Genomic DNA, 57,270 nt, shown 5'->3' with positions numbered 1-57,270 from the left:
AGAAAAATATACTCGAGTCTATTACTATGCTTATTCGCTCTCTCGTCCATACGATCGATGGTCCGACCGCTAACTAGACAAAGTACCTAGTTAAATAGGAATGTGGATATTAAAAACGATGAGTTTCAATTTAAAATAACAGCATACGTTTGTCTGAATTATAGTGTACTGGTATCACTTTTTACAGACTTGTCAATAAGACCAACTTGACTTGAACAATAAAATGTTAAAACAATGTTAATTGATTCCATATGTTCGGGAGGGATAAAAAATTATTGTTTCACCGATGGCATTGGGGAGAAAATAGAAATTTTTCATATTTCTTATAAAAATGGAATACTTAACACCATGGTTATACATTAAGAAAGACATACAACCCTGTATGTGAAAAACACACCCTTCCCCACCGACACCCCCCCCCACACACACACACACATACAATTATATGGAAGGGAAACAAGCTGAGAGAGGCGAGAGAGATCATAAATAGAATAAGTAAGAACGAGAAACGATAAAGGAATGAATCGAGATTGTGAATAGAAAATGAGAGAGAAGTAGGGGAGAGAAGTAAGAGAGGGAGAGAAGAGGAAATTATAATAGATGAGAGGGAGAGAGAGGGAGAGAAGAGTCATATAATATCGTAAATCTATAAATCTACTAGGACTTTGTGTGTTTTTTCTGAAATAAAAACAGTCCTGAACTAGGAAAGGGCCCGGGGAAAGGGTTGAGCTTTATTGCTGAGTACTTTAATCCGGGACTTTGATATCGGGGATATTCCACAACTTATACACGGAATAAATTTATAGCCATGAAAGAGGAAAACTGGGGTTGAAGAATAATTTACATTGACGAGTGTTGTAATTATGTACGGTTAAAGGTCAAGTCCACCCCAGAAAAATGTTGATTTTACAGAGAAAAATCACACTAGCTTAACACTGAGAATTTCATCAAAATTGGATGTAAAATAAGAAAGTTGTGACATTTTAAAGTTTCGTTTTATTTTTCACAAAAACGTTGATATGCACAATAGACATGCAAATGAGACAGTCGATGGTGTCCTTCACTCACCTCTTCTGTTTTTTATTGTTTGAATAATATATTTCCTTTTTTTTACAGATTTTGCAATAATGACCGACTTGCCCCATATAGTAATCAATAATGCTCATTCTACATGTTCAGGGGGTAATAAATCGTTGTTTCACTTGACAATCATGAGAAAATTAGAATATTTCATATTTCATACAATAAAATACAAAAGAAATATACGAGTAGTGATCGAGTGGATGACGCCATCAGTCTCCTCATGATGTCACTGTTTTATGAAATTTAAGCAAAACTTTAAAATGTCACAACTTTCCTATTCTACAGCCGATTTTGATAATATTTTCAGTGTTATATTTGTTAGAATTGTCTCTTTTTATTCAAATCAATATTTTGTTGGGGTGGGCTTGTCCTATCTCTTTTAATGTTTTAATTCTTTTTGGCAAGATTCCAGGTACATGCATATTTAGCTAGTCGGTATATTACTGAATTACTGAAGTATATATCGAGCTGCCGATTAGTGTGGTTTAATCAAGTGGGCCTATTAACAAAAGAAAATAAACAAGAAAAGTCAATCACCTAGCATACAATAAATAAGATGACAACCAAACAAATAAATTCACGACCCTTATGATATAATTACTTTATTTTATGTTTTAATCTTAAACAACGATCCCTTTATGGACACCATGATTGAATGAGATAATGAAATAATCTTTTTTTTTGGTATTTTTATTAACCCCGGTGGCTAATATTTATACAAGTTTGCATAATTATACCAAATCAACTCAATAAGTAATGAAACACGTCGAACAGGCGTTTACATTAATCATACCACAGTAATATGATAATCTTGCCGTATATCATATATAAATAACAAATGTTATAATAAATCCAGCATATTAAAAAAGGATTTAAGATCGATTTTAGAAAATGAAACATATTCTTATTGAACAATCAACGTTCTCTCTAAGTGTATTGGAAGAAGGTACAGATTATTGCATTAAAAATAAATTGATGTTTTGGCCTAGATAATAGATACAGTTTAGAGCATGCCTTCCATTTGCCAGTGAAACCAAACAAAACACGAGTTAACTGCTTAATGATAGATTTAATACACGCGAATGCAGATTCGGTCTTTTATGGGAGGAAATTTGTTCGAAAGCTTGTACAGTAAATGGGTCATCCGTAAAAAGTGATTGAAATTTCATCGCCGGAAAAATATGACACCCTCCCCCGAATAAAAAAATATGAAAAATAGGGTAATCACTCATTTTACGGGGTGCGCGATACAGGCAGTATGTGAAGCTTCATTGCACATGTATTTTCATTCCGCCCCCCCCCCCTGGATCCGCGCCAGCAATAATATATAATTCAATTCTCATAATATAAAGTATGTCAACCAAAATCATAATAAAATATTTGTATATCATTTCATTTCTTTTCCAATTAATATTTCAACCATGTCAGAGTAACATCAGTACTTTGATTATGAATACTGTTTAAATGTTTTACATTGTATATTATATACATTCATGGCAAAATAGTACTGTTATTACCGATAGCATTTACAGTTCACTGTAACCAAGTTATAGTAATATTCATCTACTCATATATATTCATATGCGTATTCATGCATTTCCAAAGAAATCAATAGAAAATATACATTCATTGTAATTTATAACTGAGAATAAACAAAGTGTATAACATATACGTTATTATTTTGATTCTTCGTCAAGAATTTCTAATACACAATGTGATATAAAAATAGGTATATACAAGTTTGTGGAAAAATTCTCAAATTACTAATATTGTTTAACATCAATCAATTTCTTCTTCCTCTTTCATCGTTTGAAAAATTATTTGATGCTATACTTTCATCTGGTTTTAATACATATCTCTGAGCCTATATACTTCTATACAAAAATTTTACGTGAATACAATGTCATAATTCAGAGGCGCATAAACTGGTTACAAATTTGTTTACAAGACATGTGCATGCGTCCTGCTCATGCACGATTTCAAAAGAATAATGTAAAAATTCAGTTTTCAGGTCTAAATAATACTTACATTCAGCACTTATTGTTCGCATTGTGATTTCTTATGAGATACGTAAACTGCTTATTAATTTCTACAATAATGTTCCCTTAGTCAGTTTAATACATTACCAATTTTAAATCGCTCGTATTATTCATTTAGTATACTTATTCTGTTTTTATATTACTTAAAACGAAGCTTGTACTGTTCATATTAAGCTCAGGTTGTATGTCTGCTTTTCACAATCAATATCCTAATTCATCCCTCGAATAAAGTCCTCTCAGATGAGCCAGGTGCCTCATCTGCTTGATCATTATTTCATTCGGCCTTTCAAAAACATCATGAAATCGTTCAACACTTGTGTTCTTTTTCAGACGTGTGCTCAGTAACTTGACGAGATTTCTCCCTGAAGACATTGGTGACATCAACTGGAATGAACACAAGAGCTAGCACACATCCTGATTGCCGAATCTGATCCAAAACCTATGAATGAAATTTTTTTATTATTACATTTTTGTTTTATATTAACTTTTAGTTTTATTTCAGTCTTTTAAAAAAAAAAACAGGGTAATCATTTCAGAGCCAAGCGGCCTGCTTTTCAAAAGAGCCCTGTTACATGAATATTTCATACAAATGAGAACTTATAATGTACAAAACCATACAGACAGAACTACACAAAATAACACAACACACATGTAGTTAAACTATATTAGCTAAAATAATCTAAACTGAACTAAACTAAACTACACTAAAACTTAACTAAAAATATAAAAAAAAACAAGACATGGAAAAGGAAAAGGAAACCGTGCAGCACGACATAAAGAGCTTGACTTCTATTATTATAATAAAAATGAACTAGCCAAGAATTTCCTGCATTATATTAACGACTGATTAACCTGCGTCGTTGTATAAATTTGAAAAAAAAACACACTTTCGCCCCATGTTTACAGTAGACCTATCAGGCCAGTAGCCAGGGAGGTTCCCTGAAGAAGAAAAGGTGAGGGGAGAAGAAAGATGAATTAGGGAAGGAAAGAAAAAAGTAAATGAAACAAGGGGAGGAGAACAATTTTTAAAAAGAGAAATCTTTAAAGTCATTTCACATATGTATAAAATAACAAAAAAATCGCTCGCTCTTGGCGCTCACTTGAGGAGATGAGAATCTGCTGAAGAGATTTAAATAGTGCAAGAACATTTCGTTTTTTAGGTCAATCACCTATGCACAAATTATCATGCTTCAAATCCAACAAGCGGTCTTTCATCTGTCCCTTTGTGGTAACCAGGCCTACACATTGTATATCAAAGGTTTCCAGGGCTTTGCAATCGCATTAATTGTTAGATACTAATCCTGTTCAATTGTTCATTGATTTTAGAATATAAGGTCTAAATCGCCCCCAAATTTCAGCTCGCGCTCTGCGCGCGCCTTATTTTAAAGTAACATCCAAAGGTAACATCTATTATCCTCTTCTAGTCTAGGAGCCAGGGGGCTTTATTCAGAATTTTTGGTGGGGAAGGTTTGACAAGTTTATCCGGGGTAAAATTGTGCGGTGATTCCAAAAATGCCACTCTTATTGACCGTACTCACGCCAAAAATGACCATTTTGACCACTCTTTGGAAAATGGTCCCTTAACAGACTGCTTTTGTAGCCACATGCAATTAAAAGAGTTAATCTTAAGTAGAAATGCACACAGATTCCAGATAAAGTGCTTTCATTTGCCAAAATCACAATAGCAGTGGTCATTTTGGCCATAATTTGGCCAAAAATGACAATTTTCATGATTTTTTGGCCGAAATGTATTACAAATATTGATCAGAGCTTCGACTGGATGTTTTTAGAAATCCACATTTATTTTCAAAATGTGCGCTGGATCATAACCATCAACCTCATGTAATTTATTCCATCAGTTTTTACCTATGAGGGTCATTTTGGGTACTTTAGACATAACTGACCATTCGCGCAATTTGCATTATTACATGTAACCTTCAAATAGGCAGGAAATTGAGGTCTTCAGCATGTTTTTTCTTATTCCCTTATAAATTGAGAATGCATTTAAATGTCCTTCATGTGTAAAATTTTATGCTGATTCCAAATATATCAGTCTAAATGACCCTATTTAACAGTTTAAGGTCATTTTGGCCACTTATGACCCTTAAAATGACCAATGACATCAGTTCAATTTATCCAAAAATACTTTGAACGTTACCAGAATCGTTACAAGGGCATACTGTGACACCTAACATTGGTGTATTAATCCTTGAAATTGAACATCTCAAAAGTATTTTGACCTAATGCAGTTTATTCCATCAGTTTTGACCTATGAGGGTTACTTGGCGTACTTTAGCCACAACTGACCATTTACGCAGTTTTGCATATAATAAACTGCACATAAAATGGCCAATAACATCAGTTCAATTTATCCAGAAATACTTCGAATGTTACCAGAATCTTAACAAGGCTGTGCTGTAATACCCAACACTGGTGAATGAATCCTTAAAATTGAGCATCCCCAAAGTTGACTACCTTGGTCATTTTGGCCACCTTGACCCCCCGGCCAGCCCTGCTCATTGTGTATGTTAATTCAGGTGATATCGAACATGGTGAGGAGAAATTTTGGATTGCGTTAATATTAGCATCAATTATTGTTAAATGGGGAAGTTTGAAAGCTTCTTGGTGGAAATCATTGAAATTATTCCACACAGACCATAACTATTGGACCCTGTGGTCATTTTGACCACGTTTCCCTCAATATTGACCAGTGACCATGGACCCTAGGAATCTCCAATTAGTGGAGACATCAGCTAAGAGAGAGACCTTGCATGCTTTGATGAGTCAAAAAGGGCTCAAATGCTGGTCAGTATCATTATCAGCATGAGCTACCAATAATCGGTGAAGAGTGTCATAATTGTGATAAAATCCTTTACATCGTGCATACATAAGGTTGTTTGACCATGGCACTGTGGTCATTTACATGATTTTAGCCACCATGACCACACAGTAAATGTTTATGGAAACCTCACATATGTGGGGCAGTAAATTCAGGAATGAGACACTTTAGCATCATTTACATGTTATTTTAAGACACTTTTCTAGATTAATGTAGATTAATGATTCCAAATATATTAGTCTTAATGACCATTTATGAGCTAGTGGTCATTTTGGTCGCTTTTGGTCCCGACAATGACCAATCACATTTGCATGTAACAAAGAGGATTCAAATGTTGTTGTCGCTCCGTATTGTTAATAAGATGTATTTTATCAATTATTGATTTCAATATGATATGACTAATAGCACATTATCAAAATTTTGAAACCAATTTGGCCATTTTGACTATCTATCGCATGTATGACTTTTGTAAATAAACATGACAGGAGCAATTGTGGAAATGCGTTCAATCCCTTTCGATTGGAAATATTAAAAGCTCACCTTGAGTAAAAAAAATTGTGCCAAATACCTCACCATTTGGTCATTGCGTGGTCATTGAGTAGCCATAACATCATTCCCTCATTTTTTATTTAAATTATACAGATAACTATATTCTAGAGGAATGTACTAATCCTGAACTCAAAGGTGCGTCATTACAATGCTATTGGTCAAAGTGGATTTCACGAATAGATTTAACCATGGTGCATTTTTATTACCTTTGCCATTTTGTGTAATGTTTCACAAACCTCACATTGGCATGATTGGTAAAGTTGAAAGTGGAAAACTTGCCCTAAATTGTTAAAGAGTGACCAAAATTCGGCACAGAGAATAATTTCATATAGAGAATGTATTTTATTACCCAGTACGTCTTCAAAAGAATTAAGGGTAAGTTTGCTGCTCACCAATCATGCCAATGTGAGCTTTGTGAATCACTGTACAAGAAAAAACAAAGATTGTAAAAATGAATGATAGTTAAAACTCTTTGTGAACTTCACTGTGACCTATTTTGCTTTGTAATGATTCTCAGTACAATTTGACTTTAAAGAAGGAAAATAATTCTGGCTATTTAGGAACATACAGTGATCAAAGGGGCCACAGTAGACAGTCACATGATATTTGGCACAATTTTTACTCAAGGTGAGCCTTTAATATTTCCCATGAAAAGGGATTACGCATTTCATCATGTTCATAGACCTACAATTACTGCTAAGTCAATTTTATTTCAAAATTCACACATTGGATAAACGGTCAAAGTGGCCAAAGTGGTCACATTTTGATTATGTACTATTAGTAATATCATATTGAATTAAATAATTTGTCACTGATTATGATTGATACAACAAATCTTACAAAAATATAGAGCAAGAACATTGGAATACTTTTGATACATGTAATTGTCATTGCTAATTGTAGGGACCAAAATGACCACTAAGTAGTCATTAAGACTGATATATTCTAAATCATTGTATTAATCTGGTGCAGAAAGTTTTTGTAATATGTCTTATCTAACATCATTCTTGAATTCGTTTCCATGAATTACAAAGTGGTTAATGTGCATAAAATCATGAAAATGACCAAAGTGCATGGTCAAACAACCTTATGTGTACTTGATGTAAAGGTTTTTATCACATTCATTAAACTCTTGATTATTGGTGTAGTAGCTCAAGCTGAAAATAATATTAAGCAACATTTGAGCTCTTTTTAAATCAAATAATGTGTGGTGACGAGAAATTATTGAGGAAAGGTGATCAAAATTACCACAAAGTCCAATAGTTCGGCCAATAACACTGATTTATATGAAATCCTTGCATTGATTTTCACCCCAAAGCTTTCAAATTTTTCCAATTTAACAATAATTGATGCTAATATTAACACAATCCTGAATTGTCTCCTCACTATGTTCCAGGCGCGTACGCAAGGGGGGGGGGTTTCGGGGGTTCAACCCCCCCCTTTTCGTTTCCTTTTTTTTTTTTTTTTTTTTTTGCTTGTCTCCCCAGAGGTCGGTCTGGTCAAGGAGTTATCGGGCAAGAGCCTGATAACTCCTTGGTCTGGTTACGGACAGTTCCCCTACCCAATAATGTATATGACAGCAATAATGAACAGCCTCATGTTTCCGACGAAAAACACAGAAAAAATTTCCGCTCGCTTCGCTCGCTCCATTTTATTATATCTTTTATTTCCGCATGTCGCCGACATGATCACGGTATCGCCATTAACAAGGCCATACATGATTATCATGATGTATACTTATGAATACAAGTGAACCAAGACAAAGACATACGTTTTCTTACAAAATATGTTTTACCAATATGAAAACCAAAATGACGGAAAACGCTAAAATGTCGGTTAGCTCGCTCCGCTCGCTCGTAATAATTTATGAAATTCCATAAGTATCTTGTCTCCTGTTCAAGGCCGTATTATGAGTGTTACGAATAGAAGGACATGTAGCATCGATTAATACTTGATTTACTAACAAACTATTGACAAGAAATGTATGTTTTGACGGGAAAACGTGAAAATTTCGGCTCGCTCACTCCGCTCGCTCGTTATCATTTATGAAATTTCTTGAGTTTCTAGTCTCTTGATCAAGGCCATATCATGAGACTTACGAGCAGAAGGACATGCATCATCAACTAATATGTAATCATTACCAACAAGCTATTGAGAAGAATTGTATGTTTTGACGGAAAAACGCAAACATTTCGGCTCGCTTGCTCCGCTCGCTCGTAATTATTCATGACATTTCTCAAGTTTCTAGTGTTCTGATCAAGGCCATGTCCAGGCACGTAGCCAGGGGGGCGGTCGCCCCTCAAAAAAACGTCCCCAAAAAGAAAAAAAAAGAAGGGAAAAAAGGAGAGGAGAAAAGGAAAAGGGAAGGAAGGAAAGGGAAGAAAGGTAACTTTGTGTTTTTTCTATTTATTCTTTATTTTTTTCTCAAAAGAGAAACTCCTTCACTCTTCTTGCTTTAAATTCATATATGAATTTTGCTTCCGCGCTGCGCGCGGTTAAATGACAATATTGAAGTTCTCCATTGTTCCCCCACCTTTTCTCTAACCCTGTTTTTCCACCTCAGCTATGTGCTTCTTGCCAGTTAAAGTTAAAATTGTATACATTAGGGCATGAATTTGAGTAAGGTTAGGCCGAAGTAAATGTATGAAGTTATCTTTTTTTTCAATTGATCGCGCAACTTCTGGTCTGGTCGGCTCCGAGCGGGTAAAATCTTTATATCAGTTTCTGCCGTCACCTCCATAAAGTCAGCTTCTCCCGCTTTTCAGCTCATTACTATAAACGACCATAATTTGGGGGCAAACAGGTTCCTAATTTAAAAAGAGGAAGGTATGGAATTCGTGTCGTATTAAATAAAAAAGTACAATATATTTTTTTTTATCAAATTGTATTAAACTTCATGTCATTTCCCTGTATACATTCATCTCCTGTCCTGTTTTGCGCCCTCAGTTTGAAATTTTGAATGACACTTAAGTTTCTTTATATTCAAAATGAAGCGCTTCAGGATAAGTCAAAAAAAATTAATCATCCTTTATTATATAGATAGATAATTTCAATAAATCACAGAAGTTTCAACTTTATGCGCACTATTTTCCTTGTAATGAAGTTCAATAATCTTAGAAAATCAATTGAATTAGAGACGATTGGGTATTAGAGATATCTACATTTGATGAAACGTCCGCCCTTTGAAATTTCAGAGTTTCATTGCTCATCGCGGGGAGGAATATCTTCCTCTACCAATCTTCTCCTCTGTTTTGCGAGTTAAAAATATGCACTGATGCTAAATTGTTTGTAATCAAATCTGATCTTTCCAAAGAAAGTTTCAATATATCTTTGAGAATACCCTTTTCTCGGGACCCTTTTTATGACAAGAAAAATTGATAAATCACTTTAGCTTCCGCGCTTCGCGCGGAGTTATTATCATTTTAATTTCCTCCATTGTATACCTCTTTTGTGCGTTTACAATCACTTTTGAAAACAAGGTTCAAAATCGCAATATAGTCAACCGAATTGGAGGTACTAGAGACAAGAGAAACGGCTCCTTTTCATTTTAATTTATGAAACACTAAAGCTTCGCGCTTCGCGCGGGAGGGGGAAACTCCCCCTCCCTGCACCCACCCCCTATGGAGCGCGCTTCGCGCGCTCTGTAAGTGTTGGCACGCTTCCCGTGCATTTACCGCCCCCTCCAAAATGAAATCCTGGCTACGCGGTTGGCCATATCATGAGTGCTACGATCCGAAGGACATGTAGCATCGACTATGATACCATGGACCTACCACTCTCAGTGGTAGGTCCATGATGATACCAACAAACTATTGACAAAAAGGTTATGTTTTCAACGCAAAAACGAGAACATTTCTGCTCGCTCGCGGGTCATGACCGCACTGTTACATACCCATCCCCACTTAAATGTTATTGTCTTATTTGCAGCGCTGAAAAAAAAAGAAAAAAAAATCATCACCTCCCCCCCCCCCGCTCATCACTTTTTAGAGACTGGGCGGGAAATTAAAAAAAAAAATCAGCTCGAAAACCCCCCCCCCTTTCAAAAATCCTGCGTACGCGCCTGCTATGTTCACTATAGGCTAATTTAGTATACACATTGGGCAGGGGACAATCTGGCCAAAATGACCAAGGTTGTCAAAAATATTTTTGGGACACTCAATTTAAATGATTAATACACCAGTGTTAGGTGTCACAGCACACCCTTGTAACGATTATAGTAACATTCAAAGTACTTTTGGATAAACTGAAGTATTGAACAGATGGTATTGGTCATTTGGGGCCAAAAAGTGGCCGAAATGACCATAATCTGTAGAATGGGGTCATTAAGACTGACATATTGGGAATCAGCTTGAAATTCTACACAAGAACGACATATGCATCATTCCCATTTTATAAAGGAGGAAGATAAAGCACACTGAAAACCTCAAATTCCTGCCGATTTGCACAGTTATTATGCAAAATTGCACGAATGGTCAGTTACCCAAAATGGTCAAAAGTCAAAACTAATGATATAAATTACATGAGGTCAAAATACTTTTGAAATGTTCATTTTAAAGGATTAATACACCAATGTTTGATGTCACAGCACATCCTGGTAACGATTCTGGTAACATTGAGGTATTTTGGATAAATTGAACTGATGTTATTGGTCATTTTTATGGCCATAAGTGGCCAAAATGACCATTAGGTGTTCAATAGGGTCATTAAGACTGATATATTTAGAATCAGCATAATATTCTATACAAGATGGACATTTAAATGTATTCCCATTTTATAAGGGAAGAAGATAAAACACACTGAAGACCTCAAATTTCTGCCTATGTGCGAATGGTCAGTTATGTCTAAAGTACCCAAAATGACCCTCATAGGTCAAAACTGATGGAATGAGGTCAAAACAATTTTGAGATGTTCAATTTAAAGGATTAACACACCCCAATGTTAGGTGTCGCAACACACCCTTGTAACGATTCTGGTAACGTTCGAAGTATTTGGGGGTAAAATGATCTAATGTCATTGGTCATTTTTAGGGCCATAAGTGGCCAAAATAACCATAAGTTATTGAATAGGGTCGATAAGACTGATATATTTGGAATCTGCATAAAATTCTACACAAGATGGATTTTTGAACGCATTTGCATTTTATATTGGGAAGAAGATAAAACACGCTATCAGACCTCAAATTCCTGCCTACATGTATATGTGCACTTTATTATGCAAAACTTCGTAAAGGGTCAGTTATGTATAAAGTACCCCAAATGACCCTCATAGGTCAAAACTGATGGAATAAATTACACAAGGTCAAAATACTTTGTGAGATGTTCAATTTAAAGGATTAACACACCAATGTTAGGTGTCGCAGCACACCTTGTAATGGTTCTGGTAACGTTCGAAGTATTTGGGGGTAAAATGAACTGATGTCATTGGCCATTTTAAGGGCCATAAGTGGTCAAAATTACCACAAGCTATTAAATAGGGTTATTATGAATGATATATTTGGAATCAGCATAGAATTTTACACTGGAAGGACATTTAAATGCAATCTCATTTTATCAGGGAAGAAGAAAAAACATGCTGAAGACCTCAATTTCCTGCCTATTTGAACAGTTAATAATGCAAATTGCGCGAATTTACTGCCCCATATATATGTGAGGTTTCAATAAACATTTACTGTGTGGTTATGGTGGCTAAAATCATGTAAATGACCACAGTGCCATGGTCAAAGAACCTTATGTATGCACGATGTAAAGGATTTTATCACAATTATGACACTCTTCACCGATTATTGGTAGCTCATGCTGATAATGATACTGACCAGCATTTGAGCCCTTTTTGACTCATCAAAGCATGCAAGGTCTCTCTCTTAGCTGATGTCTCCACTAATTGGAGATTCCTAGGGTCCATGGTCACTGGTCAATATTGAGGGAAACGTGGTCAAAATGACCACAGGGTCCAATAGTTATGGTCTGTGTGGAATAATTTCATTGATTTCCACCAAGAAGCTTTCAAACTTCCCCATTTAACAATAATTGATGCTAATATTAACGCAATCCAAAATTTCTCCTCACCATGTTCGATATCACCTGAATTAACATACACAATGAGCAGGGCTGGCCGGGGGGTCAAGGTGGCCAAAATGACCAAGGTAGTCAACTTTGGGGATGCTCAATTTTAAGGATTCATTCACCAGTGTTGGGTATTACAGCACAGCCTTGTTAAGATTCTGGTAACATTCGAAGTATTTCTGGATAAATTGAACTGATGTTATTGGCCATTTTATGTGCAGTTTATTATATGCAAAACTGCGTGAATGGTCAGTTGTGGCTAAAGTACGCCAAGTAACCCTCATAGGTCAAAACTGATGGAATAAACTGCATTAGGTCAAAATACTTTTGAGATGTTCAATTTCAAGGATTAATACACCAATGTTAGGTGTCACAGTATGCCCTTGTAACGATTCTGGTAACATTCAAAGTATTTTTGGATAAATTGAACTGATGTCATTGGTCATTTTAAGGGTCATAAGTGGCCAAAATGACCTTAAACTGTTAAATAGGGTCATTTAGACTGATATATTTGGAATCAGCATAAAATTTTACACATGAAGGACATTTAAATGCATTCTCATTTTATAAGGGAATAAGAAAAACATGCTGAAGACCTCAATTTCCTGCCTATTTGAAGGGTTAATAATGCAAATTGCGCGAATGGTCAGTTATGTCTAAAGTACCCAAAATGACCCTCATAGGTAAAAACTGATGGAATAAATTACATGAGGTTGATGGTTATGATCCAGCGCACATTTTGAAAATAAATGTGGATTTCTAAAAACATCCAGTCGAAGCTCTGATCAATATTTGTAACACATTTCGGCCAAAAAATCATGAAAATTGTCATTTTTGGCCAAATTATGGCCAAAATGACCACTGCTATTGTGATTTTGGCAAATGAAAGCACTTTATCTGGAATCTGTGTGCATTTCTACTTAAGATTAACTCTTTTAATTGCATGTGGCTACAAAAGCAGTCTGTTAAGGGACCATTTTCCAAAGAGTGGTCAAAATGGTCATTTTTGGCCAAAATTTGGCCAAAATGACCAAAATGGCGTGAGTACGGTCAATAAGAGTGGCATTTTTGGAATCAGCGCACAATTTTACCCCGGATAAGCTTGTCAAACCTTCCCCAACAAAAATTCTGAATAAAGCCCCCTGGCTCCTAGACTATTCATAACGATCATACATGCTAAACAGTGTTTAACATGTTCAAATCTTTACGCTCACATTATAATTTAATTATTATGATACACATTTTTGTTGACTTGACACCAGAGTGAGCGCAGAAGTTTGTGTAACTTCCAGTCAACACTTGCCCCGTTTTTCCTGTATTGCCTATGTGTTTGCATTGTATTTTTGCGCTTGGTAACTTTTGAGGTGTATTTACCAACATCATCATCATCATGATCATCACCACCACCATTATCGTTATCATCATCATTATCGACACCATCATCATCATCGTTATCATAATCATCATTACCATCACTATCATCATCATCACCATCCCCATTATCACCACCACCATCATCATTATCATTATCATCGTCATTATCACCATCATCGTTATCACCATCCCCATCATTATCTCCATCATCATCACCACCACCATCATCGTTATCATCATCATTATCACCACCACCATCTCCATCAGGTGCATACTGTAAGCAGTTAATAGTTTACGGCTTACTTCTTTTGGGGAGCTATCTAAAGCGACTGGTGACTGATTTATCTCAACTAAGCTCCAATTCACGACCATTCCACCATTGACAACACCATTTGTTTGCGACCGAGAAGGACTACCACTCTTCGCCACGAGACCACTATTATCAATTGCCGTTACCTGCAAGATGATTGTCGAATAAACAAATTATTCATTATTCATAAAAATACAACACGTATTTACGTATAATGCCGATAGAGCTTTTTAATTATTAAAATGAAACATATCTAGTTTTATCAAATAGAAAATGAGACTAAATATATTTTCGTAAATGATAAAATCAACAGAAACAGATAAATAAAAAGCGCAAAAGTTAAGGATGGAGGTTTACGAATTTAATGGTGAATGGTATCCGAAAATTTGCCAATCATAAACCACTCTCTTCGAAGCGTCGGAGTGAAGTAAAGGAAATTAAAAAAAATCTTATTAATTTAATTGAGAGTTTGACCGCTGTAAACAAAAAGAAGAAAAAGTCCTAAAAGAAAAATAGGTATGCATTATAATAAGTTTGATATTTAAAACTGTGGCTCACAAAAACCATTCATAACTACGAACGCCTTGCGAACGGTTTTAGACCATTTACTAATGCTACAGTCACAAATACCATTACTAACACCATACGAATGATTTCATAGCATTTATTGCTTTGTATAACAAGTGGCACGCCTATGGCAATCTCACTTGCATTACGCGATTCAATATAGCAGCAGTGATGACTTTGAAAACTACTATAAAATAATTATTCCAAAAAAACACGATTTAAATGATACAATACATACAATACTACGTTCATTGACACTGAATGACATTGACCTTGAACATGTGACCTAAGACTTGTCAGTGATACTTGTGATTAGCCCTATGTCTACAATTCAAAATCTCTATCCATAAACTTTGAAAGTTATGACAGCAATTTAATCATTATCTCCAACATGGTCAAAGCTTATTGACCTTAACTTTGACCTTAGCCAATTTCAATTTCAATTTTTCAATTCTATTCATTTCACTTCCATCAAACAAAAACAAATTGTATACCATATATAAACATAAGTATTTGTATCCGTTGCAAAGAAACAAAAATAATAAAACATATGTTGTGAAAAACACTTACACAATTTGGGCAACACATTGGAGGTTTTAAATAAGTATACTATTTTTCGATAGAAACTAAATTAAGATGGAAATGGAGGGACCCACTAAAATGCAATGCTTGTACAATGTGGGTCCCTCAAAAAATAGATAACACAACCAATAACAAAGTACAAATACAGACATATATAATCAAATGAGAAAAAAAATAAATGAGAGAGAAATAATACTCACAAAATAAATACGAATTTATCAAAAAATATAGTTTGTACAGGACAAAACAACCCGTCCTAAAATATATCCACCCTTCCCCACCACCCCCCCCCGAAAAAAAAAAAAAAAGGGGAGAATGCCCTGAGAAGATGGATGGGTGCTGCTGAACGTAGGTAGAACACATGTTATCGTGGACTCAAGCAAACTGGATTCAATGATGTGTATAAAAGGAGAAAAAAGTATATAAATAATGACCTGGAAAGAATATAATGCGCGAAAAATGTGATTGATGCCGTAAATAAATAAGCGGTAGGAAGGCGGATAAGCGGACAGGAGAGAAAGAGAAAATAGAGGAGAGGATATAGACACAAATAATGTATGAGGTTCAATCCCGAGTACAACTGAGAAGGAAATGGAGGGACCCACTAAAAAGCAATGCTTGTACAATGTGGGCCCCCTCAAAAAATGTGACCTGAAACTTGCATAGGATGTTCATTGATACTTGATTACTCTTGTCTCCAATTTCATGAACTAGAACAATACAATTTCAGAGTTATGATGGTAATTCAACAAATACCCCAAAGTTCATTGACCTTAAATGACCTTTGATCTTGGTCATGTGACTTGAAACTCAGGCAGGATGTTTAGTAATATTAGATCACCCTTATGGCCAAGTTTCATGAACTAGGTCTATATACTTCCTAGGTTAAGATTTGATGTTGACGCCGCCGCCGTCGCCAAAGGTGTGCCTATATAGTCTCACTCTGCTATGCAGGTGAGACAAAAATCGTTCGTACAGCATACGTAAATGTATTTGTGACCGTAGCATAACGGATCTTCTCAAGCAGGCCATACACAACCAGCTTTTCAGACCGTTCATAAGGGATAAGTTGGCACCTTAGTCGATGCTCTTGTCCAAAGTTGTTTTTTTAACGTTGTATGGAACTTGCAAATCGCTGTGCGAACGTCGTAAGAACATGGTAAAACTACGGAAGATTTTGAACGGTTAACAGACAATTCAAGAAGCTTTAAATTCTTACAGTGACCATAATAACCATCAAAACGACGAACCTAGATTCGTATGGTTCTCATACGAGCAACTCTTGGCGTTTGTAAGGCGTTCAAAATGGACTCTTAATGAGTAGGCCTACGTACACAATTTATCCAACTATTGACTTAATCTTCTTACGAATGACTTATTCTTTTTAGGAGTACCTTGAGTTGTATGTACGGCCATGATGCGACAACAGAAATTGGAAGATGATCGTAAGTCTGACGAAAGAATAACTCAAAAGGCATTTTTACAAAAAACGTACGAATTCTTGGGGCACTGTATATCTGAAAATCATTTCGTTTTTATAAGGTCTTAAGTTGTTCTTAAGATTTGAAGGCCGTAAGAATCTACGCCCAATCTACGAAACCCTATGAACTCCAGAATTCTTACGAACAGTGAGATTTGTACGACCACATCGTTCGTACGAAAAATTTTTACCGTAGCTTAAATTTATCAAATGACAGGTGCTGCAAACAGGCCTTAAATCACTAAAGGTCCAAGCTGAACATTATCACCAATTTTGACCAAGAATCAATAATATCTACAATTCTCATACTCTACTTACTTGAATAACCCTTATTAGTACTTGATCTTAAATTGATTTTAATGAACCAGACAGGTAATTATGCATCATAAAATTCTAGCCGTGATGTAAACGAGAAAAGTAAATCGACCCTTTTAAATAATATTTTAAAAAGAAATAAAGTAAATCGTCACAGAAAAGACCAACATGAAGCGGTCTTATCTGAAGAAAAAAAAATGGAACAGAAGTTAAGGAATCAAACACACAGTCACCATTTTTCATAATCATCTAAAAACTAAAAAGTATTGTTCAGTGTTTTTTATGGTAACTCTTTGAAATCACAATCCAAACTTGATAACAAGAGCTGTAGACGCAACCTCTCAAGGGCCTACCTCATTGCCTTGACTTTGGTTCCCGAATTCGAGACCCAGAGAATCGACATCTCCATTGGCTGACATGGTCACGTGACACATGATTCCATGCAGTACCCTTTTGACATGAAGCTGCACCTGTTGGTATTGAGAAATATACAATGTGTTGTTCCGTGAAACAGATTTAAACTTTACTTAACGAAGCATTGGAACACGGACATTAATCATATTACTCTTTCAGTCAGTATGATATAATTTCTGCAATTTCAGAAGATGATGGATTAAAAAGAAATCGTAGATGTTCAACACAAAATTTGTAAATCAATATGATCAGGTAATTTCAACTAGTGCGGGTGCCCTATCAAGCTTCATCACTTTTTACCTTATTTTCGTCAGTTGTTCCGAAGAGTTTGTAGCAGAATTCTATAGAGGAGACCGTTTGTTGATTTACTTTCACTATGACGTCATCGATATGCAGCGAGGAGCGCAGTTTGGTACCCGGTAGTGCAGCGATGCTAGTTTGGTGAAAACAGATTGTTTGACCCATATCATCTTTGGTAAAATACCTGCCATTTAGCCCTACCAGTCTGGTTATCGATCAAAAATATATTCTTCCTATGATACTTATGAATCTCAGAATTTAACAATACAAGAAAGATGTCATTCTTAGCCCCCAGATATAAACAATAACTGTTTATGAGCGCATACTATCTGGGTATATTCATATTATAGGGCGTTTTATTGGACGATCGACAACTAATTCTTGTAAAAAATTGTGATTTTTGTAAGATTAATGGAAGTCACTGAATTAAACTGATTCGAAAACAGTAATTTTTATAAAAGTCAGTTATGGAATATCAATCTTAACACAAATGAGGGTAAAAGAAGCTCACCAGATGCAATCAGCAATGCACACCAACTTGATAGTTTTGGGTGATAGGTCAGTTTTGTTTACAGAGACAATAACGCCATCGCGTTTAGAGAGCTCATTTCCAAAACGCCTGTATAATAGCAAAAGAAACAAAAATAAATTGTAAAACCATTGTGCTGTAGTTACTTCACAAAGATGACAAGTACCCCTCCTTCCCAGTATACGCGGAGAACTTCGCGTACAGTGATTTTAACTTAATTGCCTCAGTACTCTAAAAATTCCCCTTTTCATCAAGAAGAATCCCAATGTTCATATCAGATCAGTAGCGATCCAGGATTCTAAAATAGAAGGGTGAATATAGCAGATTCAGAAATAGAGAGGGCACAGATGGCAGTTCTCTTACATTTTAGTTACATGTACAATTGGCATTTTTTGAAGTGATAGAAGGGGCGGGCATCCCTTCATTGGGCTTATTATTTTCTTTTACTGACATTGCTATTGTTTAAAGCATTTAACCACCCATGCATGACTGTTCACATGAAAGTGTCATGTCATACTGGAAGAGGAATATTGTCTGGTCATGTTGACATACAATAATTTGCCTTTAATCAAATATATATATGGAATATGTTAACTTTTATAAGTGTCCAAGAACTTTTTTGCCGAGTGTATATATAATAGTCGAGTACATTCTTTTTAACGCACTTAATTGCCGGCTTAAAACGAACCTCGAATTTCAATTTCATTTTATTTTCCCAGCATTTTTGTCCCATTGAAGACACTGTTAGAAAAAAATTACACCGAAATAAAAAATCAAAATCGCCAAAATCCAGAACCCGAGTGATTTCGAACGCGACCCGAGTGATTACGAACCCGAGTGTTTATAATAAGCCCTTTTTTGAAAAAAAACATTTCTAGACAAAATATTTATTTCTTGATATTCAAAATGGCCGCCACAGACCTCATTATACCCTATTATGTACAATATGAATAGGGAAAATTAATTTTTCACAAAAATGATCACTAAACTGCAAGTAATTGTGATCTATGGACGAAGTTATGTGTGAAAATCATCAAATGCTAACATGGTATACCATTTATTATGTCATGTATGCCAGAATTATTGTATTTGATATTAAAAAATAGCTGCCACTGGCCATGGCAAAAAAGGCTAACAAAAATCGCAAGAGTAAGCACTAACATGCATATTATTATGAGAATCGAGTGAAATACTGACTAAAAACACAATTGCTAATGAAATATATTATTTAATATGCCATGTATGATTGTGATAAATGCTGTATTTTGATATTCAAAATGGCCGCCAAAGGCCCGGAAGAGGATCAAAGAAATCACAAGAGTGTACACTGAAATACATTTATTTGTGATGAATAAATGGGATACTGTCTAAAAAAAAATTTTAATGAAATATATCATTCAGGTTTAAAGTTTGTGTTTTATACTGACTTTCGAAATGGCCGCCATAGACATTGATTGTATTATGTACAATGACATAAATTTTCACACGAGTGAGCACCGTAAATGCACGTAATTGTGATCAATGAGTAAACTATTGTCTGAAAGCTTACTTTATAATAATAATAGCAGCGGCATATTTACCCAGGGTAGCCACTTCAGTTCCGAAAACTGTTCTCCCAGCGGACCCTGCTATTATTACCCCGGCTTTAGCACGGCTACCTTGATCGGGCGCTCGAGGAATTTCTTCCTACCGGGTACCCATTCACCTCACCTGGGTCGAGTGCAGCACAATGTGGATAAATTCGAACCCACGACCCTCTTACTTTAATAACAAGATATATCAGTTCGTCTGCCAGGTAGGTGAAAAATAATGAATTTTAGCAGGCCCCAACAGTAGGCCTATTATGTACAATGTGAATGGGGAGAAATGATTTTAACAGATTTTGGCTTTGCTTGACCAAATGGTGTTGTGTGAGTGAAATATTGTCTGAAAACATGATTACTAACGAAATATAACATATCAAAAATTTAGGTGATAAAGTTATATTTTAAAATTCAAAATGACCACCATATGCCATTTAAAAAAATTATCTGTCCTCATTCAAATTGTAATAATAAGCCAGTTCACGGTTAGCTCATGATCAACTTTTCTCAAATGACCTTTGTGATTTTTCATTAGGATAAGCACTATCATTTTCAAATGTAGATGTTGCGTAAGCTCTACCGGTAGAGTATTCAAATTCTAAGAACAAAAGGCATTGTATAGACTAGTACATCAGAGATAAAGTTTAAAGGGGAATCCAACCCAAATAAAAACTTGTTTTTAAAAGGAAAATAAAAACTTGTTTTTATAAGGAAAAGAAAAATCAGACAAGTTGATAGGTGAAAGTTTGAACAATATTGGACAAACAACAAGAAAGTTATGAATTTTTAAAAGTTGTAAATATTGGTAATCACTATACCCATGGAGACTTCAAATTGGCCGCATATGTGATGTCATAGTGATGTAAGGCAAGGACTACTCTTCCATGTACTCCAATACATATTATGGCTAAACTGTCATTTTTCCCAAAAGTTTTATTTCAAATTATATTTTTCTTTCATGAGGACATACTACAATATACAACCTGGGCTATATTTAGATTACTGCCCCAGGGGAATGGGTACTTAGGAGAAAACCACAAATCCCTGATAATAAAGTACATGGCCTATAAGAAAGTTGTCCTTGCCCCTTGTCATAATTTACTTACACAGTTGCCAATTTGAAATCTACATAGTATTAGTGATCTAAATTTTAAAGCAGCTATAACTTTCTCATTGCTTGTTTGATTTCTTTCAAACTTTCACCATTCTGTTTAGTTTATTTTTCTCCTTCCCAACATAACATTTTATGGCCAAGGCTGGATTGCCCTTTAAAAATCTGTTTTATTGTCTGCCTTTGGCACATTTGACTATTGTTTAGGCTACTATCAAATACCAGTGATTATGAAGGCTCTTTTCATTACTCTTCAGCTCGGATGTGATAAATGAATATTGTGAAAGGAATACATGAATAATCATCAAATCACAAATGCCTATGTCAGTGAATTTGAAAGCCACCTTCATGGTTTATCTCAAATGACCTTTTTCTGCTCGTGCGCAGTTTACAACCGTGAACAGGCTTATACAATAATGGCCCATGGCGGCCATTTTCTATTTCAGAATGCAGCATTTATTACCTTAAATGCACCAATAATACATCGTTAGAAACAATGGTTTTAGACAATATTTCACTCTTACATCACAATTATTTGCAATATTTATAGTCAAGCAAATCCAAATTCTGTCACAATTATATGTCCCAAATTACAATGTAGGCTACATGATACTTTTAGGACCTATGGCAGCCATTTTGAATTTTAAAGTACAGCATTCATTACCCCTATGACCAATAAGTGATGTATTTATTCCGAAATCATGTTTAAGACAATATTTTTACTCATGCATCACAGTTACATGCATTTTATGATTCTCACTAGTTGTAAAAAGTAGATTCCCATACGCAGGTTACATAATTTAGTTAGGGCTTGTATCAGCCATTTTGAATGTCAAAATACAGTATTTATCACTTACATGGCAAAAGAAATTTCATAAAAATCATGATTTCATAAAAATCATGTTTTCAAATGTTTTATCATACAACAGGATTTCATAGTCAAGTCAATCCAAATTCTTACAAAATTACATGTGTCCATTTACATTGTAGATAATACTGTTAGGGCCTATAGGGGACATTCTTTATTTCATCTCATGCATGGCAAAAGAAATGATGTTTCGCTAGAAAACACGTTTTCAGACATCATTTTACTGGGTAATCACAATTACATGCATTTAATAGTTCTTACCCTTGTGAAAATTAATTTCTCCAATCGTATTGTACCTAATGATGTATAATGGGCCTATGGCGGCCATTTTGAATGTCAAAATACAGCATTTATCACATAAATTGCACTTATATTTCGTAAAAATTGTGTTTTTAGCCAGTATTCCACTATACTGGTAATATGCATTTTAGTACTCACTCTTGTGATTTTTCTTTTGTCCCCATTAACATTATACTGTCAGGGCATTGGTGGCTTTTTGAATATTAAAATGCTTCATTTGTTACATACATGACATAACAAATGATACATTTCGTTTGCAACCATGTTTTCATCCATTATTTCACTAAAAATCACAATTACTTGCATTTAGTGCTCACTTTTGTGAAGCGTAGTTTTCCCCATTCATTTTGTACATAATATAAAATACAAAGGTCTATGGCGGCCATTTTGATTATCTAGAAAAAAAAAATCTCAAATATTGTATTTTCAGAGAGTAATTCACTCCTGCAACACAAATACATACATTTTACAACCAACATGTGGACAATTTTATGTTTTTAATGGGTAATTTGGGTAATTTGCATATTTTGGCGGCCATGTTGGATTTTGCAAATTTTTGGAAAATGCTCAAGGTTACACGAATGGCATCATTCAGATTCGTAATCAGCACCCTCGAATTGACCATGAAACCATCAACAAATATTGTATATATATGAGGTCTGTCCTGGACTATTAGTAAATGTGACGTTTGCGCATGCACTCGTTTTACACTCACGTGATGTAAACGTCAATAGGCTCACGATCAGGTGGTTTTGGTGCCCTTTGTTTTTTAGAAGATTGTTTCTTCACCAGAACCCCAGCTTGAACTTCTCGCGGTGTACGATTCCTGTAATCTCTCTTGGGAAGTTCTGGTGGCACGGACTCTCCACCGAGATGGAATCTCGCATTCTTATCGCTCCTCATTCCAAGATTGTCCACATTTGAGACGGATTGACGGTCGTGGTCGTTGATAACCGAGTATGTATCCTGGTATAGCAAATTGGGTTGACTGGTACTACTGTTGTTCGCCAAATTTTCGATGGGTCCAGGATGGTAGTAGTGTTCGAGTCCGTTGTAGTTAGTACCATCTTCAAAAATACCCCGGTCTTCCTCTCGCATCTTGTCGTCGGAGTTGAGCGAGTGGAATGATGAGTGTTTGGACTGTTGTTTTAGATACAATATATAATAAACTTAAGATTTTGATGAATTAGAACAAAGATCTTAATAATAAAACAAGACACCCAGCTGGGACAGATATTGTCTGAAAAAATTATAATGTAGCTTTTGCTTATCATCTTAAAAAGGATCGACTTCCTGTGCGGTTTCAATGTCTTACACAGCTATGTGACCAGAACGCGGGGGGAGGCACTTACATTGAGGAGTGGACCATGCGCGACCCCCAAAACACGTAAAAAAGGATGTCTATTTCAAGATATCAATTTTCGCTAGGAAAACTACGTGATTATAGGGTCAAATTTCCGAGGGTGTAAAAAATTAAGACTATTTTGTTTTATAAAGGGATGTACTTTTTGCCCCAAAAGTCAAAACGTACGTGTTTAGAGTGCGATTTTGTGGGAGGTGGGGCTGTACTAAACCCAATCAGGTAAAGGTAAAACCGACGACAGTGATAATGAAATATGTCGCTTTACTTGTTTAGGGGGTCAATTAAGGGAATACTTGCCAAGAGTATAATTTTGCTTCCAATTCTTGTTAAGGGTAGGGTTTCAGACGCCAATACTTGTTAAGGGGTGCATTTTCAGAATATGGAAAATACGTGTTTAGAGTGCTTTTCGAGACCCCATGGTCGCGCATGGTATCCACTCGTCAATGGAAGTGCCCCCCCCCCCCCTCCTGGGACCAGACAGATGGATATAGTCAAAACAAGGAGATACAAGTTTCCTTGCAAGATGAAAAGAAATTTAATAGGTGTCAAAAAAAGTAACATTATATAAGGGGACAACTGTAACACGCGGAAAATGTAACAAAGGATCCCATTCGGAGCAGAAAGAAGCTCTCATGATAAGCTGTGTACAGAGCATGAGCATTTCATCGCTGCCCATGCGGTTCGAGTGTAAGCAAATAATAAGGTTCGTGGAACATTCTACAGCTTGATAACCGTTTTTTTTTTTAGTTGGAGAGTAATGTTTTTTCTGGACAAATATGTAATTGTGCTTTAGCTGTCATTTTATATGTTAAGAAAATAATATAGGCCTGCCTCTGGCTATTAAACATTTCAACGACGAATACCTATGCTAAGATAAAAAAAAATATTTCCAAATGTGGCCACCCCCCCCCAAAAAAAAAGAGATGTACAAAGAAAATAATAGTAAGGGGAGAGGGAGAAAGTCACAGAAGAAGAAAAAAAGGGAAAGAAAAATGCAAGGGGAGAAAGTAAATAAGCACACTGAACGTAGATAAAAAAAAACGTATCAAAAGGGTCGAAGGGGCCATGCTTCCCCCTTTTCTTTCCCCTCTTTATTTTTCTTCTTCACTCTCTCCCTCTCTCTCTTGGCTTCGCTTTTCTCTTCTTATCTCTGTTTTTTCACAATGTTACAATTATCCCTGGCACTTTATAAAGTGTTTAAAGTAAAGCTCAGAAAAGTTAATTTGCTTTGTTTACAGGGAAAATGTAGCCCTATAAGTTTAGAAATTAGAGCATCATAACTTTGAACATAATATGCTACAATGCAAAATATTAATTGGTCCTATAGTTTGCGTATTATTTGTTGCATTGTAATCAGGACCTTCTGGGGGGATTGTTCTTTTTCCGTTTTTCACAATCTACATCCCTTTACTAGAAAATAATAAGTTAAAGGCATGGAGAAAATGTACTATAATAGATTCTTTTTATGTCAACATTGTAAATCTGACTAGGCTAATTGGAAAGAAAATCACAGCACAGAGTAGCCTTATCGTATCGATAAGCTAAAACATGAGAACGTTTTATCAATCACAATGCTTTGTTTACAACGAAAATGGTTAACTTTTTCTGTAAGCTCAGACATGAAATATAATAATTTTGAACATTTCTGCCCAATAGATATGGATTAAATTATATTCATTTTCAGGAAATCAAATTTGCAGCAAAATGCTGAATTACATGAAATCATAAAAAATCAGTGTATACAAACATATGATAAAAATGCCTGATACCCCTCCCTCTCCTTATGTTAGGCATATACAGAAAGGGTAGATTAAAGGGAGTAATTAAAAGATGGAACATGTCTTTCGTAAAACAGTAATTTGATACGTATACGTTACTTTGTTAACAAGGCATAGGCGGATCTAGGGGCCCGAGGACCCCCCCCCCCCATTGGCGGAGCAAAAGTTAAAAAAGGGAAAAAGAGAAGGAAAAATTAGAGGAACACGAGTGAATAAAATAAGGTGAAGGGAGGACTTTCCAAAAAAATATTTCATGCCACGATATATTTTTTTCGCTCGCGCTTTGCACGTTCGATAAAGCCCCTTTCACAATTGACGTACGACCTGTTTACGACCACCTGCAACAGTTTTTTCTTATTGTTGCACGATCGATCCCTTGGTGTCTTGCGAGCACTCGCAGTCGTTGTAGACGATCGCACGAACTCGAGGTGGTGTAAGGTGGTCGTGACTGGTCGCATCTGAACTTTGAACATGTTCAAAATCCAACACGATCAAATACGATTGATTCACTCGCATCAGGTCGTACCATCGGTCGGGCGATCATCGTGTGAGTGTTGTTCAACGTTGTACGACTTGGTGCGAGAGGTGGCACAACATTTAGTCGACTGGTGGTCGTACAACACTTGCACATGTGCTAGAGACCTACAGACAGGCGTGGATCCATGGGGGGCCGAGGGGGCCTTGCCCCCCTCCCTTCGGCTAAAAAAAAGAGAGAGGGAAAGAAAGAAAGAGAAAAAGAGGGGAAGAGGGAAAAGAAAAGAAGAAAGGAAGAAGGGAAGAAAAAAAGAGGAAAGGAGGAGGGAGAGGGAGGAAAGAAGAGAAGAAAAAAGAGAGGGGAAAGAAAAGAAGAAGGGAAAGAAAAAAAAGGAGAAGAAGAGGGGAAAGAAAGAGAAAAAAGAGGAAGAGGGGGAGGAAGAGAAGAAAAAGGGAGGGGGAGGAGAAGAAAAAAGAGGAAGAGGGGGAAAGAGGGAGGAATAGGGAAAGGAAAAGGAGAAAAAAGGAAAGAGAGGAAGAGGGAAGAAAGAGGAAAAAGAGAGAGAAGGGGGAAGAAAAGGGGAAAAGGAAGAGAAGAAAAGGGAGGGGGAGAGGGAGAAGAAAAAGAGGAAGAGGGGAAAGAAAAGGAGAGAGAGGAAGAGGGAGGAAAGAAAAAAAGAGGGGAAAGAAAAGAAGAAAAGGGGGAAAAGAAGAGGGGAAAGAAAGGGGGAAGAAAGAGAAGAAAAGGGAGGGAGGGGAGAAAAAAGGTGGAAGAGGGGGGAAAGAGAGAGGAAGAGGGGAAAAGGAGAAAAAAGAAGAGGGAAGAAAGGCGAGAAGAAAAAAGAAAGAGAGATAGGGGAAAGAAGAGAAGAAAAGGGGAGAGGAAGAGGGGGAAGGACGAGAAGAAAAATAAAGGAGGAAGAGGAGGAAAGAAAATGATGTTCGAACCAAAAGGGCGCTGAAATGATGTTCGAAGGAATGTCAAAATGCTGTTCGAACTGGGGGCAGAATTGATGTTTGAACGGGGGGGGGGCCGAATTGATGTTCGACGTAGGGGCGCAAAATTGATACTCGAGCTAGGGGGGGGGGGCGAAATGCTATATTCGAACTAGGGGTGCCAAATTGATGTTAGACCTACATGTAGGGGCGCCGACTTGATATTCGAACTAGGAGGGCGCCAAAATAAACTTCGAAGGGATGCCAAAATGATGTTCGAACTGGGGGCCAAATTGATATTCGAACGGGGGGGGGGCGAAGTGATGATCGACCTACATGTAGGGGCGCCGAATCGATATTCGAACTATAGGGGCGCCAAATTGATGTTGAACCTACATGTAGGGGCGCCGACTTCATATTCGAACTAGGAGGGCGCCGAAATATAGTTCGAAGGGATGTTAAAATTATGTTCGAACTGGGGGCGCCAAATTAATACTCGAACTGGGGAGGGGGGCCGAATCGATGTTCGAGCTAGGGGGGCGCCAATTGATACTCAAACTAGGGGGGCGCCGAATCGATGTTCGAACTGGGGGGGCGCAAAATTAATACTCGAGCTAGGGGGGGATGATATTTGAACTAGGGAAGGCAAATTGAGTTCGAAGGGATGCCAAAATGATGTTCGAACTGGGGGCCGAATCTATGTTCGAACGGGGGGGGGGGGGGCGAATTGATTATCGACCTACATTTAGGGGCGCCAAATTATTATGTTCAACTATGGGCGCCAAATTGATGTTGGACCTACATGTAGGGGCGCCGAATGGATATTCGAACTAGGACGGCGCCGAAATGATGTTCGAAGTTGGAGCGCCAAATTGATACTCGAACTGGGGAGGGGGCCGAATCGATGTTCGAACTAAGGGGGTGCAAAATTGATACTCGAGCTAGGGGGGGGGGAGTGATATTCGAACTAGAGAAGGCAAATTGAGTTCGAATGGATGCCAAAATGATGTTCGAACTGGGGGCCGAATTGATGTTCGAACGGGGGGGGGCCGAATTGATGATCGACCTACATGTAGGGGCGCCAAATTAATGTTCAACTAGGGGCGCCAAATTGATGTTGGACCTACATGTAGGGGCGCTGATTGATATTCGAACTAGGAGGGCGCCGAAATGATGTTCGAAGTGGGGGCGCCAAATTGATACTCAAATTACTCCCATTTTGGAATTACTCCCATTAAGTATAATAGAGCCTTAAATACACTGATTATTTGGATAAAATGGATGATATATAAAATCAAATTAGCTGGAATTCGTCTTATGCCACAGAAAATCCTCAACGAGTTAATGAATTATTTTTTGTACGAAAAAGCTATTTCATGTGAAAATATGCAGCAAGCATCTTTTGAAAAATTGTTGGTCAAATTTTATTAATCTTTTCGACTAATGTCGAAAAGATTTTTCAACGGTTTTGCGAGATCCAATTTTGCATCTATATCTCTCGTTTTCTACATAAATTAGAGCTATGTTTTTGCTTTTGGTACTGTAAATGATTTATTTCATAATAAGACGGTATATTATCAGTTATTGTTGTAATACTGTTAAACACTCACTATCTGATTATTTCTGTACATTGACTGAAAACAAATGTAAACTGAAGCCTTATTGATTGTGAAAGCAGATGTACATGTAAACTGATTGTTTATTGAATAAAACACCCTACTGTGGGTGTAAAAGAATTTGGAAAAAAAAATTGATACTCGAACTAGGGAGGGGGGCCGAATTGATGTTCGACGTAGGGGCACCAAATTGATGTTGGAACTAGGGGGCGCCGAATTGATGTTCAAACTAGGGGGCGCAATATTGATACTCGAGCTAGGGGGGGGCGAAATGATATTCGAACTAGGGAAGGCAAATTGAGTTCAAAGGGATGCGAAAATGATGTTCGAACTGGGGGCCGAATTGACGTTCGAACGGGGGGGGGGGGGCAAATTGATGATCGACCTACATGTAGGGGCGCCGTACTGATATTCGAACTGCCGCCTTGTTGTTGGCTCATTGTTCCATATATTGAAAGTTTGAAATGCCTTGGCCTTCAGGTTTTTAGGCCTTGGGGTTCCATGCCTTGGCCTTGGGGATTGAAGCCTTGGTCTTGGGTATTAAAGCCTTGACCTTGGAGGTTTGAGCCTTGACTACAACACTGATGGATATATTGATAGATATTATTTACAGAAATTTTGAAGTTTACTAGCACACACTAAGCAATAAAGGTTCAGAATTGAACCCCAACAGGTTGATGCAAAATCAGCACCCTAAGGGTTCAAAAATTGAACCCTGCGGTTGGGGTTCATTTTTGCACCCTGCGGGTTCAAAACTGCACCCCTAGGTTTTCAATTTGAAATTTAGGGGTGCAGTTTTGAACCCGCAGGGTGCAAAAATGAACCCCAACCGCAGGGTTCAATATTTTTGAACCCCAAATTAGGGGTTCAATTTTTTAATCCATAGGGTGCTGATTTTGCATCAACCTTTCGGGGTTCAATTTTGAACCTTTATTTCTTAGTGTGCAATATGTAAAAGAATAAATGAAACTTTCATTGTAATGGTGAAAGTTTCGGATGCGTGTTATATTTTTTGACGAATCGTCAAATACTCAAATAAATGAAATAACTCTATGGTTTATATCGTTCCTATATTTTTGTTTCATGTAGTAATGCGTAAAAGACAGCTATATACAGTTGATGATACACCTTTTTGTTTCCAACCTACAGTGGGAAAGCACGTTTTATTTTTTTAAAACGAATTCCACTGAAACTATATATTACGTGGATTTACTCAGGCCTAAACTGCATTTGCTATCATTTACATTTATTGTTACATCTTGAAATAGTTGATGTATACAAGATACATGGGACCTTGGAATTCATGTTTCACTAGTATTGTATGAAAGAGAGAGATAAGAACTTATAGTCCAAAATGATGCGAACTTAAGAGCATTGTTTTCATATTTTTAAAGACACTGACAATAAAGAATATTTTTACATTATATTTATCTTTAGTATCTTAATTTATATACACCGTTTACACGCATTCTGTTTCTTTTGAAAATCTATTTGGAGTATATAAAATTTGAGCAAGATTATAAGATACATAACCTTTTGATACTTTATATGATTGTTGCACGAGCGGAAGAGCCAATGTTTGTTGATTAGGATTGACCAGACAACTCACTTTTTTTAATGGATTTCAAGCGAATAACAAAAGATTATATAATATATCCAAACACTTACAGATCTAAGTATAGGCAGTGCATGCTGAGTGCTGACTTCTGAGTCTACCTCAACTATATATTAAAAAGCATGTGAATTTATATCTTTTCAAGAATATCTTACCCAAAATAAAATATCAATTTTCTTTCATGTAGAATATGCAATTTAGTTATTGCACAACCAGTTTTCATACGCGGCGATACAGGGGCGTCATCCCCGTAAGATTTTTCAACCCCTGAAACAAAAAGTAGAAAAGAAAAAAAATGGGAGTACCCACAAGAACGAAGAATGCCTACAATGCAAGAGAGGTTTCTGTGAGAAGTAACTGAACTAGACATTACACATTCGACAATGGGAGTCAATATTTCGGCACGATTATTACTTGACTTGAAATTAGGGCCCCCTAAGAAATCCTGGATCCGCGCCTGGCTCCCGCTCACATAATTCTAGCAGGGCCTTCTCTGATGAGAAATTAAACGAAATTGAGAGCATCAAATGGTTAAAATAGAAATCGCTCGAGTTTCTCGCTCGCATTGATTACTTTTAAAGTGATATTACATTTATTCATGAACGCATCATTATAAAACCATTATTCGATTGCCTCTTCTTCATGCATAGGCGGATCCAGGTGGGGGCCCGAGGCGCCCGCGCCCCCCTATTGGTAGAGCAAAAAAAAGGGGAAAGAAAGAAAAAGGAAGGAAAAAAGAGAAAAAGAAAATAAAATAAGATGAGAGGAAGACTTGGAAAATATATTTCATGTCACTATATAAAATTTTCGCTCGCGCTTCGCGCTCGCATCTCCTGTTAAGTGATCCACATATCTTGTTCAACATGGAGCTTAAATATCAAGTTTGGAAGTCAGTATACAAAACATATTTCTCTTTGGAAATCGAACTTTCATTAATTTTTGTGATTTACATATTGAATTTTAAAAAGTGCTCTGTAAAAATGTCAGTTTTATGGTCTGTATATTAACATTTTCCAATTGCGCTGTGCGTTCGCGATTTTGATTTATCAGGTACCTATTATTTTCATGTATTCCATAAAGTTTCCAAAATATCCCTTTTCAGGTCTGATTGTCAAAACGCATCAGCTAGCACTGCTATGCTTGCATTTTGATTGACGGGTTATGTATGTCTCAATATTGATTGTATAACAAACTACTTAAAATCCCCTTTTCATGACAGTTTATCAAAAATTTCGGCTCGCGATTTGCGCTCGCATTAATGGTTAAAAATATATCAACCAATTAATGATGCATCCTCTTCATAATAAAAAGGTGCTTGAAATGTACAGTGTGCAGGCCATAATATCATCAGATTCCGCGCCCTCATCATGCATTAATACTAAGATATCAATTGAATAATAAAATTGTCCCTTTTGTTTAATCTCGCGCAAGATGAATAGGAAGATATATAGTCATCATATTCATATAATAACTTGTCCTAAGGATGTCAAGGTCCTATGTCTCAAAATTAAAGTAATAATGAAACATATCAGCTCTTTATCAAGTGCGATTTATATCCACCTTACAAGTTTCCTACAAAGTGTTTGAAATATCAGATCGGAATATCAAATATTTTAAGCTCGCGCTTCGCGCTCGCATTTATTTTTATGAGAAAAGATTATGTAGAATGCCTAGATTATAGGTCTAAATCTGAAACACGCGCGAGCATTTCCATTCAGTTATCCAGTTTCAGATCACAATATCAAAAAATTCTGCTCGCCCTTTGTGCTCGAATTATTAATGGAGGAAGATCCCCTTTCTCATCCCTTTCATGATTTACAAAACATGAATATAGTATCCCGTTCAAGGTCGAAATCTCGATTTTGTTTAGGCTCGCGCTTCGCGCTCGCATTATTTGATTGTGAAATATGTAATGTCTTCATGGCTAAATGCAAGCAGTCCTTAAAAGGCACTTTTCGATCAGTTCAAAACGTATACAAACATTTTCTGCTCGCACTTTGCGCTTCTATTATTAATATAGGAAGATCCCCTCTTACTCATCTTTTTCATGATTTAGGAAACATGAATAGTGTCCCGTTCTAGGTCTAAATCTATAATTTTTCCGCTCGCACTTCGCGCTCGCGTCAATTGATTTAATTTATTGTTTTCTTCTGCATCCATAACATTTGTATAATACATTTTTCATAACATAATATGTTAGCATTTTTGGCATGAATCAAATAAAGAGTACTAAAAAATAATTCCAGACAAAAATGATTAACTATATGATATTCACAATTTGCAGGAGGATTGTCATCATAAGCAGATTATATTTTCAAATACGAACCGTGAATTCATGCAATATTATAGTGTGAAGATGAAGATGATAAAGCTGAGGGTGACGGTGATATGATGATGTTATGATGATGATGATGATGAAGGCCATGGAGATGATGGTGGTCATGATGAAGATATTGGTAATGACTAAATCGAAAGAGGAATAAATTCACGATAAAAAGGATACGACACAGAAATTTTACTTCAAATATTCTAATAATAACATAGATTTAACGTTTGCCTTAATGAGTGAAGAGAGGAAGATTGTTTTACAGACTCTGCTGGAAGAGAGTTCCACAAGTCTGGACCATGGTGCTTATAGATCTCTGCACAATAAGCAGTTTGGGGTTGATTAAATGGAAATTTGAAGAGTTACGGGTAGGGTATGAATGAATAGATGTATTCAGAGTATAAAATTGTGGAATGAAGGTGGGAGCATGTTATTTACGTACTTAAACATAAGTAGTAAACTTTGAAGTGTTTTATGTCAAATACGGTTAGAGTCTTTAGTTTATGGAATAGCGGATTTGTGTGTGATAAATATTGGGAATCAGTACAGATTCGAATTGCTTTTTTCTGTAATAAGTATATTGTATTAAAGTTTTCCATTCTCTATGTAGAAAAGTCAAAAATTTTAAGCTCGCGCTTCGCGCTCACATTATTTGATCGATGAAATATGTAATGTCTTCATGGCTAAATGCAAGCAGTCCTTAAAAGGCACTTTTCGATCAGTTCAAAACGTATACAAACATTTTCTGCTCGCGCTTTGCGCTCGCATTATTAATGTAGGAAGATCATCTTTTTTCATGATTTAGGAAACATGAATAGAGTGTCCCGTTCTAGGTCTAAATCTAGAATTTTTCCGCCCTGACTTCGCGCTCGCATCAATTGTTAAGTTATACTGTATAGCTATCCTGTTCATGATTACAAAAAATGATTAAAGATTTTCCATTCTTTATGTAGAAATGTCAAATTTTTTCAGCTCGCGTTTCGCGCTCGCATTACTTGATTGTTGAAATATATAACGTCTTCATGGCTAACTGTATGCAGTCTTTAACAGGACTGGTAGGCCTACCTTTCCGATCAGTTCAAAACGTTTATCGCAAATTTCTACTCGCCCTTCGCGTTCGCAGTAATTATTGATGGCACATCTTTTTTTCAGAATGTTCAAATTTTAGGAAAAAATACATACAATTTCAAAAAATAATTGCTCGCGCTTCGTGCAGGCATTAAAAAATAAGGATTATGATATCATGCATTTATGTTGATTTAAAGAATAAAGCTAAGAAGTGACTTATAGGACTGCGCCCTTCAAAGAAACAAACGAAAAAACAAACATCTTCGAGCGGCCGATCGGGGAAAATATGGCTAAAAAAAATTCCGGGCCCCTTTATTGGCGAAGGCTGGATCCGCCCCTGATTCATGTGCCTATGAAATAAGATAATTTAACATGCATTTAAGGCACTTATGATCGCCTGGGGGAGGAAGGGGCCGCCATTTTTCCAAAAAGTACACAGGGGCGCCAAAATCAGGTCGAATTTGGGCCCCCCTCCCTACGAAATCCTGGATCCGCGCCTGCCTACAGAGACCAGTCTTGCGACTGGGTGCGATCATATAAGACTGTTGCAAGACCGATCGAAATTACGGCTTACAACATTCCACTACCGTTGCATTCGCATGTATGCGACCGTTCAGCCCCTTTCACAATTGACGTCCGACCAGTTTACGACCGCCTGCAACAGTTTTTTCTTGTTGTTGTATGATCGATCTCTTGGTGTCTTGCGAGCACTCGCAGTCGTTGTAGACGGTCGCACGAACTCGAGGTGGTGTGGTCGGAGGTGGTCATGACTGGTCGCATCTGAACTTTGAACATGTTCAAAATCCAAACGCGATCAAATACGATCGATTCACTCGCATCAGGCCGTACCCGGGGTCGTACAATCGGTCGGGCGATCATCGTGCGAGTGTTGTTCAACGTTGTACGACTTGGTGCGAGAGGTTGCACGACTAAGTATTCTGGTCATTTACTTGACTGAGGATCGTACAACACTTGCACATGTGCAAGCGACCTACATGTACAGAGACCTGTCTTGCGACTGGGTGCGATAACAAGACCGATCGCAACGGCTTACAACATTGCACTACCGTTTCATTCGCATTCATCCGACCGTTCCACTCGCAATCCCTCGTGCAACTCTCGCATGTGATCGCACGAACAAAATAAGAGCATATGCGACTTACTCGTGCAACGGGGTTTACTGGTTGTTTTTGTTGTACGACAGCTGTTGCAACTGTGAAAGCATCTGTGCGATCTTATGAGATGAGCAGCGATTGATGCCTGTTGCAGCCTGTCGCACGACCAAAAGGTCGCAAATGGTCGTACGTCAATTGTGAAAGGGGCTTTAGATACATATCTTGCTCAATAAGCTAATTAGTGATATGAATCTTAAAATATAAAGTTTTGAAGTTAAATATCCCTTTCTGATTTCAAAACGTATCAGCTTGCGCTGCGCGCTCGCATTTTGATTGATGGGTTATTATGAATGCGTCAGCTGATACGTTTTGACAATCAGACCTGAAAAAATGATGAATTGTAACAAACTACTTAAAATGCCCTATTCATGACAGTTTATCAAAAATTTCGGCTCGCGATTTGCGCTCGCATTAATTGTTAAAAAAATTTACCCGCACATCCTACTCATAACTAGTGCTTAAAACAATGAGTTTTCAGGCCTCAGTATCAACAAATTTCGAGCTCTCATTATAGGCTTATTAAATTAATGAATAAGAAAGTAACGTTTTCATGAATTCCTAATAATCAGATTGTCCCATTTTTCAGAATGGAATATCGACAAGCTTCATCTCGCGCTTAAGCCCCTTTCACAATTGACGTACGACCATTTGCGACCTTTTGGTCGTGCGACAGGCTGCAACAGGTATCAATCGCCAGTCATCTCATAAGATCGCACAGAGGCTTTCACAGTTGCAACAGCTGTCGTACAACAAACCCGTTGCACGAGTAAGTCGCTTATGATCCTATTGTGCTCGTGCGATCACATGCGAGTGTTGCACGAGGGATTGCGATGGGAACAGTCGCATACATGCGAATGAGACAGTAGTGCAATGTTGTAAGCCGTTGCGATCGGTCTTGCAACAGTCTTATGGCCCATATATTATCGCACCCAGTCGCAAGACAGGTCTCTGTAAATGTAGGTCGCTAGCACATGTGCAAGTGATGTACGACCTCTAGTCGAGTAAGCTTAGTTGTGCCACCTCTCGCACCAAGTCGTGCAACGTTGCACAACACTCGCACGATAATCGCACGACCGATGGTACGACCCCGGTTACGACCTGATGCGAGTGAATCGATCGTATTTGATCGCGTTCGGATTTTGAACATGTTCAAAGTTCAGATGTGACCAGTCATGACCACCTCGAGTTCGTGCGACCGTCTACAACGACTGCGAGTGCTCGCAAGACACCTAGATATCGATCGTGCAACAGCAAGAAAAAACTGTTGCAGTCGTAAACTGGTCGGACGTCAATTGTGAAAGGGGCTGAACGGTCGCATACATACGAATGCAACGGTAGTGGAATGTTGTAAGCCGTAATTTCGATCGGTCTTGCAACAGTCTTATATTATCGCACCCAGTCGCAAGACTGGTCTCTGTAGGTCTCTAGCACATGTGCAAGTGTTGTACGACCTCCAGTCGACTAAATGCGACTATACGTATAGTTGTGCCACTTCTCGCACCAAGTCGTGCAACGTTGAACAACACTCACACGATAATCGCCCAACCGATGGTACGACCTGATGCGAGTAAATCAATCGTATTTGATCGCGTTTGGATTTTGAACATGTTCAAATTCAGATGCGACCAGTCACGACCACCTCCGACCACCTCAAATTCGTGCATTCGTCTACAACGACTGCGAGAGCTCGCAAGACACCAAGAGATCGATCGTGCAACAACAAGAAAAAACTGTTGCAGGCGGTCGTAAACAGGTCGTACGTCAATTGTGAAAGGGGCTTTAGGAAGAGGAATACGGATGATGACAAAATGTCTTTACAATGACTCGGTCCTATAGGTCAAAATAACAATAAAGCTTCGCGATTGCAACTCGCATAATTTTTTTGCGCGATCTTTATCCACTTCACTATTTTCTTACACAGTGCTTGAAATAGTGCTTAAATTAGCTCTCTTCAGATCGGAATATCAATTTTGAGCTCGCGCTTCGCGCTCGCATTATTGATTTTCATAAGAAAAGAAATGAATTTAGAATGCCCAGATTGTAGGTCTAAATCTAAAACACGCACACACAATGTTAATGAGACAAGCAACTTGTTCTTTATTTAAAATGTGCTTAAATCATCCAATTTCAGACCAGACTATAGAAAAAAAATCAGCTCGCGCTTCGTACTCGCATTTGATTGTTGAAATATTCATCGTCTTCATGGGTAACTACAAACATTCCTTAACAATCCATTTTCGATCAGGCCAGGACGTAGGGTCTATATTGAAAATTTATCCTCGCGCTTCGGTACTCGCAATAGTAATTTCTTAGTTACATATACTCATCTCAGGATCACAAACATTGCTCAGAATGTTAAATCTTCACGACAAAATACAAGAAATTTTAAAAAAATGCCCACGCTTCGAGCTCGTACTATTCAATTAGGGCTTTTATGTGATTCATTAAAAAATCAACTTTGAGCCGCCGATCGGGGAAAATGTGGGTGAAATATTGTTCTCCCTATTGGCAAAAGCTAGATCCGCTCCTGCACGGTATACATAACCCAAATAAAAATGTATGTATAGTTATACAGCTAGGTGAAGCCACAGCAATCTAAAAACAAATACAAAACAAAAACAGTCAAAATGTTCCCCATATAGCAAGTGGAAATATATAATGTCAATAAGTCAAGCATTGTCATATATTACTATATTTTGGGCTTATGTTGTTTAAATGTTAAAAAATCATGGAGCTGTAGTGCATGAACTTTGATAAAGAAAAACAAAATATTACAATTTCATATATTACAATTGCAACATATGTATGTGTTAAAATTACCCCGTGTTGTGGGGCAATTGTAACACTTGGCCTCTTTGTTTTGAAACGATGATTGCTTCTAAATTAATTGTTTAACTTAATCCAAACCCATTCATAATGTCAAACCATGATATGCATATTTCTTTTTATTTAGCCGTTTGAACATGTATTCAGCTTAAATAAAGTCATTAGTCAAATTTGATAAATGTTGTTGTAAATGTCCTCGGTCTCCCCTAAATAAGCCTATAATTTCATAAAGAAATTAATAACCGTCACGGTGTTTTAGTGCTTTTACTCATATCAATAAGAAAATATTTATCATCCCCTAAAAAAGATATTCGGAAAGCTTCGAAAATTCAAATAGTATAATCACCAGCTCGGAAGAGCTCCGAGATTGCAGCGTCAAAGCTTGAGTGATCGATGATGTCGATGTTTGATCTTTTTGAAATTGACCTACTGGACTGGTGTTCACTCTTTGCTTCCCAACCCCAGGTCGAGGTGCGGTGTCCGCTGTTTTTTGAACACTCTTTGGCAGTCGCTCTAGGCATGGACCTAGGTCACCAGAATCCACAGAATCGGTGCTTGTTGTTGAGAGCGTTGAAGAGTGATAAGTTTGCTCGCTTAAAGTGTTGCGTATTGCTTGCACCCACAAATTGCGTTGTTTTCTGAAAGAGGGATTTGATAATGGAATCAAACTAGATAGACAAGCATGATAGGTTTGTGGTTGGATTGACCTAGGGTTTGAGTAGCACCCTTGCACCCCCCCCCCGCTGATGCTACCAAAATGATCATTGCATAACTGTTCTTTAAACATTATGATTTGTGTCGAATGTCCTAAAAAAAATATGGCTGATCAGAAAGTTGTTCATCATTGTATTTTGCCTGTACAACTTTTTGTTTAAAGGGGAAGTTCACCCTGAAGAAAACTTTGTTGTAAAAATCGCCGAAAAAATAATAAAAAATATTGGTGAAGGTTTGAGGAAAATCCGTTAAAGAGTAAGAAAGTTATTAGACTTCAAAGTTTTGGATTTGTGACGTCATAAACGAGCAGCTGCCCCATGTGTTATGTAATATAAAATGCATGAATTTCAAATTTTGTAAGGTTCCTGATGACTTAATTTTATTTTCTATTCATGATTGGGTGTGAAATGATTTGTCTATTGATATACAAAAGGTACAGAGAAAACCATTTTCAATTTTCTGAGAAAATGACATTTCATTGACTTTTTACCATTCACTATGTAGGAATGCTGCTCGCATATGACGTCACAAATCAAATAATTGAAATTCTAATAACTTTTTAATTATTTGATGAATTTTTCTCAAACCTTCGGCAATATTTTTTATTATTTTTTCTGCTATTTTTACAATAAACTTTTTGTCAGGGTGAAAGTGAAAGTGAAATAATGCTTTAGAATGAAACAATTATATTTTCTGAAAATATGCTCAATTTGCTAACTCAAAAATTACAAAACCTTTCTTCTTTGTGTATCTTATGCTTCTGATTGCAGGGATTTTGAATTATTGTCCACGTGACCGAAGTGAGATATCAATGAATCTTGATCTTAATTGAAATACAGAATTATGAAGCATTGTAAAAGGCAAAGGATGTGACCATGCTGACACTTACAAAAATATTAAACGGCATTTTAAAACTTAAATTCAGAGAGAGAATATGATCAATATACCATATTTCACCACTTATATCAGGGGCGGTGGAACGTATCTTCGTTTTCTTTTTTTCTTTTTTTTTGGGGGGGGGCAAAGCCAAAAAGGGCACTTATATGCCAAAAAAGGGCATTTTGGTGCAAACGGACATTTTCACCATGAGATTATCATCTGTGTGAAGAAGTTGAGCAAAGTTGTTGAAAGTGATTTCTTATTGAAAAGATATATATTTAGGTTTTATTTTTCGCGAGCGAGAGTAGCAAGCGAGCGTTTTGGAAAAAAAATCAAATCTGAAGTTGAAAAAACTCGCTTTTTCGGTCAATTATAGACCTAATTACTGTTGAAATCCTGAGCTGAAATTTTAAATAAACTGACCAGAAAATGAACTGTTCAAAGACTGCATTTAGTGACTCATGAGTAGGTTACGGGCTATATATCTCATTAATCAAATAATGCGAGCGCGAAGCGTGAGCTGAAAATTTCTGATATTCTAACCAGAAACTGGGCATTTTATTTATCCAGCAACAGAATAACTACCTTGATAAACAATTATTGAGAGCGCAAGACAAGAGCCAACAATGTGTGATATTCCAACATGTAAATTGGAGATTCTAAGCATTTTTGTATGAACAGGATGAGTTTCTTATTAAAAAATAACTATTGATGCGAGCGCGAAGCGCGAGCAAGAAATTGTGATTTTCTCAACTGAAAGCTGGACATTCTAAGCTCTGTTTGTATTCAGGAACAGAATGAGTACCTTAATAAACAATACTTGATGCGAGCGCAAAACAAGAGCCAACAATGTGTGATATTTCAACATGAGAACTGAACATTCTCTGCATTTCTGTAACCATGAACAGGACGAATACCTTGTACTAAACAATAATTGATGCAAGCGCGAAGAGGGAGCCAAAAAAATGTGAGGTTCTAGCCTAAAATGTTTTATGTTTTACTTCAAAAAGGGTACTTCATTTTGAAAAAGGGCATTTTTTCTTTCGGGATTTTTTTTAATTTTTTTTTGGGGGGGTCACTGGCCCCCCTGCCCCTTGGTTCCACCGTCCCTGACTTATATGTTCGTATTGAAATAACCTCATCGGCGTTGTAATGTCTTGATGCTTTATCTTGGCATAAAGGCCTATTTTACTCACTCTCTTTGCCTTGACCGTGTTTTGGATGATTTTCAACATTGAACTGCAATGACTTTTTGTTTACATTTTCTTTTGGAAAGGATATTCACATTTCATTATTCAACTAATTTCTTTCCACACTAGGAAATGTTTGAACCCTAATGAAGCACTTGTACCAACCGTTAGTGGTGCAATCTTGCACCCTAAGTGGCAAAAGGTAAAAAAATGCAATTTTTTATCATTGAATGCACCAAGAAATGCTCGCTTGCACCATAATAGATGCAAATATGAACCTGTTAAGGTGCATAGTACTTGACATTAAAAAAGGTTCAAAGTCGAACCATAATCACATTGTTCAATTTCGCACCCTATAGGGTATTTAACATAGCTAAATGCACCCTCAAATGAGCATAATTACGCTCCTAAGCACCCCTTTGAGACCAGCTATTGTACCAACCCGGAGGGTTCAAATTTGATCCCCTATTTCTTAGTGTGCATATACAATAACAAAATATTACACATGTATTCATAATGCAAACCCATCCTGGTAGATTGGTTTTATTTGTTTAGGGAGTAGTATAGGTAGTAGTATATGATACGTCCGTGAAAAAAAAGAAGAAATGAATAATCAATATGTAATCAGAACTCAATTACAACTTTAGAATGGATAAATGACACATCTTTGTAAGGCTAACTTCAGCTTTCAATTGATAGAAATAACCTTAAAATCCAATTTCCGATCTTTGATATGAGAGCTAATCAAGCTAAGGCAATGATCTAGAAATAACATCGCTCGTTCGTTCTTGTTCTAGAGCTTTTATTTTCCTGAAAAATAAAATGTTTAAAGGGGAATGAAACCTTTGGAACAATTAGGCTTGTGTCGAAACAGAAAAATCAAAGAATAAGAACAAACAAAGTTTGAGAAAAATCGGACAAATAATGAGAGTTATGAGCATTTGTATATTGCAATCACTTATGCTATTGAGATCCTCCCATTGGCAATGCGACAAGGATGTGTGATGTCTATTTCCTTTTATCTCGGTGGTGATGTCACATGTGAACAACTTTCCCTTTGATGGACTATGACAAAATGTTTGCTTTTTCTTATGGTGATACAAACTCTTTATCCATGATGTTTTCTTTAAAAATCTACTGATAGATGTAATGAAAGAGGCAGTTTAAGTGAATTAATGGGGAGAGTTCACAAGTGACATCACACATCTTTGTCGCATTGCCAATATGAGGATCTCCATACCATTAGTGATCACAATATTCAAATGCTCATAACTTTTTCATTATTTGTCCGATTTTTCTCAAACTTTCGTTGATCTGTTTCTTTGATTTTTCTGTTTTCACACAAGCTATCTTGTTCCTAAGGTTTCATTTTTCTTTAAGCATCAATAATTCTCGGTTTGAATTTTTCCCAGTCGTGATGATCGTATAATCAAAGGTAACAACCCCTAAATCCTCACCTGCTCTCAGCCTTCAGAAAGGTGATTTTCTCAATGCACTGAACGCAGAGGAAATTTTCGTTGCTATGTGGGGAAACTGATAAGACCTTGGGCGGAATCTTCAGTTCAGTAGAGCAACCTTGTACCAAAAGCTTCTTCGTTACCTTAAGTTCTCCAAGCTCTTTGGGGTGTCCCAGAAAGTACGCTTGGCCAGCATATGATACAAGTCGCCAGTACATGGGGCACAGCTGATATTCATCAGACTGCAAAGAAGATAGAAAAGGGTTACTAAACATCACATTTTGCTTGTAGGTCTCGGCATGTACATTACTCCGAAAAGGGAGAAATGGATTTCAATGATGAGGGCCAGTGATGAAAAACTACGTTGTTATAATTGATTTGGATTTCCATTCATATCACTGTGTTAATTCCCTCACATGATAATGCCTTGCGTCGATTTTTCTTTCAGTGTATAAACCTACGTTACAACCCTCCACTTCTATACTGTGTTTTGTACTGTTCGTAGGTTTCAGTGCCAAGTTTAAAGGTCAAAAGTCCACCTCAGAAAAATGTTGATTTGAATCAATAGAGAAAAATCAGACAAGCACAATGCTGAAAATTTCATCAAAATCGGATGTAAAATAAGAAAGTTATGACATTTCAAAGTTTCGCTCATTTTTAACAAAATATTTATATGAACGAGCCAGTTACATCCAAATGAGAGAGTCGATGATGTCACTCACTATTTCTTTTCTTTTTTATTGTTTGAATTATACAATATTTCAATTTTTACGAATTTGACGATTAGGACCTCCTTGCCTGAAGCACAAAATGTGAAAATAATGGAATTCCACGTGTTCAGGGAGGAATGACACTTCACACTTCATTTCACATGACAATGACGAAAAAATAAAAATATTTCATATAATAAAATACAAAAGAAATAGTGAGTAAGTGATGTCATCAGTTCCTCATTTGCGTATTGACCGTGATGTTCATATAACTGTTTTGTGAAATGAAGCGAAACTTTAAAATGCCATAACTTTCTTATTTTACATCCGATTTTGATGAAATTTTCAGTGTTATGCTTGTTGAATTTTTCTCTTTTTATTCAAATCAAGTTTTTGTTGGGGTGGACTTGTCCTTTAACTATTCGAATTGTCGCTACCGGACCTCTCGCATGTGAACGAGCCTAACTGATTTCTATTTTAGTGCAAAGTGCAACAGAGGGGAAAAAGGTAGGTAGCCACACTTTCCTTTATCCTCCTTTGTCACTGGAAGGAGTTTTAAGACATGGAGAACCAACTTTCCATTTATAGCCACTTTGAATATGTTACCCATGTGTTTCATTGCATATTTTCTTGCAAAAGATATATTGCTGCCTAACTACAATAAGAAACATGCTTTTGCAATGATAATTACTTTACGATGCCGCTCTGGTCAGATGATATGAGCAGACAAATTGCTCACTTTTAAGGGGACATCAAAAATAAATATTGCACATTTCTTGAAATATGATTTGAAATTACTCGACTGCCTGCATTTGGCCGCATTTCTGATACATAGCATCACAAAGTAGTATATTTCAAAAAACTAATCATAATGTTTTTATTTTGTGGGATTTTGTAAAATGCTGATTAAAAAATGTCAAATCATTGTGTTTTAGCACATTTTAAAACTGTTATAATTCAATATATCGCCCAATATCAGGACACAATAAGCCGTTGATGTATATTTCGTCATTGTTCAACAACTGGGTTTTGTGCTCAAATACAATTGGAAATATCCCAGTTATCTATTTCCAACAAATCACTTTTCAGTTTTCGTATGAATCTGGCGGCACCATAGGTCGCCATCAAAGGCGACAGTGCACCTGTATATTCTTTGGAAAACTTCTTTAGTAATTGGAAGCTATGAGCATATCGTTATCTCTCCATTCTTTTTACCTCCATAGTCACTCTTAATACTGACGGTTACACGGGCCTACAACTGGCAGGCCAAAGATATTCATTCGAGCCAACCCATTCTCAATTTTTAAATTTGATATTGCTGATGACAAAAATGAACGAATATGATTGACAATATAACAATGATTCTAGGGAGGGTACCTACTGATCTTCCTTTCTCCAAATTGGAAAGATATATCAATACTTTGGAACGGTTTTTTCACTGGCGGAAGAATTAGGGCCATTTTACTCAAGTGATGAATTTTATCCTATCAGGTGTAGCCTTGATAAATGTTGATTTATTTTTCTAAATGAGCCGGTCGAGGTTCCCTTTTCTGGTTAGATATGGAATGGCAGACATATATCCTGTCCACTGGTAGTAAACATTCAACCCTCAGATTTCCTCTTTAATTTTTAGGATTTTTTAAGTGCCACTTTAACACACGAGTCTATGGGAAATGAATTGGGCCTGTGATACCTGACGAGCTGTGCTATGCTGTTCCTGCACCTGTCATGCACGCATGCGCACGTGGTCGGTTTAGAGCTGAATCTTTACTCCCAAGCTCAGGATTTATTTTTTTAATCTATCAGCTCAACACTTATGTTTGTTATTACGACACATTTGGTTGTTACTGCACTCTTTGGTGTTATGTTCAATCTCTAGGTTGCAATTTTAACACCACAAGGTATGATCCTCAAAGTCTCCAACCAGCTGTTACGGTGTAGGCCCATTTTGAGTGTAAAATATGCCACGAATGCATAACATGAGTGAAAAATATCTTCTCCCAATTAATTTGATAGTTTATAATTGTGGCATGTTTATTTAACTCTTGGATAATCAGTAAGTATTATTGCAGTGATGTAAATTTTGACTTGCGCCAAAGGCATGACTGCCATGAGTGAATCCAATTGCCAATGATGTCATAATTCTACATGAGTTAGTAAACATATTTGCAATTCCCTTTTTAACAAAGAGTATTGATACTAAAAGTGTTTATTATAAAATTATAATGTAGATTATTAAAAGGGTGTTTTGGAATGGATGTTACTACAACCGTTAGGATTATGACATTGATATCTGGATTCATTCATTGCAGTCATGCCTTTGGTGCAAATAAAAATTTACATCTCTGCAAAGAATACCTCCTGATCACCCAAGCGTAAACACATACAACATAGATACGGTGTCAAATTATTTGAGAGAACATACTCTTTCAGGTCATATATAATATTTACGTGTTCATGGGATAATTTTCCTTAAAGGAATGATCCGGGCTTAAAATATCTATATCTAAATAATACAGTAAATTTCACAGAGCAAATGCTGAAAAGTTCACCAAAATCGGATAACAAATAACGAAGTTATTGAATTTTTAAATTTATGAATATTTTGTGAAAACAGTCATATGAACATCGTCATGAATATTCATTAGCTAGGCTGATGATGTCATACCCCCACTTTCCTTTTTCTTCTGTTATTACATGAAATCATAATTATTTCATTTTTTCATACATGTGTAAATGATGCGTCTCCATTATGATGAAATAAATTGTGGCAATAATAACTAATAATGCTCTAATCATTTGTCAATCCAATTGTTTTAGTTCTTGGTAGGACATTTTTTAATAAATTTCGTGTAATAAAATACAAAAGAACAAGTGGGGATATGACATCATCGGCCCACCTAATGAATATTCATAAAGAAAACTGTTTCACCGAATTAATGCAAATCTTTACAATTCAATAACTTCGTTATTTGATATCCAATTTTGATCAAATTTTTAGTATTTTGCTCTGTGAATTTTGCTCTATTTATTAAGATATAAATATCTTCAGCCTGGACCATCCCTTTAAATTCGAGATTTGTGAGAAGTCAATTTCCTTTACTCACACGGTAGATCTGCGACTCACCTTGAACAATCCTTTCTTCTCAAGGATTGATAGTACCCCAGTCTTCACCTCTTTTCCTGCTGATGAAAGTATTGAGCTGGATACAGCTTCCTTCGACAGCGCCATGGCCTAGATCGTGACAGAGGGTCTACAAGGTAAGCAACATATTGTATACTAAATTTCATTATGAACAGGATTCGACACAATCTTTGTGAAACTTTTATCCATTATGTGGAAGTTGGAACTAAACTGAAAATTACTCAGTTACTTAATACAAAATGAATCGATGCATTACTACGCATTAGGGTTGATAATAAAGGGGAAAAGTGTAACCACGTACTAATAATATTATTTAGGTGATTCAGAACAGTAGAATTTGAGAGTTTCAGAATAGTGTCATTTATTGATAGTCACCATTACAATCAATTAGGGTCACATTGTTTTTATGGTTCTTAATTTCTCCAAGGCATTCGAAACGGTAAATCATGAAATTCTCCTACACATACTTTAATCTGGGTACAGACCCTTAGCTTTCGCATATTGCATAATACAGAGTCTGATGTTGTGAGACTAGATGCACTCTGTATTATGGCTGGCTCTTATTTTGACACAGACTAATATGCTTTTCACACTGCACTTTTTGTCCTTAACCCCAGGAAATTTGTGGGGCTAAGAGGGGTCTTAGCCCCACCAATATCCCGGGGTTAAGCTTGGCCCACTTCGTTTTCACGCTACGTTTTAGCAAAGTGGGCTAGCATGGTAGTACAGTACTATGCGGCCCTGCAAAAAAAAAGCAGGGTTGGCCAGCATTGTGGTGCTAAGAGATGCAGTGTGAAACGAAACAGGGCTAAGGAAAAGTGGGGCTAAGCATTAGCCAATCACAGTCGAAATTGCACGTTAATCGCGCTCTGTATGGTAAAATCATCAATATTTATGAGCTGTGTGATTGCCCGGGGTTAAGGCGTTAGCCCCGGCTAAGGAAATAGTATGGGGTTAAGAAAGACAGTGTGAATCGAGTAAAAGATAGTATGGGGTTAAGGATAGTATACGGTTAAGGAAAGACAGTGTGAAACGCATAATAGAGTTTGGCGTGTAGTCTTCATTCATGGTATTGGTTAAAGTGTCAAATATGAGTCTGTGCTTGCAGACTACACAGACTTTGCCGTTGTGGAGTTAGAGGAAAGGCCTCGGAGTGTTTCAGGAGCTACCCCACTGTCACTGGTAACACTCAGTTTGTATCAGTTTCAGTGCGATCCTTCTATTGTTCCAATTACTTGTGGTGTGCCACAGGGTTTCCTACTTGGCCCTAATCTAGTTATTACTTATATAAACGATATCCAACATATATATATATATATATATATATATGATTTCAACCATCAGAAAAGGAAAGAAAGGGGAGAAATGTATAATCTTATAGCAGAGCTAAACTAATAGTTAATGATTACAATAGTAATAACTATTAGGCAGGATTTTTTTTTTCTTTTATTTATTTCAATATTTGTCAAGAACTTGTCATCCTGTATTTTTGTCTCAAACAAGTGTACTTCTCAAATTCCACACAACCCGTTTTGCTAAGTTTGAACAACTCGTCGTCTTGCCTTCTTGTCCCAAAACATATCAACTTGCAAACTTCCAACAACTCGTCATCTTGTCTTATCCCATAACTCGTCAACTTGCAAAGTTACAACTCGTCATCTTGCCTTCTTGTCCCCTTAACATGTCAACTTTCAACAACTCGTTATTTTTCTTGCCCAGCCAAGCCTACTCATCTTCTTATCTTGTCATCTGATTAACACTAAACATAAGATTACGTAGCTCTTAGAACTACATCGCCGTCGAATTTCTGTGCTTATTGCTAGTCTTGACCAGGTGGTTATGGGGAGGGGAGTAGATTAAGAACCCATGAAATATGATAGTTTAGAACTCTTTTTGCATCAGTCCAATACCCATGTCAACTATTAAACATAAATAATACAGTGAGACGAACAAGCTAACACAAACTTATAATATCTACTGATATTTCCGATATAGCTGAACTAAAACACACAATATAGACACATTTTGCGCTTAATATTTAAGTATTTCTAAGCGCTTTACATTGTAATTCTTATACCCTGGATATCGGATCCTGACATGCCCGTACATAAGGTATACCCTTTCTCCACACCCTGGGTGGCGTTCCAACTAGAATTTCAAAACTAAATTGCTATGCATTTTCGTTTTCATTTCGTTTTCATTTATTTAATGTTCAACAAAATACCAATCAAGTAACTTGATACAATCATAACAAGCCAATGTCATAACAATATATAATGGGCATTAAATCGACTTAAAACAGACATACTAAAACAAGCATACTACGTAGGCTTTCGCATCGGGTATCCATTTAACACCTGTGTGGAGAGTTGATAAAATCACTAACTTCCTTTAAAACATTCAATTAGCTTACCTTCTATAAATTAAATCTCTAGAAAGATACCAGGAAACATATCCATGTCAGTTGCCTATGTTATCCTAGATCAGATTCGAGTTCCTGTTGCAAGCAAGTTAAAAATGGTTCAAGTGAACTGCGAACTATATTTTCAGTCACAAATGCACAATCGACGCCAGTTCGACCAATATAATTCCGTTATGTTCATTGTACCATCGAGGGGTTAGGAGCTGACTTCTTTAGTGTGGCCGCATAGCAGATATGACTGCATCAAAAATACCCGTTTTGCTATTTTCGGTGCCATTGTCAGGCAGACAATAACCGTGGTATTCCAATGTCACCATCAAGTTGTTTACGAATGTTTTTTTTTTCTCAATGTCTTTCTTCACCAACCTGAGTTATCAAACCATGAAGCTATATCTAATCTCGCAAAGAAAGCCTTACATGTTTAGTTCGTAATTCAGTTCAATGCAATTTCATTTACTTAACATATGTATAAATAAATAAAATACAATGCAAACTAACATATTAAATGCATACATTTATCAACGCATAAATACAACAACAAAATAAGCATAATTTATACTTTCATATATAAAAAATCAACATATGGTTAGAGGCAACCAAAAAGAATAAAATCTAGTAGGCAGGTACCCCTTTATAATTACACAAAATTATATTTTACATAAACAGTCCAATTCAATTAGACGCATATATACACATTCATACATCAAACACAGAATCACCCACACCCAGCACACATCCATGATCCATTACACGCAAACAAGAGAGAGAGAGAGGTGGAGAGATTTCAGGGCCCTGGGAACGATTTTTTTGGGGGGGGGGGGGGGGGGGGGGAGAGGGGGTGTACTGATGTAAATTTGAAAATCTTTAAGATTTACGATTATCATAACTATTCCATGGAAATCTTGATTTCAGTTGACTGATCAGTCGTGTTACCAAAGTGAGCATCATCGTCAGTTCTTAATAAAACCAGACCATACCACCCCAAGATAGGCAATGGATGGAAACCATTGTAGACTCGGCCAAAAAAAAATGTCCTCGACTATAAAAATCATATAAACCTGTCAATGCATGAGAATTATTATGGTAAATTTACCATAATGGTAATGATACCTGGTGACTTGCACGGAATCCTTGATTCTGATTGGCGGATAAGCATCGTTACCATGGCAGATAACTTTGGATGACAAATTTACTCTAAGGGTAATTCTCATGCAACAGGGCCCAGGTATAGGTGTTTCATAAAGCTTTTCGTAAAGTAACCTTTTCTCGACTACACGCAAGGCCACAAAATGTTCTTTAACTACACATGAATACCTATACACTCAACATTTGCGATTATGACTAGACAGCAAATTTTAAACATCCTCCGGTTCTTGTCGTGGTCATGGGCGGAAATCCCAGGGGGAGTGTCCCCCTACCCAAAATAGTAGGGGCACAATATCAAATGTCCTACCATTTTTGGTATTTTATGATGGAAATAATTACATCATTCAAAGTCGAAATAAAACGTGTATTTTGGACGAGATGACCTTACTTATTGTGTGATTACCCCCCCTCTTTTTTTTTTGCTTGTCGAATTTATTTTGGTCGAAATAACCTTACATTTGTGGTGGTAACCTTTTTTATCCAGCCCCTGGTCCCCTACCTTTGGGGAGGTATTTCCGCCCTTGGTCATTGCATAATTTTTTGTTCATATCCGTGATTTCATGCATACATACATACATCTCAAAATAGATGCAAACTCTGTAATGATTGCTTTACCTATGTAGCGCGCGAGTAGCTGCGCAAAAAACCGGGCGTATTTCGGGATTATAGAGACCCTTCTTGAAAATGTGCTCAGATGCATGAAGGTTTTGAATTGTGTGCTGCATTTAATTATTCACATGATCTGTGCATCTACCAGATTATGACGAATAACTTTAAATAGACTTATGACGTGACGCTATATTTGAGTGGGTGTGATGACACAAAGGACCACCCTCTGCACCGTCGCCCCTGCCTGACGATCGGGGTTGATTGCTCGAATATGTGTCAGTGTAAAGGACCTCAATTAGGCGGTTTCAAACCGCCTCGATCACAAGAATCCCCGTTAAATTACGAGAACTTTTTAAGGCTAAAAAATACCCGTTAATTATTCCTGCATTCACACCGCCCCGAAACACATCCTTCGGGATAAGTTCCCGAAGTTACGAGCATGCGCAGTATGGTCTGATAAGCAGACAAGGCGCGAGATTCAAAATCACTAGCCCAGCAGCCACCCACGCCGCCGCGCCCAACGACACGCTGGGATAAAAGTTCCCGTAATTTGCTTTCACATCGCCAAAATACCTGCGACCTTGGAAAAATCCCCACGAAAGTTCTCGTAATTTCGCCAAGTACCTGCTATTTAGCGGGTATTTTCTTTCGGGGATATTACGCGTAGTTTGCTTTCACATTACCAAAATACCTGGTATTTTCTGATCGGGGTAAATTTCCCGATCAGAGAATACCTGGAACTGGCGAACTTCGAGGCGGTCTACTTTGATGTGCAGTGCTAAATACAACCCATATCAGGGGATAAGTTGCCAATCCGTCCACTGCCAACTCGTCCACTGACCACATGGTTTACCTTTATTTAGTTCAATGCCATTCTGTTCATCAACACTTCGCATCACAACCATTTTAGTTCAATAACCATTTGCTCCAAAAGCATTTGGTCCAAGTGCACAATCATCATGTTTGTCTATGACCATTCGTCTCATAACCAGTTGGTCTGATATTCGTTTTATTTTCATTCATTTTGCCCACAGTCATGAAAGTGGTAACTTTCAGCAAACAACTTCAATGATGATTACACCAAAGGAATCAGAGTGATTTCCTTTCATTCAGCCTTTCACCTTCCTTGGGGTAAAATGTGTTCTGGCGCCGTAACACAAAGGTTAGCGATTGATCTCTAAATGAAATGACCAATCAAGATCCTATGATGTGCATTTTGCTAAGTAGACTTGCTATGAACCAATCAGAATTGCTCTTTGAAATTAGCGATCAATCGCTAACCTTTGTGTTACGGGACGCTAATGACAAAGTCCCACCAACGAAACCGACCTCAGACCGATTAAAGCCATACGTTATTTACCAACTAGAGATGCTCGGCGGGTCGCGCGGCAAAGCAGAGTCATGTATCCCCCGAACCCACCGCGTCATCCGTCATTGCGATATGTAGAGCTCACACAAAAATTTGACAAATAAATAAAAATATCATAGCGACAATTACCCTGCCCACATTTTGCCTGTGGGTACCAAATTTGATGACAATAATATGACGCAGCAGCGCGACTCTGCAGAACCTAAAGTATTGTCCAGTATCACCTGTTGGGGAATACAATTAGAGAGTTATCTGGATATATTTTGTAAACCTAACCCTAAAACACCCATCAAAAATGATAGGCATCTTCGCTTTACCTTCTGATATTGCATTTGTGTGCCAACTGTTATGACAACCTGGAAAAAGCCAAGATACAGGTTTTACCAAATTTTCCACAATATGGTTACTATAGCAACCATGTCTCCACCCACTCCAAAATAATTAGGCGGCTTTGCTTTACCATAATGGACCTTCATGACAAATTTGAATATAATTTGAGAAGAAATGCAGCCAGTAGAGCACTCTCAAGGATATCTCTGCTGTTTCCACAAAAACTCTTGTTACCTTGGCAACGATGTCTCCGCCCACACCAAAATCAATAGGTGGCTTTGCTTAATGGACCTTCATGCCACATTCAAAGATGATCGGGGAAGAAATGCAGCTGATAGAGCGCTCACAAGGAAATCTCTGCGGCGGACGCGTCGGCAGCGGCGCACGAGGCCAAATCAAAAGTATATCCTCCGAAATCTGGTGATACAATGACTTACCATCGGTCGGTTTGGAGTCAGTTTCATTGGTGTGACTGTAACTTCATGCATTTATGTGTAAAGAAACTCGGAAAGAAACCAATTGAGCGAGAAAGAATAGGAATTTTGGAAGCCTTTATGTTCAAGATGAAATGTCTGGATCTCCCGAGGGATTGCATTGAATGACTCCACTGAAGCTCGTAGCATTGTCTCTGGCGAGCATTGCTGAAATTTTCCATGAGCTTTTAAAAAAAATTATGGGATTCCCCTATTACACATTGCGAAACGAATTTACCCATATAATACAATATTAATTTATATTTATGAACATGAACTCAAAAGTAATAAATTGGTAAACGTATTTTAACAAGTTATATTGAAATAGTAAAATCTTTGAAGAAATGTGTATATGCCAGTCAAGAATCGATCTTATGAATTTTATCTTCATAAACCCTTAACCCAATTTTCCATTCTTCACATTTTAAACGCAAAACTATCGAATTATCAAAACCAAGGTATAATGTTTAAAATGATTATATTATTTTTATTGCAGTGCCTAGACCCAACCTCTCTAACTAAGCAATTTGTTTATTTTACTAAAGAAATAGGTCTTGTGACGGCTCATATACCCTATCCATTATCTAAAGCCATTGCAGGGTTACACCAAAGCCGAATTCTTCCGAATGAAAACACACCTTTCCCCACCGACACCCCCCCCCCCCCACACACATACAATTATATAGAAGAGAAACAAGCTGAGAGAGGCGAGAGATATCATAAATAGAAGAAAGAACGAGAAACGATAAAGGAATGAATCGAGATTGTGAATAGAAAATGAGAGAGAAAAAGGGGAGAGAAGTAAGAGAGAGAGAAGAGGAAATAATATGTAATATATATGAGAGAGGGAGAGAGAGAGAAGAGTCATATAATATCGTAAATCTATAAATCTACTAGGACTTTGTGTATTTTTTCTGAAATAACACTCCTGAACTAGGAGAGTGCCCGGGAAAAGGGTTGAGCTTTATTGCTAAGTACTTAAATCCGGGACTTTGATATCGGGGATATTCCACAACTTGATATATACACGGAATAAATTTATAGCCATGAAAGAGGAAAACTGGGGTTGAAGAATAATTTACATTGACGAGTGTTGTAATTATGTACGGTTAAAGGTCAAGTCCACCCCAGAAAAATGTTGATTTTATAGAAAAAAATCAATAGCATACCACTGAGAATTTCATCAAAATCAGACGTAAAATAAGAAAGTTGTGACATTTTAAAGTTTCGTTTTATTTTTCACAAAACATTGATATGCACAACTCTGTGACATGCAAATGAGACAGTCGATGATGTCCCTCACTCACAATTTCTTCTGTTTTTTATTGTTTGAATAATATAATATTTATTTTTTACAGATTTGACAATAATGACCGACTTGACTGAACCATAAAGTATTTAACAATGCTTATACATGTTCAGGGGTAATAAATCGTTGTTTCACTTGACAATCAGGAGAAAATTAGAATATTTCTTATTTCATACAATGAAAGACAAAAGAAATACTAGTAGAGAGTGGATGACGTCATCAGTCTCCTCATCTTATACCAATCAGGATGTGCATAATAACTGTTTCATGAAATAAAAAAATTAGATGTCATAACTTTCTTATTTTACAACCGATTTTGATGAAATTTTCAATGTTATATTTGTAAGAATTTTCTCTTTTTTTATTCAAATCAGTATTTTGTTGGGGTGGACTTGTCCTATTTTTTATCTTTTATTTTTTTGGCAAGATTCCAGATTTGTATTTGTATGAGAGTCCATAGAAATCAGATCAAGTATGGGTAAAATATTCTTGTTTTGTCTTAAAAAATGGCATACTTGGAGACTTATATGGAAATTACGAAACAAGTCTATTTGTAAGTATGCTAAAAAAAATATGTACGCATAAACTTTATTTCATTTTTCAAATGAAGTTATACAATCAACATAAAACTGACAACAGTACTGTTCGATTCGTAAAATATACATTTCCAGTATATATTTCGGATATTATAAGCATGACAAAAGATAAAATATATCTCGATTCAATTCGATTCGTGTTAGTTTCATTCACCTCGACACAAAAGATACAAAACAATTCACAAAAATGTAGTATTTTCTCTATAAGTAAAATCCACTGTATATAAGGAAAAGTCATTATAGCAAAAGCCCATGACAACATTAAACACTAATTATGAATACAGAACTATCAGTCTGCATCACTGCCGTAAATCCCGGGGGGATGGCCTGTACAGACATCCCCCCCCCACTTTTTACGGAAGAAATGAAAAAAATCACAAGAGATAATTGTTTTGTTGGTGAAAATTCTTCCTAAAATACCGCTTAACAAATAAAACAATATCATTGGATCATAAAATGCAAATAAAGAGCCAGTTCACCATTTGCAAATGAAATACTTTTGTTCTTATTATAACATTGAAAAGAAACCCCGTGTCTTCCAATTCATCAAAGTTGGGGTTTTGGGGGAGGGATTAAGATGGAATGTCAAAACATTTTGAATGTAATCTCTAATAAAACCATTAAACCATCATGAGGTAAAAAATGATTACAATATCGGAGGGGTATTTGCCATATGGACATACAGTGGTGTACCTACCGGGGGGGGGGCATGGGGGAAAGGAGAAATAAGGGAGAGAAGAAGAGAAACGTAGTGGGAAAGAAGAAACTATAATTCATTACAATGTTATATTATAATTATTTATGTTACATTACATAAACATTTACATAATAACTTTATGAAACACAATTTGCCCAGGGCCTACGACTTCACTGTTCCTGGTGCTCGCATTGTCTGTTTAACAAGATATATAATCCTGTTGTACTAAAACATCACGTTTTCAAGTCAATATAAACCAAACATATTTTCTAGCACTTGAGTTATCATATATTGACATATGCTTATTTTACATGACTCAAAAAGTGATTGCCCCATGTTAAGGTCTCCGTATATAAACATTTTCTGTCCGTGATTACGTTCGCATAAGTGGATTGGTGAAATATGTCTGCTCTTCGTGAATTCCTAAAATCAGTCCTTAGAATGCCCCACTTCAGGTCTGAATTATCTAAATTTTCAGCTCGCGCTTCGCGCTCGCAATATTTGATTGGTGAGATGAGTATGATAATCATGATTGCAATGACTACAAAGAGTGTTTCATGTGTTCAGATGTTATTCTAATAAAATCAGCAAGCGCTTGGCACTCGCATTAGATGACTAGGGTGAGATATGCATACTCTTAATGGATTCCTAAAATATATTCCTTAAAATCTCGCTGTTTGTGGTCAAAATATACGAAAATTTCAGCTCGCGCTTCGCGCTCGCATTGTTTAGCAAGACAGGTACCTATCTTGATTACAAAAATTTGATTATAATGTCCCTTTTTAGTTGTGAATATAAAAAATCGACTCGCGCTTCGCGCGCTCACTCAGTGATTAAAAAAAAATATATATCTGGTGCCCCCACAATGACGTGACCCACGGAACGCCAGTGTGGACATATCAATGACAATTCCTTGCATATCTAAAAACATGACTGCAAAAAATGCCAAAATATTTCAGTCATCCCCCCACCCATCAACACGGATTTACGCCAGTGGTCTGCATTAACTTTGGTGGCGTTTCATAATAGTGTTTTTATAGTTTGAAATTAATACTACAATAGATAAATTCGACTTCGAAGCTCTGTAACTTCTGACCGCCATAACGGGGGGGGGGGGCTTCCAAAGAACAACAAAAGTACCTTCAATGAATTATGCAATTAGCCAAGTGCGTTGCTATATCAGTTATAAAATTATCTTTCAAGCCCCCAATTTAGAAATTACCATGAAAAACAGCACCCAAACCGAATTGGTGTATATAGGTCTACGAACAAACAAATTGGCATGTGAAGTGTAAAAAAAAATCCAACTGACTATTTTATAACGGTTTGATAAAGTATGATACACTTCGAAGAATATCATATAAATATTGTGACAAAATGACATTTCCAGTTTTTACACTAAACTGCTAAAAGGTATTTAAAGCAAATCGTAAAATTTGTGAAGTTGAACTAGGCACGGATCAAGGGGAATGTTAGGGGGTGCGCAATAAGGTTCGGGCGCACACCTTATACGATTGGTCAGCGACCCAAATTCATTGAAATAAAACGTAAGATTTAATGCTAATATTGAGTCATGAAATATCTTACTGTGCAATATTCTTAATTATATAGTACGAATACCTATTTTCAAATCTGTGACTGATGTGCTATTATCCTTATCAGAACAAAAACGAATTTAATATCTAGTCGTAATAACGTCATACCGATCGTACGATTGCCTTTAACAATTTGAAACTTATTTGGCGTTTACTCCAAAATAATCACTTGCAATCATCCAAAATTTTATATTAGTATTCCTTCAGTTGATTTGAATCTCATGTTAAAATATACTTATCATTTGCATATTCGAAAACTGAGCGAAGTGGGATTTATTCTAAAATCAGATTGTGGACAAGCCGTAATGTGTGTGTGGTGGTTACACTTCGTAGTTCCGAAGGTTCTTTATTCCAAATGTTCGTAATTCCGAAACACGAAAATAGCATATACCTCGATGTTCGTTAATCCAAAAACGTAAAATGGTTCGTTAATCCGAACATTTGTGGCGTTATTCCGAAGGTTCGATAATCCGAAAACGAAATAAGGTTCGATGTTCCAAAGGTTCGTTTGTCCGAAAACAAAATAAGGTTCGTTAATCCGAAAACGAAATAAGGTTCGTTAATCATTACGTTTTCGGACTAACCTTCGGAATTACGAACCTCATTTCGTTTTCGGATTAACGAACCTCACTTTGTTTTCGGACTAACGAACCTTTGGAACATCGAACCTTATTTCGTTTTCGATATAATCAACTGGGTCTATATATTACAAGACTACACTGATCAGAATGTTGCATTATGGGTAAGAAACCTGTCTAGATTTGAGGAGTTGATGACTGAGTTGGGGCTATTAAGGCTTCTGGTTGGTATAATCTTTAAACGACTACTGTAAGGACATGCAGTTAGGTTATAGTAGACAGCGTTGTACATTTATAAAACTTTAAAGAGCATTTTTACTGTAAGTTTTCCTTTCATACTTTTACACCTAATTTGGCAGGAGGCGGTTGTCCGACTGACGGACTGAGGAATCGTATTTTCCATTTTCTTCATTTTTTTCCACACGTTTGGGTTTATCCAGGCCCAGCTAGGGTGTCTGTGTTCTCTGAAATAAAGTCGCAAATCGTCTATTTACATATGCCCTCTTCTTCTGATGTACTCTGATCAGTTATGGATTCACACATTTTGTCTCTAAACATGTAGACAATAT

At 36.8% G+C, this 57,270-nt stretch overlaps 1 protein-coding gene across 1 annotated transcript; it reads right to left on the bottom strand.

The window, feature by feature from the left end:
- Nucleotides 1–3,387: 3,387 nt before the first annotated feature.
- On the bottom strand, nucleotides 3,388–48,494 carry LOC121429226. The gene is made up of 10 exons (XM_041626186.1): nucleotides 47,991–48,494; nucleotides 45,560–45,686; nucleotides 41,723–41,964; nucleotides 37,829–38,120; nucleotides 23,021–23,445; nucleotides 18,426–18,533; nucleotides 17,915–18,047; nucleotides 17,554–17,670; nucleotides 14,250–14,402; nucleotides 3,388–3,561 (listed from the first exon to the last, which is right to left on the bottom strand). Exons 2-10 carry the CDS (start codon nucleotides 45,662–45,664, stop codon nucleotides 3,430–3,432), a joined length of 1,707 nt encoding a protein of 568 aa, XP_041482120.1. The 5' UTR covers nucleotides 45,665–45,686; nucleotides 47,991–48,494; the 3' UTR covers nucleotides 3,388–3,429.
- Nucleotides 48,495–57,270: the final 8,776 nt, after the last annotated feature.

Source organism: Lytechinus variegatus, chromosome 15 (assembly GCF_018143015.1).
Source record: "Lytechinus variegatus isolate NC3 chromosome 15, Lvar_3.0, whole genome shotgun sequence".
In the NCBI taxonomy this organism is placed as follows: Eukaryota; Metazoa; Echinodermata; class Echinoidea; order Temnopleuroida; family Toxopneustidae; genus Lytechinus; species Lytechinus variegatus.
Note: the sequence above shows the minus strand (reverse complement) of the source record. Positions and strands in the feature narration are given on the sequence as shown.

Coding starts and splice junctions, on each gene's coding strand:
- LOC121429226 (XM_041626186.1), bottom strand. CDS start 45,664: ATGGCGCTGTCGAAGGAAGCTGTATCCAGCTCAATACTTTCATCAGCA. Junction 23,446..37,828: donor CTCGGAGCTCTTCCGAGCTG/GTGATTATACTA, acceptor CTAAAACAACAG/TCCAAACACTCATCATTCCA. Junction 17,671..17,914: donor GAACAACTGACGAAAATAAG/GTAAAAAGTGAT, acceptor CAATACCAACAG/GTGCAGCTTCATGTCAAAAG.